The sequence below is a fragment of the Oncorhynchus nerka genome, linkage group LG7, assembly GCF_034236695.1.
Source record: "Oncorhynchus nerka isolate Pitt River linkage group LG7, Oner_Uvic_2.0, whole genome shotgun sequence".
In the NCBI taxonomy this organism is placed as follows: domain Eukaryota; kingdom Metazoa; phylum Chordata; class Actinopteri; order Salmoniformes; family Salmonidae; genus Oncorhynchus; species Oncorhynchus nerka.
This window is the reverse complement of record NC_088402.1, coordinates 58,061,845-58,121,857: the sequence shown is the minus strand read 5'-3', so window position 1 is coordinate 58,121,857 and position 60,013 is coordinate 58,061,845. Positions and strand designations below refer to the sequence as shown.

General features: G+C 43.7%; 2 protein-coding genes across 2 annotated transcripts; both read left to right on the top strand.

Moving 5' to 3' along the window:
- Positions 1–19,631: 19,631 nt before the first annotated feature.
- On the top strand, positions 19,632–29,460 carry mapk13 (mitogen-activated protein kinase 13). The gene is made up of 12 exons (XM_029664274.2): positions 19,632–20,587; positions 21,072–21,201; positions 21,473–21,531; positions 22,170–22,275; positions 22,451–22,480; positions 23,951–23,998; positions 24,084–24,198; positions 26,009–26,080; positions 26,452–26,531; positions 26,721–26,799; positions 27,475–27,648; positions 27,873–29,460. The coding sequence occupies exons 1-12, from the start codon at positions 20,475–20,477 to the stop codon at positions 27,956–27,958; spliced, it is 1,092 nt and encodes a 363-aa protein (XP_029520134.1). The 5' UTR covers positions 19,632–20,474; the 3' UTR covers positions 27,959–29,460.
- Positions 29,461–32,688: 3,228 nt separating this feature from the next.
- brpf3b (bromodomain and PHD finger containing, 3b) lies at positions 32,689–47,257 on the top strand. Its single transcript, XM_029664272.2, is given in 14 exon segments — positions 32,689–33,010; positions 34,027–35,404; positions 35,407–35,615; positions 35,899–36,055; positions 36,508–36,639; positions 36,887–37,015; positions 38,327–38,639; positions 39,348–39,614; positions 40,202–40,750; positions 41,005–41,086; positions 41,235–41,329; positions 44,449–44,546; positions 44,948–45,102; positions 45,807–47,257. Coding segments are annotated over 13 exon segments (3,714 nt in total). The 5' UTR covers positions 32,689–33,010; positions 34,027–34,060; the 3' UTR covers positions 45,991–47,257.
- Positions 47,258–60,013: the final 12,756 nt, after the last annotated feature.

Below are 60,013 nucleotides of genomic sequence, written 5' to 3'. Positions count from 1 at the left end.
GGCCCCTTGGCATATGCTGTAGAGAATGGATGTCTTGCTCTCATTGTGACCTTTCTTGAAAAGGTGGGCTACCTTCTCAATCAACCTCTATCTCTGTATCTCTCTCTCTCTTTCCATTTTGCTCTCAGCTTTTTAACAAAACCGTAGCAGGTGACCGCTTTGTAAAGCTTCATATAGCAAAAGGATATTGGGATAGGGACTAATTAGTCTGGTGTGTGAACCAGAACCTCATACAACATGAGTGAAGCTGAGTAGTGAGAGTGAAAATGACAAGCGCAATCGAAAAGGATTATACTGTCATCAGAATATATAGAACGTAAGTCTAGCTGTATGTAAGTTATCTTCTACTTCTCAGAATCTCTCACTGATTCTTTTACAGCAGCCAGTGCAGTCCAAATGAGGTGCCCAGTGGTCATATGACCTGTAGTGCCAGAGAGACCATAATGTCATGTTTCTGATTCTAAATACACAATTGCACATAAAAATAGCCTAAGCCTAATGTAGACTAAACGTGTAATTAATTGATACACTTCAATTAATGTCTCCGGCCGGCTCTTACATTTCAAATGCGACCAGCAACCAATGTATCAGCAGGCCTCCTCTTTCAGAATCTCGGTTTCTCTGTATGCTGCTTTGCGGCATGATTCATTGATCCTTGTTGGTCAGGTCATTAGGTTGTAAAAAGATATGTTCTCTACAACTTACCTGGTTAAATAAAGGCAAAGTCAAACTGCTTAAATGCTGTACTCTAAAGGCAAACTTAACAATATCCATGAATTCTCCACCTTGGGGTTATAGTTACATTCCAGCATTCCTCAGCCAGAAACAAAAGGGGAAGCTATATATGTATAAATATATACACACACACACAGTACCTGTCAAAGGTTTGGACATACCTACTCATCTCATATGTATATACTGTACTCTATACCATCTACTGCATCTTGCCTATGCCGTTCTATACCATCCCTCATCCATATATATGTTTATGTACATGTTCTTATTCATTCCTTTACACTTGTGTGTATGAGGTAGTTGTTGTAAAATTGTTAGATTACTTGTTAGATATAACTGCACGGTCCGAACTGGAAGCACAAGCATTTCGCTACACTTTCATTAACATCTGCTAACCATGTGTACTTGACAATAAAAATGTATTTGATATGATTTGAAGGGTTTTTTAATTGGACTATTTTCTACATTGAAATCAATTATTTAAAATAACTTTTTGTAACATGCAGTACCAGTCAAAAGTGTGGACACACCTACTCATTTAAGGGTTAATCTTTATTTTTCCTATTTTCTACATTGTAGAATAGTAGTAAAGGCATCAAAATGATGAAATAACAAATATGGAATCATGTAGTAACCAAAAAAGTGCTAAACAAATAAAAATATATTTTAGATTCTTCAAAGTAGCCACCCTTTGCCTTGACAGCTTTGCACACTCTTGGCATTCTCTCAACCAGCTTCACCTGAAATGCTTTTCCAAAAGTCTTGGAGGGGTTCCCACATGCTGAGCACTTGTTGGCTGCTTTTCCTTGTGTTGGATCATTGTCCTGTTTGAATAACAAACGATAGTCACCATAAAATAAGCTTGTATGCTGATGATGTCCTGATAATCATCTCTAGTCTCGAGACTTCAATTACATCTCTTATTAATATTATTGAATTATTCAGCGAATTCTCAGGCTACAAGATTAACCTAACTAAGTCAGAGGCTATGCCACTTGGTAGCCTACACTCTGTACCTAATACTTCTCCCTCCTTCCCTTTTAAATGGTCTCCCTCAGGTTTCATGTATCTGGGTATATTTGTAACTCCTAAATTCCAGCAAATGTACAAAGCCAATTTTGTTCCCTTGTTTGATACAATAAGACAGGATCTGGAGCGCTGGAACTCTCTCCCGATTTCTTGGTTGGGTAGAATATCCCTCTTGAAAATATAATAATAGTTATATTTCTGACTGGATCACAAATGATGACTCCTCTATTTGGTTAGACATTGAGACTTCTCTTTCAAAATACCCCTTACAGGATCTTTTATTTTTCAGAAGTTTCAAGTCTGTAGAAGATCACTGCAATAATCCCGTTACACTTAACACACTCAAAGTATGGAGGTCAGTTCAACGCTTCCTGGGAAGGTCCAAACTAACCTCTGCTCTTACCCCAATTCTTAACAACCCAGATTTCAGTCCAGGATTGCTGGATGCTGGCTTTAACTTTTGGCTTAATAAGGGCATACGCAGGCTAAATGACTTATTTGCTGATAAGATTTTGTTGTCATTTGAGCAGATGGTCGAGAAATATCGACTCCCAAAGCAGGAGTTTTCCCGCTTCCTACAAGTAAGACATTATATTCTGAAGAGCACCACCTTAATTGGTAACCCTGATGTGTCTGTCATTGAAAGAATGCTTTTTTTCCCACAAAGGAAAATGTCTGTAAGTCTGTTTTATGATACTTTAAGGTCCTTTTCTGCTGTCAACACACAGAGGGTGAAACAGGTGTGGGAGAAAGAATTGTCTGTTACTATTGACGAAGAGATGTGGGAGGACATTTGGAGATATGCAAAAACAATATCTATATGTAACCGTACTAGAGCGATCCAATTAATAATAATACACAGATTGCATATATCCCCAAATCGCAGACATGTTTTTAGCCCCACTTCCTCTTCCCCTCAGTGTCTTAAATGCAAAACTGATACAGGCACCCTAACACATTGTTTATGGTCATGTACCAAAATACAAAGATACTGGTCTGGTGTTCTGCAAGAAATTGAAAAGATCCTAGGGGTTGATCTAGAATTGGACCCAGTTTCTTTACTGTTAGGTCTCCCTAGTAGGCATGTTACTTCTGTGGGTAAAAGGAGGCTTTACAACATCCTTACCTTCGCAGCGAGGAAAAACATCCTTTTACAGTGGATTAGTGATAAGGTTCCTTCTATTAAAGATTGGCATAAGATACTATTTGAATGGGTGCCTCTGGAATATCTGACATGTACATTGCATTCTAAAACAGACCAGTTCTACAAAGTATGGGAACCTTATCTAAATAAATGACCTAGAACCTGAGGTATCAGCTATTATGCTGCAAGGATTCTCGTAGAATTGCTGTGATCTATGTATTTCATAACTACACTGTACGTTCCATGTGTGGAACCTAACCTCATGGTTTAAACTGAGCTTTTTTGTTTAATTTCTGTTTGTAAGTTTGTTTAAAATGTATGTATTGAGAGACGCAATGATGGTGATGGGGTGAGAGAAGCACCGAGCGGGAAGAGGAAAATGGTGTACGTATGTATAGGTGTGTATGTGTGTGTGTGCGTACGCGTATATGTGTGTATATGCATGAGTGTATGTAGGTATATGTATGTGTGTGTGTGTGTGTGTGTGTGTATGTGTGTGTGTGTGTATATACAGTGCCTTGAGAAAGTATTCGGCCCCCTTGAACTTTGCGACCTTTTGCCACATTTCAGGCTTCAAACATAAAGATATAAAACTGTATTTTTTTGTGAAGAATCAACAACAAGTGGGACACAATCATGAAGTGGAACGACATTTATTGGATATTTCAAACTTTTTTAACAAAACAAAAACTGAAAAATTGGGCGTGCAAAATTATTCAGCCCCTTTACTTTCAGTGCAGCAAACTCTCTCCAGAAGTTCAGTGAGGATCTCTGAATGATCCAATGTTGACCTAAATGACTAATGATGATAAATACAATCCACCTGTGTGTAATCAAGTCTCCGTATAAATGCACCTGCACTGTGATAGTCTCAGAGGTCCGTTAAAAGCGCAGAGAGCATCATGAAGAACATGGCTGTAAATGAGAACTTGTTCTCAACTTGCTTACCTGGTTAAATAAAGGTGAAATAAAAAATAAATAAAAAAAAGAACAAGGAACACACCAGGCAGGTCCGAGATACTGTTGTGAAGAAGTTTAAAGCCGGATTTGGATACAAAAAGATTTCCCAAGCTTTAAACATCCCAAGGAGCACTGTGCAAGCGATAATATTGAAATGGAAGGAGTATCAGACCACTGCAAATCTACCAAGACCTGGCCGTCCCTCTAAACTTTCAGCTCATACAAGGAGAAGACTAATCAGAGATGCAGCCAAGAGGCCCATGATCACTCTGGATGAACTGCAGAGATCTACAGCTGAGGTGGGAGACTCTGTCCATAGGACAACAATCAGTCGTATATTGCACAAATCTGGCCTTTATGGAAGAGTGGCAAGATGAAAGCCATTTCTTAAAGATATCCATAAAAAGTGGTGTTTAACGTTTGCCACAAGTCACCTGGGAGACACACCAAACATGTGGAAGAAGGTGCTCTGGTCAGATGAAACCAAAATTGAACTTTTTGGCAACAATGCAAAACGTTATGTTTGGCGTAAAACCAACACCGCTCATCACCCTGAACACACCATCCCCACTGTCAAACATGGTGGTGGCAGCATCATGGTTTGGGCCTGCTTTTCTTCAGCAGGGACAGGGAAGATGGTTAAAATTGATGGGAAGATGGATGGAGCCAAATACAGGACCATTCTGGAAGAAACCCTGATGGAGTCTGCAAAAGACCTGAGACTGGGACGGAGATTTGTCTTCCAACAAGACAATGATCCAAAACATAAAGCAAAATCTACAATGGAACGGTTCAAAAATAAACATATTCAGGTGTTAGAATGGCCAAGTCAAAGTCCAGACCTGAATCCAATCGAGAATCTGTGGAAAGAACTGAAAACTGCTGTTCACAAATGCTCTCCATCCAACCTCACTGAGCTCGAGCTGTTTTGCAAGGAGGAATGGGAAAACATTTCAGTCTCTCGATGTGCAAAACTGATAAAGACATACCCCAAGCGACTTACAGCTGTAATCGCAGCAAAAGGTGGCGCTACAAAGTATTAACTTAAGGGGGCCGAATACTTTCGCAAGGCACTGTATATATATATATATATATATATATATATATATGTGTATGTGTGTATATATATATATATATGTGTGTATATATATATGTATATATATATACGCGTAGATATGTGAAAGTGGGTGCTGTTTTTCTTGTTTTTTTTTCTGTGTGCTTTGTCTCTGTTGTTGTATCTCTTAATATGGGTGAAAATTGTGAAATTCCAATAAAAATACTGTTACAAAAAAAAAACGATAGTCTCACGATGCACCAGATGGGATGGCGTATCGCTGCAGAATGCTGTGGTAGCCATTCTGGTTAAGTGTGCCTTGAATTCTAAATAAATTACTGACAGTGTCACCAGCAAAACACCATCACACCTCCTCCATGCTTCATGGTGGGAACCACACATGCGGAGATCATCCGTTAACCTACTCTGCGTCTCACAAAGACAAGGCGGGTGGAACCAAAATTCTAAAATTTGCACTCATCAGACCAAAGGACAGATTTCCACCGGTCTTGCTCATGTTTCTTGGCCCAAGCAAGTCTCTTCTTCTTATTGGTGTACTTTAGTAGTGGTTTCTTTGCAGCAATTTGACCATGAAGACCTGATTCACACCGTCTCCTCTGAGTTGATGTTGAGATGTGTCTGTTACTTGAACCCTGTGAAGCATTTATTTGGGCTGCAATCTGAGGCTGGTAACTCTAATGAACTTGTCCTCTGCAGCAGGTAAATCTGGGTCTTCCTTTCCTGTGGCGGTCCTCGTGAGAGTCAGTTTTTGCGACTGCACTTGAAGAAACTTTCAAAGTTCTTGAAATGTTCCGTATTGACTGACCTTCATGTCTGAAAGTAATGATGGACTGTCATTTCTCTTTGCTTATTTGAGCTGTTCTTGACATAATATGGACTTGGTCTTTTACCAAATAGGGCTATCTTCTGTATACCACCCATACCTTGTCACAATACAACTGATTGGCTCAAATGCATTAATAAGAAGGAAACAAATACCCCCAAAATAATTTTGAACAAGGCACACCTGTTAATTGAAATGCATTCCAGGTGGCTACTGTGAAGATTCTTTAATATAAAATATATTTAGATTTGTTTAACACTTTTTTGGTTACTACATGATTCCATATGTATTATTTCATAGTTTTTATGTCTTCACTATTATTCTACAATGTAGAAAATAGTCCAAATAAAGAAAAACCCTTGAATGAGTAGGTGTATCCAAACTTTTGACTGGTACTGTATATATTTCCTCTGTTTACATTACTGAATTATTGCTGAAACATCTCAGTTAAAGGCTAACTGAATTATTTAAACTGCTACAGGCTTACATGTATCTAGTTATAAAAGCAAGATAACTTAACTGGCTGTAAATGGGTATACCGTAAGTGTATATACAATTCTACATCAGAAAAATTATGTCTAAATTTAACCTTCTAAATGGGTCATCAGATAATGATCTCTCTCCCTCACTGTCTGTCCCCCCTCTCTCTCTCTCTCTCTCTCTCTCTCACACACACACACACACACACACACACACACACACACACACACACACACACACACACACACACACACACAGATATTTATTCAGAGTAAGAGACCACCCATAATGTTATTTAATGCTTTGTCTCCATCTTGTGTTCAATATCTGAACTATTTCAAGAGTAGACTGAATCCTCTTGGCAACCGCTCAGAACTGCTGCCTGTACACAGTGTTATTCATAACATGTCATTAAGTACCGCAGACTATATTGATGTATCTGTGTCATGGCGCAGGGGAGGATGGCTGACGTTTCACGTGCTCCTAACCAACTGTCTTATTTCGTTAATAGATTTTTTTTAGTTGTTTGTAACTTATTTTTAAACTTATTTTATACATAATGTTGGTGCTACCATCTATTATGACCGAAAATAACTTCTGGACATCAGAACAGCGATTTCTCACCACAAACTGGTAGAAGCTTTTTGCTTTAACGAGTCCGACGTGAAGGATATACTGCTTTCCTGGGAACAGGCCCAAATCCCAGTCATTTGCGTGAAGAGAAGATGAAAATACGAAGGCGAGTGAGTAAACCCCCACTGCATCCGTTCTATTGGCAAACATGCAATCATATGAAAATAAAATTGATGACCTACGAGCAAGATTAAACTACCAACAGGAAATTAAAAACTATAATATCTTATGTTTCACCAAGTTGTGGCTGAACAACGACATGAACAGCATACATACAGCTTTTGGGTTTTACACTATCGGCAGGATAGAACAGCAGCCTCTGGTAAGACAAGGGGTGTCTGTCTATGTATATTTGTAAATAACAGCTGGTGCACACTATCTAAGGAAGTCTTGAGGTTTTGCTCGACTGAGGTAGAGTATCTCATGATAAGCTGTAGACCACACTATCTACCTAGAGAGTTTTCATCTGTATTTTTTTGGAGCTGTCTACAGACCACCACAGACCGATGCTGGCACGAAGACCGCACTCAATGAGTTGTATACCGCCATAAGCAAACAGGCAAATGCTCATCCAGAGGCAGCACTCCTAGTGGCCGGTGATTTTAATGCAGGGAAACTTAAATCCGTTTTATCAAATTTCCAAATGTTGGAAATGTTACATTTACCAAATGTTAATTGTACAACCAGAGGGGAAAAAAAACTCTAGACCAACTTTACTTCACACACATAGACGCGTTCTCCCTCACCCTCCATTTGGCAAATCTGACCATAACTCTATCCTCCTGATTCCTGCTTACAAGCAAACATTACATCTGGAAGCACCAGTGACTCAGTCAATAGAAAAGTGGTCAGATGAAGCAGACAGGACTGTTTTTCTAGCACAGACTGGAATATGTTACGAGATTCTTCCAATAGCATTGAGGAGTACACCATATCAGTCACTGGCTTCATCAATAAGTGCATTGATGACGCCGTCCCCACAGTGACCGTATGAACATACTCCAACCAGGAGCAATGGATTACAGGCAACATCCGGACTGAGTTTAAGGTTAGAGCTACCGCTTATAAGAAATACAGCTATGCCCCCTGACAAACCATCAAACAGGCAAAGCGTCAATACAAGACTAAGACTAAGATCGAGTCATACTACAATGGATCCGAAGCTCATCGGATGTGGCAGGGCTTGCAAACTACTAGGGACTACAAAGAAAAATCAAGACGTGAGCTGCTCAGTGACGCCAGCCTACCAGATGGGCTAAATACCTTTTATGCTCACCTCGAGGCAAGCTACACTGAAGCATGCATGAGAGCACCAGCTGTTCTGGACGACTGTGTGATCACGCTATCCATAGCCGATGTGAGCAAGATCTTAAAACAGGTCATTGGGCCAGACGGATTACCAGGATGTGTACTCCAAGCATGCGAGGACCAACTGGCAAGTCTCTTCACCAACATTTTCAACCTCTCCCTGTCTGAGTCTGTAATACCAACATGTTTCAAACAGACCACCATAGTCCCTGTGCCCAAGAACACCAAGGTAACCTGCCTAAATGACTACCGACCAGTAGCACTCACGTCTGTAGCCATGAAGTGCTTTGAAAGGCTGGTCATGGCTCATATCAACACCATTATCCCAGAAACCCTAGACCCACTCAAATGTGCATACCGCCCCAACAGATCCACAGATGATGCAATCTCTATTGCACTCCACACTGCCCTTTCCCACCTGGACAAAAGGAACACCTATGTGAGAATGCTATTCATTGACTACAGCTCAGCGTTCAACACCATAGTGCCCTCAAAGCTCAACACTAAGCCAAGGACCCTGGGAGACCTCCCTCTGCAACTGGATTCTGTTCTTCCTGTTGGGCCGCCTCCAGGTGGTAAGGGTTGGTAACAACACATCTGGAACGCTGATGCTCAGTCCTCTCCTGTACTCCCTATTCACTCATGACTGCATGACTTCAACACCATCATTAAGTTTGCCGATGACACAACATTGGTATGCCTGATCACCGACAACAACGAGGCAGCCTGTAGGGAGGAGGTCAGAGACCTGGCCGTATGGTGCCAGGACAACAACCTCTCCCTCAACGTGATCAAGACAAAGGAGATGATCATGGACTACAGGAAAAGGAGGACCGAGCATGCCCCTATTCTCATCGACGGGGCTGTAGTGGAGCAGATTGAGAGCTTCAAGTTCCTTGGTGTCCACATCACCAACAAACTAACATGGTCCAAGCACACCAAGACAGTCGTGAAGAGGGCACGACAAAACCTATTACTCCTCAGAAGACTGAAAAGATTTGGCATGGGTCCTCAGCTCCTCAAAATGTTCTACAGCTGCACCATCGAGAGCATCCTGACTGGTTGCATCACTGCCTGGTATGGTAACTGCTCAGTTTCCGACCACAAGGTATTACAGAGGGTAGTGCTTAGGGCCCGGTACATCACTGGGGCCAAGCTTCCTGCCATCCAGGACCTCTATACTAGGTTGTGTCAGAGGAAGGCCCTAAAATTGTCAGACTCCAGACACTCTAGTCAAAGACTGTTCTCTCTGCTACCACATAGCAGGCAGTACCAGAGCGCCAAGTCTAGGCCCAAGAGGCTTCAAAACAGCTTCTACCCCAAGCCATAAGACTCCTGAAAATGTAATCAAATGGCTACCCAGACTATTTGCATTGCCCCCACCCCTCATTTACACTGCTACTACTCTCTGTTATTATCTATGCATAGTCACATTAATAACTCTACTTGCATGTACACCACTGGTGAAAAGTTTTAGAACACCTACTCATTCAATGTTTTTCTTAATTTTTTAAACTATTTTCTACATTGTAAAATAATAGTGAAGATATCAAAAATATGAAATAACACATATGGAATCATTTGGGAACCAAAAAAGTGTTAAAACAAATCAAAATATATTTTTATTTGAGATTCTTCAAATAGCCACCATTTGCTTTGATGACATCTTTGCACACTCTTAGCATTCTCTCAACCAGCATCATGAGGTAGTCACCTGGAATGCATTTCAACAGGTGTGCCTTCTTAAAAGTTCATTTGTGGAATTTCTTTCCTTCTTAATGCGTTTCAGCCAATCAGTTGTGTTGTGACAAGGTAGGGGTAGAATACAGAAGATAGCCCTATTTGGTAAAATACCAAGTCCATATTATGGCAAGAACAGCTCAAATAAGTAAAGAGAAACAACAGTCCATCATTACTTTATGACGTGAAGATCACACAGATCACAGGAAAGGAAGACCCAGAGTTACCTCTGCTGCAGAAGATAAGTTCATTAGAGTTACCAGCCTCAGAAATTGCAGCCCAAATAAATGCTTCACAGAGTTCAAGTAACAGACACATCTCAACATCAACTGTTCAGAGAAGACTGTGGGAATCAGGCCTTCATGGTCAAACTTCTGCAAAGAAACCACTACTAAAGGACACCAATAATAAGAAGAGACTTGCCTGGGCCAAGAAACACGAGCAATGGACATTAGACCAGTGGAAATTTGTCCTTTGGTCTGGAGTCCAAATTTGAGATTTTTGGTTCCAACCAACGTGTCTTGTGAGACGCGGTATGGGTGAACGGATGATCTCTACGTGTGTATTTCCCACCATAAAGCATGGAGGAGGAGGTGTGAGGGTCAGGGTGTGCTTTGCTGGTGTCACTGTCTGTGATCTAATTCAAGTCACACTTAACCAGCATGGCTACCACAGCAATACACCATCCCATCTGGTTTGGACTTGGGACAATAATTTGTTTTTCAACAGGACAATAACCCCACACACCTCCAGGCTGCGTAAAGGCTATTTGACCAAGAAGGAGAGTGATGGAGTGCTGCATCAGATGATCTCAACCCAACTGAGATGGTTCGGGATGAACTTGTCACGACTTCCGTCGAAGTCTGCTCCTCTCCTACTTCGGGCGAGGTTCGGTGGTCGACGTCAGCGGCTTTCTAGCCACCGCCGATCCACTTTTCATTTTCCATTTGTTCTGTCTTTGTCTTACACACCTGGCTTCACTCAACCAATGCTGCCTCGACTCCTCAGGGACTATTGTGTCACCCCAGGTGAGTCGGCACCAGGCTTACCCAGAGCCCACTGTTGCTCACATGTATGTGTTTATTCATTTCCTGAGTTTTCCCCGCATTCCCAGCATAAGGCGCTAGTAGATTCAGGCGCATAGTTTAGGGATCCCCCTTGTTCCTGTGGATATGCCCTTCCCTGTGCACGCCCTAGATAGTCGACCATTAGGGTCAGGGGTGATTAGGGAGGCCCCCGCTCCACTAGACATGGTTACGCAGGAGGGTCATAAGGAGAGAATCAGTCTCTGCCTTATTGATTCTCCTGTGTTTCCCGTGGTGCTGGGCTTACCCTGGTTGACCTGTCATGACCCCACTATTTCGTGGCAACAGAGGGCTCTCAAGGGGTGGTCGCGAGAGTGCTCAGGGAGGTGTGGGGTTTCTATGGTGGAAAGTCCAGACCAGGTCTCCACGTGTGCATCCCCTCAGAATATGCCGATTTGGCTCTTGCCTTCTGTAAGAAGAGGGCGACTAAATTACCACCTCATAGACGGGGGGATTGTGTGATAAATCTCCTGGTAGACACAGCACTTCCCAGGAGTCACGTGTATCCTCTGTCACAGGGGGAGACTGTGGCTATGGAAACATATGTCTCTGAATCCTTGGGGCAGGGATACATTCGGCCCTCCACTTCACCTGCCTCCTCGAGTTTCATTTTTGTGAAGAAGGATGGGGGTCTGCGTCCGTGTATTGACTATCGAGGTATCAATCAGATCACTGTGAGGTACAGCTACCCGCTGCCTCTCAATGCCAGTGCGATCGAGTCAATGCACGGGGAGCACTTCTTCACAAAATTGGATCTCAGGAGCGCTTACAACCTGGTGCGTATCCGGGAGGGGAACAAGTGGAAGACGGCATTTAGTACCACCTCAGGGCACTATGAGTATGCCGAACGGGTTGATGAATGCTCCATCAGTCTTCCAGGCCTTTGTTGACGAGATTTTACGGGACCTGCATGGGCAGGGTGTAGTGGTGTATATCTACGACATTCTGATATACTCCACTACACGCGCCGAGCATGTGTCCCTGGTGCGCAGGGTGCTTGGTTGACTGTTGGAGCATGAACTGTACCTCAAGGCTGAGAAATGTCAGTCAGTCTCTTTCCTCGGGTACCGCATTTCCACGTCAGGTGTGGTGATGGAGAGTGACCGCATTTCAGCCGTGCGTAATTGACCGACTCCCACCACGGTAAAGGAAGTGCAGCAGTTTCTAGGGTTTGCCAACTACTACCGGAGGTTTATCCAGGGTTTTGGTCAGGTAGCAGCTCCCATTACCTCACTGCTGAAGGGGGGACCGGTGCGGCTGCAGTGGTCGGCTGAGGCACTCAGGGCTTTTGGTCACCTGAAGGCTCTGTTTACCTCGGCTCCTGTGCTGGCTCATCCGGATCCGAAACTATGATGTGGGGCACCGGAAGCTGCTGGCTGTTGTCAAGGCTCTGAAGGCGTGGAGATATTGGCTTGAGGGTGCTAAACACCCTTTTCTCATCTGGACTGACCACCGCAATCTGGAGGTCATCCGGGCAGCGAGGAGACTCGCCAGGCAAGGTGGGCTATGTTCTTTAACAGTTTTGTTTTCACTCTATCCTACAGACCAGGTTCCCAGAACGCTAAGGCAGAAGCACTGTCCCGGAAGTATGACACAGAGGAGCGGTCAATGGATCACACTCCCATACTTCCGGCCTCTTGCCTGGTGGCGCCGGTGGTGTGGGAGCTGGACGCGGACATCGAGCGGGCGTTATGCACAGAGCCCACTCCCCCCCAGTGTCCGGCTGGGCGCCTGTACGTTCCGTCTGCTGTCTGCGACCGTTTGATCTATTGGGCCCATACGTCACCCTCCTCTGGTTGTCCTGGCATCGGTCGGACGGTGCGTTGCCTTAGTGGGAAGTACTGGTGGCCCACCTTGGCCAAGGACGTGAGGGTTTATGTTTCCTCCTGCTCAAAACTCACTCTGCCACTCCTCCACTAACCTCTCTCCTTTCCAGTACGTACTGGGGTATCAGCCGGTTCTGGCACCTTGGCATCAGAGCCAGATTGAAGCTGCTGCGGTGGACAAATGGTTTAAGCGCTCGGAGGAGACCTGGGACGCCGCCCATGTGCACCTACAACGGGCCGTGAGGCAGCAAAAAGCGAGCGCTGACCGCCACCGCAGCGAGGCCCCGGTGTTTGCACCGGGGGACCGGGTCTGGCTCTCGACCCGAAACCTGCCCCTCCGCCTGCCCTGCTGGAAGCTGGGTCCGCGGTTTGTGGAGCCATTTAAAGTCCTGAGGTGACTGAACGAGATATGCTACAGGTTACAGCTTCCCCCAGATTATCGTATTAATCCCGGCGTATGCTGTTCAAACCATCCTGGACTCGAGGTGTCCCTCGTGGAGTGGGAGGGGTACGGTCCGGTGGAGAGATGCTGGGTGCCGGTGGAGGACATCCTGGACTCTTCGTTGCTGCGGGATTTCCACCGTCTTCATCCGGATCGGCCTGCGCCTCATCCTCCGGGTCGTCCCCGAGGTCGGTGTCTGCGCGCTGCTAGAGCCGTGCGTCAAGGGGGGGTACTGTCACGACTTCCACCGAAGTCGGTCCCTCTCCTCGTTCGGGCTGCGTTCGGCGTCACCGGCTTTCTAGCCACCGCCGATCCACTTTTCATTTTCCATTTGTCCTGTCTTTGCCTAATACACCTGGCTTCACTCAACCAATTACTTTTTTATTATTTAACCCTCTGTTTCCCATGTTGTGTTTGTGAGTGATTGTTTATTGTATTTCGGTCTGTCTTTGTGGGCTTGTGATGTTACTTTGTCTTTTTGAGTAAAGTACGTTGATTACTCATATCTGCTGTCCTGCGCCTGACTCTCTACACCAGCTACACACAGGACCCTTACAGAATTAGACTGCAGATTCAAGGAAAAGCAGCTAACAAGTGCTCAGCATCTGTGGGAACTCCTTCAAGACATTTGGAAAAGCATTCCTCATGAAGCTGGTTGAGAGAATACCAAGAGTGCAAAGCCGTCATCAAGGCAAACTACTTTGAAAAATCTAAAGTCTAAAACATATTTAGATTTGTTTAACATTTTCTTTGTTACTACTTGATTCCATATGTGTTATTTCATCGTTGAGATGTCTTCACTATTATACATAGCTTTTAGCCGTACCCTTATCCTACTCCTCCTCTGTTCCTCTGGTAATGTAGAGGTGAATTCAGGCCCTGCAGTGCCTAGCTCCACTCCTATATCCCAGGCGCTCTCTTTTGATGACTTCTGTAACCGTAATAGCCTTGGTTTCATGCATGTTAACATTAGAAGCCTCCTCCCTAAGTTTGTTTTATTCACTGCTTTAGCACACTCTGCCAACCCTGATGTCCTAGCCGTGTCTGAATCCTGGCTTAGGAAGACCACCAAAAACTCTGAATTCTCCATCCCTAACTACAACATTTTCAGACAAGATAGATTGCAACACCGCCCCCTTTGGCCGTTCTATTGCAGAGATAGCCTGCAGAGTTCTGTCCTACTATCCAGGTCTGTACCCAAACAATTTGAACTTCTACTTTTAAAAATCCAACTCTCTAAAAACAAGTCTCTCACCGTTGCCGCCTGCTATAGACCACCCTCTGCCCCCAGCTATGCTCTGGACACCATATGTGAACTGATTGCCCCCCATCTATCTTCAGAGCTCGTGCTTCTAGGTGACCTAAACTGGAACATGCTTAACACCCCAGCCATCCTACAATCTAAGCTTGATGCCCTGAATCTCACACAAATGATCAATGAACCTACCAAGTACCACCCCAAAGCCATAAACACGGGCACGGTCATAGATATCATCCTAACCAACTTGCACTCTAAATACAACTCTGCTGTTTTCAACCAAGATCTCAGCGATCACTGCCTCATTGCCTGCATCCGTAATGGGTCAGATGTCAAGCGACCTCCACTCATCACTGTCAAACGCTTCCTGAAACATTTCAGCGAGCAGGCTTTTCTAATCGACCTGGCCCGGGTATCCTGGAAGGATATTGACCTCATCCCGTCAGTAGAGGATGCCTGTTTTTTTTATTTAAATCCCTTCCTCAACATCTTAAATAAGCATGTCCCATTCAAGAAATTTAGAACCAGGAACAGATATAGCCCTTGGTTCTCTCCAGACCTGACTTCCCTTCCCAACACAAAAACATCCTATGGCGTTCTGCATTAGCATCGAACAGCCCCCGTGATATGTAACTTTTCAGGGAAGTTAGAAACCAATATACACAGGCAGTTAATAAAGCCAAGGCTAGCTTTTTCAAGCAGAAATGTGCTTCCTGCAACACAAACTCAAAAAAGTTCTGGGACACTGTTAAGTCCATGGAGAATAAGAACACCTCCTCCCAGCTGCCCACTGCACTGAGGATAGGAAACTCTGTCACCACCGATAAATCCACTATAATCAAGAATTTCAATAAGCATTTTTCTACGGCTGGCCATGCTTTCCACCTGGCTACCCCTACTCCGGTCAACTGCACTGTACCCCCCACAACAACTCGCCCAAGCCTTCCCCATTTCTCCTTCTCCCAAATCCAGTCAGCTGATGTTCTGAAAGAGCTGCAAAATCTGCACCCCTACAAATCAGCAGGGCTAGACAAGCCAAACCCTTTCATTCTAAAATTATCTGCCGAAATTGTTGCAAGCCCTATTACTAGCCTGTTCAACCTCTCTTTCCTCTCATCTGAGATTCCCAAAGATTGGAAAGCAGCTGTGGTCATCCCCCTCTTCAAAGGGGGAGACACTCTAGACCCAAACTGCTACAGACCTATATCTATCCTACCCTGCCTTTCTAAGGTATTTGAAAGCCAAGTCAACAAACAGATTACCGACCATTTCGAATCCCATCGCACCTTCTCCGCTATGCAATCTGGTTTCAGAGCTGGTCATGGGTGCACCCCAGCCATGCTCAAGGTCCTAAACGATATGTTAACCGCCATCGATAAGAAACAATACTGTGCAGCCGTATTCATTGACCTGGCCAAGGCTTTCGACTCTGTCAATCACCACATCCTCATCGGCAGACTCGATAGCCTTGGTTTCTCAAATGATTGCCTCGCCTGGTTCACCAACTACTTCTCTGATAGAGTTCAGTGTGTCAAATCGGAGGGCCTGTTGTCTGGGCCTCTGGCAGTCTCTATGGGGTGCCACAGGGTTCAATTCTTGGGCCAACTCTCTTCTCTGTATACATCATTTATGTTGCTCTTGCTGCTGGTGAGTCTCTGATCCACCTCTACGCAGGCGACACCATTGTGTGTACTTCTGGCCCTTCTTTGGACACTGTTAACAACCCTCCAGACGAGCTTCAATGCCATACAACTCTCCTTCCGTGGCCTCCAACTGCTCTTAAATACAAGTAAAACTAAATGCAGGCTCTTCAACAGATCGCTGCACCTGCCCGCCCGCCCAGCATCACTTCTCTGGACGGTTCTGACTTAGAATATGTGGACAACTACAAATACCTAGGTGCCTGGTTAGACTGTAAACTCTCCTTCCAGACTCACATTAAGCATCTCCAATCCAAAATTAAATCTAGAATTGGCTTCCTTTTTCGCAACAAAGCATCCTTCTCTCATGCTGCCAAACATACCCTCGTAAAACTGACCATCTTACCGATCCTCGACTTCGGCGATGTCATTTACAAAATAGCCTCCAATACCCTACTCAATAAATTGGATGCAGTCTATCACAATGCCATCCGTTTTGTCACCAAAGCCCCATATACTACCCACCACTGCGACCTGTACGCTCTCGTTGGCTGGCCCTCACTTCATACTCGTCGCCAAACCCACTGGCTCCAGGTCAACTACAAGACCCTGCTAGGTAAAGTCCCCCCTTATCTCACCATAGCAGCACCCACCTGTAGCACACACTCCAGCAGGTATATCTCTCTGGTCACCCCCAAAACCGATTCTTCCTTTGGCCGCCTCTCCTTCCAGGTCTCTGCTGCCAATGACTGCCAATGAATATTGTATTTACTTCGCCACCATGGCCTTTTTTTTTGCCTTTACCTCCCCTCATTTGCTCACATTGTATATAGACTTATTTTTCTACTGTATTATTGACTGTATGTTTGTTTTACTCCATGTGTAACTCTGTGTTGTTGTATGTGTTGAACTGCTTTGCTTTATCTTGGCCAGATCGCAATTGTAAATGAGAACTTGTTCTCAACTTGCCTACCTGGTTAAATAAAGGTGAAATAAAAAAATTAAAATAATTCTACAATGTAGAAAATAGTCAAAATAAAGAAAAACCCTGGAATGAGTAGGTGTGTAGTTCTACAGTAGCAGAGAGTACAAAATGGTTGTTATAATTTAAAATATCCACAATAACAGCCACACTGGTATTTCTTACAGTATGAAAGGCCATGGCCCTAAGACTGATTGGACTGTACCAGAGTAAGTGTCCCCCTTAGACTTCTAAATTTGCCCATTTGTAAGTTAAGATGTGTCTGTATCCTTTTCTGAAAAGTCACTAGATTGTCAGAGGGGGCAATTGTGCGCCGCCCTATGGGACTCCCAATCACGGACGGTTGTGATACAGCCTGGAATCTGTAGTGACGCCTCTAGCACTGAGATGCAGTGCCTTAGACCGCTGCGCCACTCGGGAGTACCACACACCATAACGTCTCTTTTTTTGTAGAGTGTTCAAGCAGAGGAGTTGTAATGCCTTCATTGACTCGATTTTGTGTATAAAGTTCACTTCAGGCAAAACAGAATTATGTTTTACCTCCAGGTTTTCTTCAATTTTCTGCAATGTTGCAAACTAGTATACGTAACAACTCTGCAAAATGTGTCCTACCCGGTCAGAAAACAGTGACGAACATAAGACACAGCACCCCTTCTACAGCCATGTGGGGGAGGGTTCTTGAAAAGTAACAACCAATAAAAAATATAGCTGCTGGAAGCCAGTGAATCATTGTAGAGATTTTGGCTAATAGCCTAGAAAATTCTCCAGACCGCCAAAGGTGTGACAACAATTTGATTTCTAGGTATGGCTACCCGAGATTAAGAGGCAATGTAACGTCAAGGCCTCCTCAGGTTGGGAGGCGTGGTTTCGTGGATGCGTGGCTTCAGTTGGTTCTTTTTGGCCACTCATGATTGGAAGTGTTGAGACACTTCCGGATGTTGGCCCTTTATCTACTTCCCCATAGTTCGATGAACTTGTGGATGCCATTTTCATGTCTCTGGGTGCAATTGCTAACTAGAAATAGTGCAATGACTGGAAGTCTATGGTAACTGCAAGCAGATACCTTAAACTTCCAGTCATTGTACTAGATAAAGGGCTTCAATGCCAAAATCCAGGATTATCCCATTAAGTGCTCTAGTGTTGTTAATAAACGTTTGAGCATGTCCACTGCCAGTTCTGCAGTTTTAATAAGACTGACATATGAGCATGTGACAATAAAGAGCAAATATTCGCTGTTGTTTGAGTCGCCATTTTCACTACAGTATTATTAGCCTTTAATAAAAATGACTCAATTAAATCAAGCAAATAGGCCTAATTGATTCATCATTAATTAGACTTCATTTTCATAGGATGTTATTCATTTTTACTAGGCTACTATTGAAATAGCAATGTAATAATATGGAGGTTAATCATTCATAACAAGTAGGCCTACAGTAACACCCACCTACTGCCTATAGAGAGAAATAGTCATGGCATCTTTTTGTAGGCGATAACTCCGCCGTGGTTCATTGGACAAAATCTATGCGGAAAACGAATGGCATTTTTGTAGGGTTTTTGGATGAACGCCGAAAAAAGGTCTGTGGCAAACACAGGCTTAGGAGATCTTATTAATTTTGTTCTATTCAGTGGTGGAAAAAGTAAAGAAAACTTAGTAGAACATGACTGAAGTAAAAGTCACCCAGTAAAAGTCTAAAAGTATTTGGTTTAAAATATACTTAAGTATCAAAAGTAAATGTGATTGCTAAAATATACTTAAGTATCAAAAGTATAATTCCTTATATTAAGCAAACCGTATAGCACCATTTTCTTGTTTTTTATTTATTTAAGGACAGCCAGGGGCACACTCCAACATTTAGACATAATTTACAAACTAAGCATGTTTGTTTAGTGAGTCCAGCAGATCAGAGGCAGTAGGGATGACTAGCGATGTTCTTTTGATAAGTGCGTGAATTAGACCATTTTGCTGTTCTGCTAGGCATTCAAAATAGTACTTTGGGTGTCAGGGAAAATGTATGAAGTAAAACATAAATTTTCTTTAGCAATGTAGTAAAGTAAAAGTTGTCCAAAATATATAAATAGTAAAGTACAAATACCCCAAAAACAACTTAAGTACTTGAAAGTATTTTTACTTAAGTACTTTACACCAGTGGTTCTATAAGATCATCTTCATCAGCTAAAGTAACTTTGTGAATTTTGAATAATTTATGTAATAAAAAAAGCACATAAAGGCTTCATAGTTCATAATGGTTATGTTAACTGACTGCTAATTAGGCTATTTTATAGAACAAATTTTATCAAATCTGTGTTAACCTCATACCTTATTTTCGGCGTTTATTCCAAAACCCTATTCTTTCCCCATTCATTTTTTCCATAGGGATGACTGAACGAGAGAGGAAGCGGAAGAGGCCCCAATTTGGCGGAAAACCTGTCTCCCTCCAGCAGGTGGCGGTTTTCGTTGTTTCGCCCACCAAGCAAGGAGCTTTTGTAAGGAGTTCAATGAGTGTCGAATTTGGTAAAACACTACATTTAATGGCTTATTTGCTACGTGAGGTTTATTTGATTGAGTAGAAGTTTCGTATAATGCTTAAGTTGTTACGAGTGTACTGATACAAGTAGGACACGTGACATCTCGGCAACTTTGAGAAAATATCGGAGTTGTCGATATGGTTATGCATATTCATGACATGAGGCTAGTAGCATACCATTAAATACAGGTGGTTGATGTCAACAACCATCTTCGGATATTCAAATATTGATTAAAATAATGAGATATCCACCACTCCATAGAAAGAATAGTCGGGAGCTAGACAGCCCGCCATGCCGCTTTGTAGACAACAACTCCCATTGTTAGGGCGGAGAGTAGCTTGCCAGTATATCCATCATCTTTGGCTGAACGAACCAGAGGTAACGCATATCCGGGTTTCATGACTACAAACTGGCGAGCTCAATGTGTATGGGTGTGAGCGGAAACCGGAGTCATAGCAGCTGACATGTTTTAGCAAGATCTCCTAGCAGGCAAACAGCACGATGATGATTACTATTACTTGGTCGTCATATGTGTTTTTGAGGATGGGATAGGCTGCTGCTAGGCTATAGTAAATAGGAGGATACGGTCACTCAATCCACAACTCTTGTAACACAAAGTATCATGGCAAACAGCACTGTTAAGTCAGCAACTGACAGAGTAGACAATTAGATCGACTGGTATATCGTGACCTTTTTAACAAGTGGTTGTAGAAAGAGCGCGTAGGAGGTGGGGAAAGGAGTCGTGCGCAAATTTCCTTTGCGGATCATATTTTTCATATTGCAACAACATGGAGTCGCAGACACAGTACACCCGAGAGGAGATCAACAGCACGATATGGGAAGTGCCGGAGAAGTACACGCGATTGAAGCAAATTGGGACAGGGGCGTACGGTTCCGTATGGTAAGTTGTTGACGATGGGCGCTATCCAAAGCTGGGGTGTGTTAAGTACTTGACAGGGCAATCATACAGAGGGAAAGAGAGCGAGTTTATTCTGCTCTGGAAATGTTGTATCACTTGCATCAATTCCTACAATGTTACAAAATATCTGTCAACCTCGCTCACTACACTTATATGAATCACCAATTGGCACCAATACCAATAAATCAAATGCACTGTGTAGGCGGATATAGTGTAGTAGCAAAAGCCTGGCTTTTCCTGCCAATACTTGTTGCAGTACTTCAGTGAACATGTTGAGGCACAATGTTGGGCATAGTCTTTGTCTGAACAAATGAAAGCATGTGCTGTTAATGTGAATTTATCACTTTGATTCAGCAGCCTAGGCCTTATAATTGACCAGTATTTTTTTAAACTATCATTCTCCTAAGGGATGATGCCACATTTCCTGAGTATATTTTATGCAATAACAATATTTTCTCTGCCTCAGCTCGGTAATAAATGTGAAGACCACTGAGAAAGTGGCCATTAAGAAGCTTCACCGGCCCTTCCAGTCTGAGATTTTTGCAAAGAGGGCTTATCGGGAGCTTCGACTGCTCAAGCACATGAAACATGAAAATGTGAGTATGGACTGTACACATCCTGGCACTATCGTTGTCTTCTATCCCTCCAGTCTCCTTGACTCACATATCCCCACCCACGATGTGTTGCTCTTCACAGATTTTACATAACCTAATCAGCAAACTGATCCAAGACACTGGCACACAAAGCTGACATACAATATCAGTCTAATAGCGATAGCTGGCATAAGATGGCAGTAGCCATTTCCCTCTATCCCTCTCGTGGGATTTACAACTTGTTTTTCTTCTCTTGTGTGCAAACTTCCTTCAGGTGATAGGGCTTCTGGATGTGTTTACACCTGCTGCTGGGCTTGATGAATTCACAGATTTGTGAGTATTTACCACAGTGATATCAGACACAGAGTAATGCCTATTGCAGTCAGAGGCAGAGAATGGCTTTGGTGATTTGGCGGGGCTCATATACAGTACCAGTCAAACGTTTGGACACACCTACTTATTCAAATCAAATGTATTTATAAAGCCCTTCTTACATCAGCTGATATCTCAATGTGCTATACAGAAACCCAGCCATTCAAGTTTTTTTTTTTTCATTAATTTTTTTACATTGTGGAATAGTGAAGACATCAAAACTATGAAATAGATTATTCAAAGTAGCCACCCTTTGCCTTGATGACAGCTTTGCACACTCTTGGCATTCTCTCAACCAGCTTCATGAGGCACCTGGAATGCATTTCTGTTAACAGGTGTGTCTTGTTAAAAGTTAATTCAACTCCCTATGACCTAGGCTCAACGTAGAGAAGGGAGCAGCATTCTGAATGTTGCAGATGCATATTGTGCTGAGCTGACGTGATTCCCTCTCTTATAAGACAAAAGCATGTCTGTTCTAGTACTATTTCTGTCGGGTGATTCTGTAAAATTGTACACCACTGAATGCAACTCGGGTGTCATTTTTAAGTCCATATAGGTGTTGAGGAGTTCGATAGATGGAGTGATTTGTCTGTCCACAGCTACTTGGTGATGCCTTACATGTTCACCGACCTCTCCAAAGTCAAAGGACTTCTCACTGAAGACAGAGTGCAGTTCCTTGTCTATCAGATGCTGTGTGGACTAAGGGTGAGCTTGTTTGTGCACAAAAAAAGTAGTCTTAAAAGAAATGTGGATTCTGGTGCTGCAAATCTTTTGCAACATGATTCTGTTTCTATTCAATTAAATGTTACACTTAGTTAATTACCGCTGCAGTGCTTAATCATAGCGCTTAATAATTATGTCTTCTCTGTTTTCATGGCAGTACATTCACAAAGCTGGCATCATCCACAGGGTAAGTTGGCTGCGCCGTTGGTAACACCTCGCCACAGCATCTTATAACAGCTCTATTTTGTTTGTGGCTCATGAGAATGTTATTTTAAAGGCTGTGGCAGTAGATCTTCGGTCCCGAAGATCCGGCGAATGTGTTTATTATCTACTTCATGCACAGTTTCTGCTCTACTCGTAGAGAACAAGATAATCTGGCAAATGGTGCTCGTTTCATGAAGTTAGAGCAAAGCTGAATCAATGTCTGCAAGATCGCATAATAATAGTATTCTACATAACAGAACCAGCTGTAATAGCATAGTATATCTCCCATGTGACCATTATTTTTGTACTTTATACCCCTTTATCCAATTGGTAGTTACAATCTTGTCCCATCGCTGCAACACCCGTACGGACTCGGTAGAGGGCGAAGGTCGAGAGCCAAGCGTCCTCCGAAACGCGCCCTCCTAAACGCGACCCCCGTCAAGCCGCACTGCTTCTTGACACACTGCTCACTTAACCCGGAATCCAGCCGCGCCGATGTGTCGGAGTAAACACTGTTCAGCTGGCGACTGAAGTCGGCATGCGTGCTCCGGGCCGCCACAAGGAGTCGCTCGAGCGAAATGGCTGTGACACAGCCCAAAGATTGAACCCGGATATGTAGTGACACCTCTAGCACTGCGATGCAGTGCCTTAGACCGCTGTGCCACTCGGGAGGCCACGTTTAATGTTTTTAAATGTATGGAAATTGTAAAGTCTTTTGTCTGTTATGTGTTTTTCGTTTTGTCTGACCCCAGTAAGACTAGCTGTCGGCTAATGGGGATCTTAAAAAATCTAATCAAATCACTGTAAGACAAAAACACCACCGCATTTTTCTCTCGTATAGCCAAAACTCACAGTGTGCGCCACTAGGCAAAATACACAGGTAGGTTATAGTACAGTTTAACACCATCTGCTCTACGATTCGGCCACTGTACATCATTCAAAACAACACTGAAGGCTACTTTGAAACAACACTGTATAACTCAAGAAGATCTACATGCATATCCCCATGAAACTGATTGAGATCAAATGGAATGTTATCCGTACATGTGCAGAAGATACGGGAGGTTTAGTACAGGGGGGAAAAAAGGTCTGGGAAAAGTCGGATCTGCAGCCACTGTATTTTAAAGAATCATAGACATTGTGTCATTATGGCTAACCCTGTCCTAACATGTAGGATGAGAAGGCCTTCTTTCTGATATGCCTCTTGTCTCCACGCATGTCTAGAATTGTAAAGACACACCCATGTATGTACTAATGTGCGTATTTATTTGGAATTAATGGTGAATGGAAGCGTTTGTTTGGGCATAATAAGAGAATAAGAGAAATAGGGCAGGCCCACAGTGGATATGGATATGCAATCAACATCTATGTAGTGTCTGCCCTTAATGTCGTAATCTCAGGCACGCAAGGGCCACCCTCAATGTTTTTCGTTTGTCAAATTTTTATTTTGCAGGATCTGAAGCCTGGTAACTTGGCTGTCAATCAAGACTGTGAATTAAAGGTTTGTGACATGAATACAAGTTCATTAGAGAAATAATTCTATTGGGGAAGATTCCTAAGATAATGTGTAAAATTATGCTTTGCAGATCCTGGACTTTGGTCTTGCTCGCCATGCCGAGGCGGAGATGACGGGCTATGTTGTGACCCGCTGGTACCGGGCACCAGAGGTCATTCTAAACTGGATGCACTACACCCAGACTGGCAAGACAATCATATCTATTAAAAACTTTCACTCTCAGCCTCATCCATCCTGAAGGCCTATGCTCAGCTTCGTAATAACCTGAAACGCTACAGAGCTGACAGACTTATGTACAGCGTGAAATATTACAGAGCCGCCAGAATGTTTTACATGCAGCCTGATACACTATATGCAAAGGTATGTGGACACCCCTTCAAATTAGTGGATTCAGCTATTTCAGCCACACCCGTTGCTGACAGGTGTGTAAAATCTAGCACACAGCCATGCAATCTCCATAGAAAAACATTGGCAGTAGAATGGCCTTACTGAAGACCTCAGTGACTTTCAACGTGGCACCGTCATAGGATGCCTCCTTTCCAACAAGTCAGTTCGTCAAATTTCTGCCCTGCTAGAGCTGCCCCAGTCAACTGTAAGTGCTGTTATTGTGAAATGGAAACGTCTAGGAGCAACAACAGCTCAGCCGCAAAGTGGTAGGCTACACAAGCTCACAGAACAGGACTGCCTGGTGCTGAAGCGTGTAAAAATTGTCTGTCCTTGGTTGCAACACTCACTACCGAGATCCAAACTGCCTCTGGAAGCAACGGCAGCGCAATAACTGTTTGTCTGGAGCTTCGTGAAATTGGTTTCCATGGCCGACGATCCGCACACAAGCCTAAGATCACCATGCGCAATGCCAAGCGTTGGCTGGAGTGCTTAAAAGCTTGCCTCCATTGTACTCTAGAGCAGTGGAAACGCGTTCTCTGGAGAGATTAATTACGCTTCACCATCTGGCAGTTTGACAGACAAATCTGGGTTTGGCGGATGCCAGGAGAACGCTGCCTGCCACTATACATAGAGCCAACTGTAAGGTTTGGTGGAGTAGGAATAATGGTTTTGGCTGTTTTTCACAGTTCGGGCTTGGTCCCTTAGTTCCAGTGAAGGGAAATCTTAATGCTACAGCATACAATGACATTCTGGACAATTCTGTGCTTCCGACTTTGTGGCAACAGTTTGGGGAAGGCCCTTTCCTGTTTCAGCATGACAATGCCCCCGTGCAAGTGAGGTTCATATAGAAATGGTTTGTCGAGATCAGTGTGGAAGGACTTGACTGGTCTGCACTGACCTCAACCCCATCGAACACCTTTGGGATGAATTGGAACACCGACCTCACTAATGCTCTTGTGGCTGAATAGAAGCAAGTCCCCGCAGCAATGTTCCAACATCTAGTGGAAAGCCTTCCCAGAAGAGTGGAGGCTATTTTAGCAGCAAAGGGGGGACCAACTCCATATTAATGCCCATGATTTCTGAATGAGATGTTCGACAAGTAGGTGCCCACATGCTTTTGGTTATGTTACGGCGCTGACATAGTGCTACGTACAGCCTCAAACATTACAGAGCTGACCATCTACTTTCATTTCATTTGTGCAATGTGTTTTGATTTGGGTAACACTTGCTGCAGTAGATTTTCTTGCCTTAGTGTGTTTATACACAACAGTGTACTTTGTTACTTAGTAGAGTGTAATTACAGTAGTCTTAACACAGTAACTGAGGTAAAAAGCCTCAATGTGTAATATAAGGTTCTGTATGCGCCCTTTTACAATATTTGCCACATTGTGCATGATAGTTGTTGACAATCAGTGCTGTGTTATCATTGTTATTGGTTAATCCAAGCTGCCTGGCCCTGGAGTCAAGTTGTCTCATAATACTACCACACTCAATCCTTTACACAGGGTTGCTTTGAGATTGCAGTCCCTTGAGCAAACAGCAAGGTGTGGCTTTGTTGTGAATTTGTTTTCGATGCCACTATTTAATATGTCTGTTCCTCCATTTTAGTGGACATCTGGTCTGTGGGCTGTATCATGGGAGAGATGATCAATGGGAAGACGCTTTTCAAAGGGAAAGACTGTATCCTGTTACTATTCTACTTGTTTTTTTTTCTTTCAAATCCGTATCTTGTCTGTACCACATAGTCCGTGACCTGACCCAAGCCAGCTATTTATCAAGGACGGCGAATGAAAGGATGACAAACCCATTTATGATTAGTGTCGTCCCATACTGTGTGCGCTGTAGCGTAGCCGACACTTCTATCGCCCAGTAGAGTTAGCTACAGGCATGAAAACAAATAATAAGAAGAGTTTGCTTTGGCATGTGCAGTACAGTTATGGGAAAGGGGTAATCTATGACATGGCTTTTGTTGAAATTGTTTGGAGACACTACCGATATGAACATGAATGTGTTGGGCTTGAGTGACCTTGACTTTAACCCTTGACTCCCAGACATGGATCAGCTGACTCAGATCATGAAAGTAACTGGAGTACCCGGTCCTGACTTCATTCAGAAACTGGACAGTCAGGAGGTAGAGTTGGCACCTGGATATCACTGATCGTATACTTGATACTTTGAACTGTATATTTTGACAATTGTGCATAATTCCCTTCTTTTGAATTGGAAAGTGCCTGTCTTTTGAATTGGAGTATGAACAATAAACTCCTCAGTCAGGGTCCTTGAACTAATTATTTTCTTATCTCTTCCTGTCTTCTGATAGGCAAAAAGCTATGTGCGGTCCCTCCCTCACTTTCCCAGAAAAGACTTCTCTAAGTTGTTCCCCAGAGCAAGTGCACAGGGTGAGTTAAAATGCTATTGATTTGATTATGCTAAGCGCATAACGTTAGTTATTGTTACACATTAGAAATGCTGTGATTCAGACTTAAATGTACAATTTGTACAGTACCAGTTGAAAGTTTGGACACACCTACTCATTTAAGGGTTTTTCTTTATTGTTACCATTTTCTACATTGTAGAATAATAGTGAAGACATCAAAACTATGAAATAACACATACGGAATCATGTAGTAACCAAAAATGTGTTAAATAAATATATATTTGATTATTCAAAGTAGCCAACCTGTAGAAAATAGAAGAAAAAAATTAAGAAAAACCCTTGATTGAATAGGTGTGTCCAAACTTTTTACTGGTACTCTAAATGTGTAATACATTTAGTGGCCTTATACATTAGTTTGATTGCTATATATAGGTCCACGCAGAGATATTGTGGGAAAATTGCGGCTTGAGAATGGTTTTCCGATGGGAGTCATCTGTTGAAAGATGATGGCAAACTGATATGATTGCACAATATGTCCAGATTTGTAAGGATTCAACTTGTATGGAAAAGTTGACATTTGTTTAACTGACAATTGATGAATGCGTGTGCATTTTTATTTACATCTCTGTGTGGCCAATAAGTTCGCCAACTTGTGGCATATTTCTGGTTTTCATTCTCTATTTAACTGCTCTCCCAGCGATTGACCTTCTTGAGAAGATGCTGGTTTTGGATGGTGAGACTCGGCTTACTGCTGAGAGTGCTCTGACACACCCGTATTTTGATGGCTTGAGAGATCCAGAGGACTGCCCTGAGCCACAGCCATATGATGACAGTCACGACAATGCCACGCTGCCTCTGGAGGATTGGAGGCGTAAGTGCAAAGTATTTTAATGTTTAATTTTAAGTAAAAAAACTTTTTTTTTTATCACTTTCCGTTTTTTGTGTCTGTGATCTGTCAGAGTCACAATGTAACAATGTGTTTAATTATAAAGCTACTTTAGGTGTTTACCCACATAATTCTGTTGCAATGTATTGTATTTCATTGTCTACCCTTCAACCCTTTCATTGCCTTTCCATTGCCTGCCCTTCTCCTAGGGTTATCCTTCAAAGAGGTGAAGAGCTTCGTGCCATTCCCACGACGGGACTCCAAGAGGCGAAACACACTGACAATTTCTCCGTGATTCCATGCTTGTGATATCAGAAAACACTGCTACCACACACCAGCAAACGGCAGTAGGCCTTACACCATGTTGCCCCTGAAACAATCCTGTCATAATTATTTTCTAAATGAAGCCTGTGGTTGAATTTCGTATTGGGGAGTATTGAGCTACGTTGTGCAGTCTGTCTCTTTTGGCCTAATTTGTAATGGTCGATCAGTGTTTCAGCAGTCAGATTGTTTCAAATTTAACCCCACCTATCGGTGAATTAGTACATTGTTCCCTCTACGTATCACAATTGTTTGTGTTTTATCATACCCAATGTTTAATGGTCTTACTGTATGGTTTTCTTTTTCTAATAGTTGATATATTAAAGATGAGTTAAATGTAATGTACAGTTGAAGTTGGAAGTTTACAGACACCTTTGCCAAATACATTTAAACTTAGTAAAAATTCCCTGTCTTAGGTCAGTTAGGATCACCACTTTATTTTAAGAATGTGAAATGTCAGAATAATAGTAGAGAGTGATTTATTTCAGCTTTTACTTCTTTCATCACATCCCCAGTGGGTCAGAAGTTTACATACACTCAATTAGTATTTGCTAGCATTGCCTTTTAAATTGTTTAACTTGGGTCCCACAATAAGTTGTGTGAATTTTGGCCCATTCCTCCTAACAGAGCTGGTGTAACTGAGTCAGGTTTGTAAGCCTCCTCGCTCGCACACGCTTTTCCAGTTCTGCCCACATATTTTCTATAGGTTGAGGTCAGGGCTTTGTGATGGCCACTCCAATACCTTGACTTTATTGTCCTTCAGCCATTTTGCCACAACTTTGGAAGTATGCTTGGGGTCATTGTCCATTTTTGAAGACCCATTTGCGACCAAGCTTTAACTTGAGATGATGTCTTGAGATGTTGCTTCAATATATCCACATCATTTTCCTCCTCATGATGCCATCTATTTTGTGAAGCGCCCCAATCCCTCCTGCAGCCAAGCTACCCCACAACACGATGCTGCCACCCCCGTACTTCACGGTTGGGATGTTGTTCTTCAGCTTGCAAGCCTCCCCCTTTTTCCTCCAAACATAACGATGGTTATTATGACCAAATAGTTACATCAAGGTAGGCCTTGAAATACATCCACAGGTACACCTCCAATTGACTCAAATTATGTCAATTAGCCTATCAGAAGCTTCTAAAGCCATGACATCATTTTCTGGAATTTTCCAAGCTGTTTAAAGGCACAGCCAACTTATTGTTTGTAAACGTCTGACCCACTGGATTTGTGATACAGTGAGTTATAAGTGAAATAATCTGTAAACAATTGTTGGAAAAATTACTTGTGTCATGCACAAAGTAGATATCCTAAACGACTTGCCAAAACTATAGTTTCTTCACAAGAAATTTGTGGAGTGGTTGAAAAACGAGTTTTAATGACTCCATTCTAAGTGTATGTAAACTTTCGACTTCAACTGTATGTGATAGGGACTTTGTTTTCTCAATAAATGGCCAATTATTCATACATCCTTACTTCGGTCTCTGAATGCTACACTTTTCTCTAACCTAACTCATCTAAAAAAAACATGCAAAATCCTATACCTTGCCTTAAGTATTATTCTTAAATCAAATATTATTAGTCACATGCGCCAAATAGAACAGGTGTAGGTAGACCTTACAGTGAAATGCTTACTTACAAGCCTCTAACCAACAATTCAGTTAAAAAAATACAAATAAGAAATAAAAGTAAGAAGTAATTAAAGAGCTAAAATAAGAATAGTGAGACTATATACCGGGGGGGGGGGTACAGAGTCAATGTGCGGGGACACTGGTTAGTTGAGGTAATATGTACATGTAGGTAGAGTTATTAAAGTGACTATGCATAGATGAAAACAAAAGAGAGTAGCAGCGGTATAAAAGAGGGGGGGATGCAAATAGTCTGGGTAGCCATTTGATTAGATGTTCAGGAGTCTTATGGCTTGGGGGTAGAAGCTGTTTAGAAGCCTCTTGGACCTAGACTGAGCCCTACAGTACCACGTGCCGTTGCTGTAGCATAGAGAACAGTCTATGACTAGGGTGGGTGGAGTCTTTGACAATTTTTAGGGTCTTCCTCTGACACCGCCTGGTATAGAGGTCCTGGATGGCAGGAAGCTTGGCACCATCGATGTCCTGGGCCATTCGCACTACCCTCTGTAGTGCCTACTGGTCGGAGGCCAAGCAGTTGCCATACTAGGCAGTGATGCAACCATGCTCTTGATGGTGCAGCTGTAGAAACTTTTGAGGATCTGAGGACCCATGCCAAATCTTCCTGAGGGGGAATAGGTTTTGTCGTGCCCTCTTCATGACTGTCTTGGTTTTGCTTGGACCATGATAGTTTGTTGGTGATGTGGACACCAAGGAACTTGCAGCACTCAATCTGCTCCACTGCGGCCTCATCGATGAGAATGGGGGCGTACTCTGTCCTCTTTTTCCTGTAGTCCACAATCATTCTCTTTATCTTGATAACGTTGAGGGAGAGGTTGTTGTCCTGGCACCACACGGCCAGGTCTCTGACGACCTATAGGCTGTCTCGTCGTTGTCGGTGATCAGGCCTACCACTGTTGTGACAAACTTAATGATGGCGTTGGAGTCGTGCCTGGCCGTGCAGTCATGAGTGAATAGGGAGTACAGGAGGGGACTGAGCACGCACCCCTGAGGGGCCCATGTGTTGAGGATCAGAGTGGCAGATGTGTTGTTACCTATCCTTACCACCTGGGGGTGGCCCGTCAGGAAGTCCAGGATCCAGTTGCAGAGGGGGGTGTTTAGTCCCAGAGTCCTTAGCTTATTGATAAGCTTTGAGGGCACTATGGTGTTGAATGCTGAGCTTTAGTCAATGAATAGCATTCTCACATAGGTGTTCCTTTTGTCCAGGTGGGAAAGGGCAGTAATGGAGTGCAATAGAGATTGCATCATCTGTGGATCTGTTGGGGCAGGATGCAAATTGGAGTGAGGCTAGGGTTTCTGGAAAAATGGTGTTGATGTGAGCCATGACCAGCCTTTCAGAGCACTTCATGGCTACAGACGTTAGTGCTACGGGTCGGTAGTGATTTAGGCAGGTTACCTTAGTGTTCTTGGGCACAGGCACTATGGTAGTCTGCTTAAAACATGTTGGTATTACAGACACGGACAGGGAGAGGTTGAAAATGTCAGTGAAGACACTTTGCCAGGTGGTCACAGCATGCTCGCAGTACACGTCCTGGTAATCCGTCTGGACCTGCGGCCTTGTGAATGTTGACCTGTTTAAAGGTCTTACTCACATCGGCTGCAGAGAGCATAATGACACAGTTTTCCAGAACAGCTAGTGCTCTCATGCATGTTTCAGTGTTATTTGCCTCAAAGTGAGCATAGAAGTAGTTTAGCTCGTCTGGTAGAGTCGTGTCACTGGGCAGCTCTCGGCTGTGCTTCTCTTTGTAGTCTGTAATGGTTTGCAAGCCCTGCCACAGCCAATGAGTGCCAGAGCCGGTGTACTACGATTCGATCTAAGTCCTGTATTGATGCTTTGCCTGTTTGATGGTTCGTCGGAGGGCATAGCATGATTTCTTTTAAGCTTCCGAGTTAGAGTCCCGCTCCTTGAAAGCAGCAGCTCTAGCCTTTAGCTCAGTGCGGATGTTGCCTGTAATCCATGGCATCTGGTTGGGGTGTGTATGATCACTGTGGGGACGACATCATCAATGCACTTATTGATGAAGCCAATGACTGATGTGGTGTATCCTCAATCGTAGGAATCCCGGAACATATTTCAGTCTGTGCTTAGCAAAACAGCCCTGTAGCTTAGCATCTGCTTCATCTGACCACTTTTTTATTGATCTAGTCACTGGTGCTTCCTGTTTTAATTTTTGCTTGTAAGCAGGAATCAGGATGATAGAATTATGGTCAGATTTGCCAAATGGAGGGCGAGGGAGAGCTTTGTATGCGTCTCTGTGTGTGGAGTAAAGGTGGTCCAGAGTTTTTTTTCACTCGGGTTGCACATTTAACATGCTGATAGAAATTTGGGAAAAACGGATTTAAGTTTCCCTGCATTAAAGTTCCCGGCTACTAGGAGCGCTGCCTCTGGGTGAGCGTTTTCTTGTTTGCTTATGGCGGAATACAGCTCATTCAATGCATTCACAGCCTCAGTCTGTGGTGGTATTTAAAACTGCTACGAGAAATACAGATGAAAACTCTAGGTAGATAGTATTCTCTAACTAAGAATCAGTTGAAATAGAATTAGGCTAATTCAAAGAGGACTATTCAAACAGGCTAAAATAATTGATTGGTTGATAATTGAGTTATTGTTTCTTTTTACATTTAGGCCAGCTAAACTGTGTTTTCCATTCCATGTTAATCGGATTGCGTGTTTGTTTGAAAAGCAAGCTAACATTTAATTTACTCAACTTTAAACTAATTTGTTTGCACATCATGCTCCTTTTTAGGCTCATTATTTTGCATAGGTTTTAGGCCTAGCTGCTACCGTATGTTATTTTGCGTCAAACTGTTTCCGAGACTCTTTTGTGTAGTGCCCTGTTGCAACCTGATCTGCAATGATATATTACTACCAGCTCTTTCGTACCATGTTGCACTTGCGGAGCAAAGTTGAGGCATTGCAACGTGTTGATACTCGTATGTGTACATATCAATACACATTGTTAGCTCAATCAAAAGCCATAAGTGTCGCTTCAAAGTGTTAAATTCTTAAATTAAATGTGTAGCAGGCGCGCGAAACCGTAACCTCCGGATGGCCTGCTTTGGTCAAGGGGCGTGTTTTAGCCTCACTTTCCTCAGTACGGCACATCCGAGGTTGCGGCTAGCTAGGAAATGCTATTCTCCTTGTCAAAACTGGGTCGACAACTTACTCGCTTCTATACTATGATAATAAAGTAGCTAGCTATGTTTAATGTCAGTATTTGGAAACGATTGGGGAGGACTGAGGCAACAGACGTTTGATCAACGAAATATACTGTACTGGCTTTTGGTGTAGGTGTTGCAGGGTGAGCTAACGTTAGCTAGCTAAACTAGCCAACGATAAACCTGCGTTTCATTCCCGGTTGCCGAACTGCCAGTGAAGGTAAGATAACATCGTTGTTACCGTTTTCAACGACGAGGATTAGCTGGTTCATATCATACACTATATGTTAGGGGCTGCATTTGACTTCCCAGTAACGTTAATTAGCCTGTAGTAGCAGCTACACATTAGTTGGTTTGTAAAAGAAGCGCGAGCTAAGGTAACTTAGTTAGCTATCCTGTTAGCCAAAGACAGCTCGTTTGGAGCAACTAGTTAGCTACCAGCGTTATCTACAGTTGTTCAATTAGCTAGTTAACGTTAGCTCGTGTACTTAGCTAACTTAGTTAGCAAGTGTTGCACTTTTTGGGTCAGATCTCATATCGCTTCATTTTATTTGTCTAACAGTCGTAAGTAGCTAGCTAACGTTAGATAGCATGTTGAATTTACGTTCGTCAGCTCTATAATGTTTAATGATTTGGGTTTGCGTGGTGTATTCAATGTGTTTAAAACAAATGGCGGACATTTTTATCTGGAAAAGGGCACTTGTCATAAGTTCGCTGAGGCACACTAGGCACTTGATTGGCTTTGAGGTTGCTTGATCCAAATAACGGGGGAAATGATTGGCTGTGTAGCTATTGTAGGGTTGACTAAACGCTGCTGTTAGTAGTTTTTGTCTAATGACAACGCAAAGGATAATGTATAGAATCATCTATTCGTGATTTATTGGCTGTGGAGAGTACTGTAGTAGACTACAGCTAGTTTATTATGTGTTGACTGTGGTGTTGTTCTATTTGACAGTAGGGCACCTTTCATCCCATTTGAGTATAGCCATAGCTCCTATACTATCAGTTAAGCCGTAACTCCTCCTCAATGACCTGCCAAAATAAAAAAGGGTGCATGGTTACTTTGTTCAGATTCAGTCTGTGTGTCACTGTCAATGATGGTTGAAATGTTTTGAACATGTGGTTAGATGGCTATCATTGGCCAACTAAACATAATTTGTGCACACATTGATTGGCATAACATTTAGAAGGCAATGGTATTTCTAACAGTATGTTCTCGCCTTCATCTGGTTGCAGCAGTGGGTGTCGGGCGCTGCGTGGTAGGAGGCCCATGAGGAAGCCACGGCGGAGGGGCCACCTGGCCGGGGGAGGGGATGCGGGTGGGAGAAAGTCTTACCAAGCTGGTAGGGGACGAGGTGGGGCCCGGCAGCGCTCCCCTTCACCCTACAGCCTCAAGGTGTCTCCAACCAGAGAGACACTGACTTATTCCCAGGCCCAGAAAGTGGTGGAAGTAGACTTGGATGGCAGGCTCCACCGGATCTCCATCGTGGACCCTCTGACGGTCATCACAGAGGACGAGATGACGGCCCAGGACATCACTGAGTGCAACAGCAACAAAGAGAACAGCGAACAGCCCGTTGCACCCGCCAGTGCCAACCCCGGACGCAAGCCGCCCGCCATGCCCAGAGGCCGCAAGAAAGACTCCAAACATTCCTCCTCCACATCATCGTCCTCTTCCTCCACACCTCAGAACCACTGCCCCAACTCTCACTCACAACCCCACAACAACAAGACTAACTCCTCACACCACCACCATCATCCGACGCCCCTTCCCGAGCCCACCTTCCGCATGCTGGAGGCCTTCATCCCCTGTGCGGCGCCTTCTCTGCCCACGGCCTACTACCGCTACATAGAGCGCTCGGCAGAGGAGCAGGAGGCAGAGGCAGAGTATGACATGGACGAGGAGGACGCGGCCTGGCTGGAGATGGTGAACGCCAGGCGGGCGTCAGACGGCCACGCCACAGTCTCCCCTGACACGTTCGAGCTGCTGGTGGACCGCCTGGAGGAGGAGTCTTACCGGGAGGCTCGCAGTCGGGCGCCCTCTCAGAGCGCCATCGACGACGATGCCTTCTGCTGCGTGTGCCTGGACGACGAGTGTCTCAACAGCAACGTCATCCTCTTCTGTGACGCCTGCAACCTGGCTGTGCACCAGGAGTGCTACGGCGTGCCCTACATCCCAGAGGGCCAGTGGCTGTGCCGCTGCTGCCTGCAGTCGCCCCAGCGGCCTGTGGATTGTGTGCTATGCCCCAACCGGGGTGGCGCTTTCAAGCAGACCAGTGACGGGCGCTGGGCCCACGTGGTGTGTGCCATCTGGATCCCCGAGGTGTGCTTCGCCAACACTGTTTTCCTGGAACCCGTGGAAGGGGTGGACAACATCCCACCCGCCCGCTGGAAGCTCACTTGCTACCTTTGCAAGCAGAAGGGTCGTGGCGCTGCCATCCAGTGCCACAAGGCCAACTGCTACACAGCCTTCCATGTCACGTGCGCCCAGCGTGCCGGGCTCTTCATGAAGATCGACCCCGTGCGGGAAACCAACGTCAACGGCACCACCTTCTCGGTGAAGAAGACAGCCTTCTGTGAGGTGCACTCGCCACCGGGCCAGGAGGGGGAGCGGGGGGGTCGGACGAGGAGGATCCCACAGGGAGGGCGGTGGGGGGCCGGGCCAGCCGGGGGCGCAGTGCATACACAGAGGCCCCACAGGTGCAGAAGCGGAGCAAGAAGGAGGGCAAGCACGGGAAGAGGAAGGGGAAGAAGGGTCTGGAGGTGGCTGCCAACCGCGCCGCCACTACACCAATGGTTGCAGTTCCACAGATCCCTACTCAAAGGTCTGTTCACCAGCCTCCTCTTGTTGTTAGTGGTGCTTTAGCCGGCAGGATTCTACCTATACTGCCATGCTGCATTTGGCTCATAGGTATATGTTAGTGTGTAAGATGCTTAAACGTCCATGGGGCCTCATCCTAACTCCAGATGCACGTTGACGTGCAAAGTTTCTTGTTGCCCATACGGAATCTTAAGTTAGGATTAGGCCCATTGTGTGAATGACAAGGATACCTTTCAAATGCTGTAGTAATGAACAGTATGTGTTAAACTCCTCCCGATGCCACACAGGTTGAACACCATCTGCAAAGGGATTCTGGTCCAGAGGAAGAACCAGTTCATGCAAAGGCTGCACAACTATTGGCTCCTGAAACGCCAGTCACGGAACGGGGTCGCACTCATTCGTCGTCTGCACTCCCATGTCCAATCACAGAGGCACATTGAACAGGTCAGAGGTCATTGGGCACTCTAAGGTCAAAGGGGCTGTTAACGTCAGGGGGTTATTCTGTTGAATGCAACATAATTGAACACTGCAGGTATCAGTAGAAATATACATTCTGAAGAAATATCATTGGTAGTGCTAGCTGGCTCAATTTAAAATTGTGCATGTTTTTGGAATTGTTTATAATATATTTCTATCTGGTGATGATGATCAGTAAATTCAAATCCCTGGGTGCATCTCAACAATATTATGTAGAGTCCTCTTCTCCCCGACTCTTCACTAAATAAATAGTACAAAATGAACAGGTGAAAGCAAAATGGTGAATCTTTACCAGGAATTTCCCATCATGGCAGATGAAGGGAATGAGAAGACAAGTGGAAGCCACACCTCATACAATTGAAGCACCCCCTACATTGTGTGTGGGGGAGTTGTTTGAATTAATATCTGTGTGTTTGCAGCCGGAGCCTGATGAGAAGGTGTGTGCTGTGAGGGAGGAGCTGAAGTACTGGCAGAAGTTGCGACAGGACCTGGAAAGAGCCCGGCTATTGGTGGAGCTCATCCGCAAGCGGGAGAAACTGAAGAGAGAGCAGGTATGGAGACTAGACTGTCTGTTTATGCACTTGCTCTGTATCACGGTCTGTCCATGCTTTGACAATTCAGGTTGTTACTGAAAAAATAAAACTTATTCTGTATTTTCCCCACTTAAATAAAAGGTTAAGATACTTCTTTAAAAATATCATACAGTACCTTAATTTATTCTGAGAAATTTAGATTTATTTGAGAGTTGCTGGCCTCCCTTCCGAACTCCATCCCATCTCTCTCTCACCCTCCCCAAAGGTCAAGGTTCACCAGGCGGCCCTGGAGCTACAGCTGACCCCAATGCAGGTGCTGCTGCGCTCCACACTGGACCAGCTGCAGGAGAAAGATGCAGGCCAGATCTTTGCACAGCCCGTCAACCTCAAGGAGGTCAGTCACCATGCTAATACTGTAGAACCTCAGGGATACGGTCCTCGGAGTAACTGACCAGTCAACCGAATGGGAAATATCAAACCTGTTACTAAATGCAAAAAACTAAACTTGTTTATGCTACAGACAAATGTAAATGTTGCTTACATGTGTTAAAAACATATTTACAGTGCCTGGCTAAATGGTTTGAAAATCCATGGTAATTTACTTTTCCAAATTTTAATGAAGGTTGGAAGCTGCTTTTACTTGAATTTCAAAGTCACTGGCATTTTTTTCCTTCTCCGAATAACCTCCAGTACTGACGTGTCTGTGTCTCTGAGGATCAGGGGAAATGATGCGCAGCCTGCACAGTACTGAGATTTGTTTTACCCATTCTTTCAAATGGTTTATGTAGTGGTTTAGGGACGTGTCCTGCTGCATCTGTCATGAGACAGTGTGTACCATGTGTTCTGTTCATCTTTGTTGGTTACTGCCGACAAGTCAATGTTAGACCCGTTGCCCGTTCATAGTCTGTTTCCCTCTGTTGCTTAACTTAGGGTGCTTTCTTTCTTTTTTTTTACTCGGTCCCAAATCACCCCTCATCCCAACTCCTTTTGAGATCTACAACCAATTAATGTAATAAATATGATCATGGGGGCTTGGCTTTAGACCGGGGATCTCCAACAGGTTGATCACAGGCTATCAGTAGCTCGCAGCCCACATATGAGTAGCTCGCAAAGCGATTTTGAAAGTACATGCAATTTTCACGCTTTCCATCGCAAACTGTCAAGAATGAATCTCACAAGTATCAGCCACCGCAAGCTCCCGGCTACTGTCTAACCAACGGAACGTTGACAACCCATCTCCTGATTAACCTAACACAATATCTGCCAATTAATGTCAAGCAATCTTGCCAGTCTATATGTGTAGTGCATTCCGTGATGTGATAACCGTCTTGTGGGTTGACAGATAGTTTCCAAAGAACCTTTTCAATTAAATGCTAACCGCAAAGTACGCTTACCTGGCAGAAGTATATCATGAGTAAGTATAACATTTGTATCTATTATTTGATAACGTTGCCATCAAATGAACAGCAGCAGTACAGAACTATCACTCACTCATTAGATGAGCAATTAAAGGGAACGCTCCAAATAAAATAGTTGTGTTTGATGTGATTATTTAAGCATTGACATGGACTCAGAACATCCCATTTTGTTTCTCTATGAACAATTGTAATTGAGGGTGGAACAACTCTAAAACCAGGAAAGCATAATGATTTTATGTGTCCGTCTCCCTGACTGTCTTTCTGCTCCTCCTCCTCTCTCACCCCAGGTCCCAGACTACCTGGAGTTTATCAGCCAGCCCATGGACTTCTCCACCATGCGCTCCAAGCTGGAAGCCCACAGTTACAACTCGCTGGCCCACCTGGAGGTAGACTTCAACCTGACGGTGGCCAACTGCCTGCTTTACAACGGCAAGGATACACTGTTCCACCGTGCTGCCCTACGTCTCCGTGACCTGGGGGGTGCAATCCTCCGTCACGCCCAGCGACAGGCCCACAACACTGGCCTAGACCCGGCCACGGGCATGCATCTTGCAGAGTCGCCCCAGAAACACGACTACTACCGCTGCACCTGGGAGGACGGTGAGTGACGCGATGGCACGGATGTTGGCTTGTTTCTGATTATGAACCTGGGGCCAAGCTCTGTAGGTCGAATGTTGTGGAGCGTCATTATTAGAGCTGCCGTGATTCCTTATGCTACGCATCAGAGAGGTACGTTTGTTCTTGTTCCATGTTGAACGTCGCCCAGGTCCCAAGTAAACCTCTAGCAACAAACGTCTCTATGCTAGGCAAGTCTCTACTGCTGCTTCCCCCCCCCCCCCCCCCCCCTAAAAAGACAAACAAGGGTCAAGCAAACATATCTAACCCAGTTCTTTGTCCTTTAAAAATGCACCAGAGATGCTCTCTATTTTGGGGGTGATTTTCACAACAAAGCCTGAAAATGGAAGTGGATATACATAGTTAGTTGCTGGAATTCGAATGAGACGGGGGAAATAAAAGTGGAATGAAAGGAGACTCGAAGCAGCGTACTCAGAAACCGTGGCAGTTTTAAATTTAGATCATCTTCAAACCTGTGTTTGTGTAGCCTACCTGTTCTGTGCTCTGTTTGTAGCTCAGATACTTTGTTCTCATTTCTTTTGGAGTGAGCTCCAGCCTGTGGTGAATGGTGATATTTAGGGTAACACTTTCCCTGAGCTATTTTGAGTTGCTTTATTGTGTTGAGGACTTTGCCGCATTGTGGGCTATGATATAGAGTGGTAAACCCATCTGTGGCGTTCCGTCCCTGTGTAGTGGACACCCTGCTGGACCCCGAGAACCGTCTGCACATGTCTCCTGAGGAGCAGCTGAAGGAGCTGCTGGACAAGCTGGACGTGGTGGCCACCATGCGCTCCAGCGGCGCCCGCACCCGCCGCATCCGCCTCCTGCGCCGCGAGATCAACAGCATCCGGTACCGACAGGGCCAGCACCACCGCAACTCGCTCCTCAACGGAGATGTCAAAGATGAAGAGGAGGAGGAGAAAGATGCAGAGGCTGACAACGGCCTGTCTTCAGATAAAGGTGAGTTATCAAAACGTTGGCAATGTGTCGTTGTATGATGGTGACGTTTAATTACCTATAGAAACCGCCTATTTAATGATCTGCTCTGCTGAAACGAGACCGGTTGCAATCATGAGCTAACAGCAAATTATCCTCAGGTAATTGAGCCAGGGTCCCCCCACGCACCAACCCAAAGCACTTCACTGTCTGCAGTCTAGTAAGTAGGGTCCCACATAGTGGCCTCACAACCCTCTCCAGGCGCACTCTGCGTTTCTTCTCGTCCTCTGCACCGCCACCTCATGGACTCGCCTCCATTGGCCTCATACAGTCATGTCATCCCACCTCTGACACCAATGTAGTACATTTCAGGGGGGGGGAACCGAGAATACTAGGAAATCGAACCTTGGTCAAGCATGCTAGTGTTTTTTTGCCATTTAATTAAGAAGTTGTGCTAATTCACCTATTCATTTGTTTTGCTGAGTTGTGTGAACTTTTGACTTTGTATTGGAAGCCCTAACTAATCACAACATGATGAAAGCCAAGACTCAATCATCGAAGTATTATGTAAATTAACTGTCAGTTTGATCAGTCCCTTTCTCCGCTTTCAGAGGACTTCAAATGTACCCCTCCCCCAACGCTGGAGCCAACGTGCCTGGCACCTCCCCCTCTGCAGGGAGATGCACCCCTGGAGCCCCCCACGCTGCGCCCCATGACGGGGGAGTTAAGGACCCTGGGCCATCCCAAAAAGCGCCTGAAATTGGACAGCGAGAGCTCAGATAGTGGTTCTCCAACCCTTGACACTACAAGAAACAAGAATTGCACTAAAGCAGAAGAGGCGCCCAGTTTATACTGTGGCGGGTTGGTGGTCAACGGCCTTTCCGACACCTTGTCCCCACGCCCTGCCACCGCGGGAGTAGGGCGCCGGACTTCTGTGCTTTTCAAAAAAGCAAAGAACGGAGCAAAGCTGCTTAGAGAGAAAGACAGTCTTGGCGGTAGTGTCCCCCTGACCCCCAATTCTGCTTTAAGTACCCCTTTATCTACCCCGTCTAAGATCCCCCAGCAGACCTCATTCACCACACCTGAACGGGGGACCCCTAGTCAAGGTGCCATCTCAGAGGGGGAGCTAGACAAGACCCCTAACCATACACCGGAGACTAGTAAGTGGCTGAATATGAGCTTCTTTTGATTTAAGTCTAATTTATACATTTTGTAATTCAAGAACGCAATTAGCTATGCAAAATGGCTGTTGTACTTATTTGGGTAGCAGGAAAACAAACGTGTGCAGCCATGAAACTTGCAACTACTCAGGATTGCCATTTTGCGTAGTTAATTGTGTTGCGTACTTGCATAAGTTGTAAATGAGACTTTACACTCAGCAAGTGTCTGACAATTGGTTTCTGTCTTCTTTCAGGACTCACCAATGGGTTCAAAAGGGACAACGATGGTGGTTCTGACTCAGACTGTAGCCCCCCACCAATCCTTCACAAAGAAATGTAAGACATACGGTAACTCCCGAGTGTTATGAATTTGTGTAGTATCGTGTTATTTGGGCTGATCTCAGGTTATCCGATTTTCACTGGCCGCATTAACATATCTGCAGTACAACAGCACAGCCTACTGAAATACTGTGTACCCCTACAGCAGTGCACCACCCAAACGAAGCCTCGGAAAACCAGCACTTTCCAAAGTACCTTTCTTTGAGACTGTTACCGGGGATGCAGATTACACCGCTACAGGTATGAGAATCACAGTATCATCGTTGGACAATTTCAAATAATAGTCCACTTTTTAAATGTATACATTTAAAACATGTGTCCTTATGAAACTAACATTCAGTCATAAACGCTATGTTCACATTGGGCTTCCGAGTGGCGCAGCGGTCTAAGGCACTGCATCTCGTTTCAAGCGGCGTCACTGCAGTCCCTGATTCGAATCCAGGGACTGCAGGTATGAGCCATTTAAAACATGTGTCTTTAGGAAACTAACTTTCAGTCATAAGAGCATCACATCCGGCCCTGTTTGAGAGTCCCATAGGGCGGCGCACAATTGGCCCAGCGTCGTCCGGGTTTGGCCAGGGTAGGCCGTCATTATAAATAAGAATTTGTTCTTAACTGACTTGCCAAGTTCAAAAATAAATATATATATTGAGACATGCAGTACCAGTCATAAGTTTGGACACACCTACTCATTCAAAGGGTGTTCTTTGTTTTTACTATTTTCTACATTGTAGAATAATAGTGAAGACATCAGCACTATGAAATAACAAATATGGAATCATGTAGCCACAAAAGTGTTAAATATATCAATATTTTTTAGATTCTTCAAAGTAGCCAACCTTTACCTTGACAGCTTTGCACACCCATGGCATTCTCTCAACCAGCTTCATGAGGAATGCTTTGCATATGCTGAGCACTTGTTGGCTGATTTTCCTTCACTCTGTGGTCCAACTCATCCCAAACCATCTCAATTGGGTTGAGGTCGGGTGATTGTTGAGGCCAGGTTATCTGATGCAGCACTCCTTCACTCTTTCTTGGTCAAATAGCCCTCACAAAGGCTGGAGGTGTGTTTTGGGTCATTGTCCTGTTGAAAAACAAATGATACTCCCACTAAGCGCAAACCAGATGGGATGGGATATCACTGCAGAATGCTGTGGTAGCCATGCTGGTTAAGTGTGCCTTGAATTCTAAATAAATCAGTGTCACCAGCAAAGCACCACCACCTCCATGTCAAACATGTGGAGATCACTCGTTCACCTACTCTGTCTCACAAAGACACGGTGGTTGGAACCAAAAATCACAAATTTGGACTCATCAGACCAAAGGACAGATTTCCACCTGTCTAATGTCCATTGCTTGTGTTTCTTGGCCCAAGGAAGTCTCTTCTTATTAGTGTCCTTTAGTAGTGCTTTCTTTGCAGTAATTCAACCATAAAGGCCTGATTCACACAGTCTCCTCTGAACAGTAGTTGTTGAGATGTGCCTGTTACTTGAACTCTGTGAAACATTTATTTGGGCTGCAATATGAGGTGCAGTTAACTCTAATGAACTTATCCTCTGCAGCGGAGGTAACTCTGGGGCTTCCTTTCCTGTGGCGGTCCTCATGAAAGCCAGTTTCATCATAGAGCTTGATGGTTTTTGCAACTACACTTGTAGAAACTTTCAATGTTCTTAATTTTCCCGATTGACTGACTTTCATGTCTTAAAGTAATGATGGACTTTCGTTTTTCTGCTTATTTGAGCTGTTCTTAACATAATATGGACTTGGTCTTTTACCAAATAGGGCTATCTTCTGTATTCTACCCCTACCTTGTCACAACACAACTGACTGGCTCAAACGCATTAACCTGTTACTCCTACCCCCTACTTTTTTGAACATTCTGTTAAAAATCGCGCAACATTTCAGCGCCCTGCTACTCATGCCAGGAATATAGTACATTCATATGATTAGAATGTGTGGATAGAAAACACTCAGACGTTTCTAAAACTGGTTAAATCACGACTGTGGCTATAACATAACGTGCGTTACATCGGAAAGCGCAGGAAAACATGATCACAGAAAATGGAAATAAATATCCTTGCGCCACTTCCAGCAATTGTTAACAGTGAACCGAATTACATAAGACCGAGGTTTCAACTCCCACAGCATCCACATGTTGTCTAGAGTCTTGTCATTTGATTCAGCTTTGATTCTTGGTTGAACCGAATCAAGGGAACCACTTACCTCCAGTCTCCGCCCAGATAATTTGGAAGAGCTCTCTCCTGAAATTTTTTCCAAGACGACAGCTAATGATTTTTACATCGCCTCCTGATGAATTTTATCGCTTATTAACGTGTACTAATACCTAAAATTGCATTACAAAAGTATTTCGAAGTGTTTTGTGAAAGTTTATCGTCGACTTTTTGAATTTTAAAAAATTACGTTACGTTATGAAACGCTGTTTTTTTCCGTTGATCACACAGTCTACATATAACGATATCTAGGCTATATATGGACCGATTTAATCGAAAAAAAGACCCAATAGTGATTATGGGACATCTAGGAGTGCCAACAAAGAAGATGGTCAAAGGTAATGAATGTTTTCTATTTTATTGTGCGGTTTGTGTAGCGCCGAATATGCTAATTATTTTGTTTACGTCCCCTGCGGGTCTTTTGTGGTGTTACATGCTATCAGATAATAGCTTCTCATGCTTTCGCCGAAAAGCATTTTAAAAATCTGACTTGTTGCCTGGATTCACAACGAGTGTAGCTTTAATTCAATACCCTGCATGTGTATTTTAATGAACGTTTGAGTTTTAACTAATACTATTAGCAGTTAGCGTAGCGCATTTGCATTTCCAGAGCTCTAGTTGGGACGCAAGCGTCCCGAGTAGAAGCAAGAGGTTTAAGAAAAGAAAATCCACAAATGTAACTTTGAACAAGGCACACCTGTTAATTGAAATGCGTTCTAGGTGACTACCTCATGAAGCTGGTTGAGAGAATGCCAGGAGTGTGCAAAGCTGTCATCAATGGCTGCTTTGAAAAATCTCTCACATAAAATATATTTTGATTTGTATAACACTTTTTTGGTTACAATATAGAGAACAGTAAAAAAATAAAGAGAAATCCTGGAATGGGTAAGTGTCAACATTTGACTGGTATTGTGTTCACACAGCTTTGAGAGACCTTTAAAAATGGTCAGCGTCTTGATTTGAACAATATGAAAATGGTCTGTCCTGTTGCAGCCGACTTTTTCTTGGGTGTTGATAACCGCTTTCCTTTTTGGATGACAGAACTTTACCGTGTCCAAGATAAACACCCCATTTACTGCATATTTGTATTTAGAATCGACATTTGTCTTTTCCTGTCTGTCTCCGCAGGCAGTGGTATCCTGATGCCTTTTGAAAATGTAGTGGCGCTGGAGCCTCTGGACTTGGTCTGGGCCAAGTGTCGGGGATACCCCTCCTACCCTGCATTGGTGAGAGAATGCATTGGGCAAACATCTGCTTGCCTACACTGATACAGGTCCCAAATGAAGAGATTAGCGGTTACCTGGGCTTAGTATCATAGGGTTAACACTTGGAAATTGATTTATGGTCTGAAATGGCAGGAGATCTAAAGTTATGCCACTCTAAAATCCACTAACACAAAGCATATGGCATTTTAGTACATATTTGCTGTTCAATAGGTTAGTTCAGAATCACAGAAACGTCCCATACTGCTCAGCGTCTGCCTTTTTACTGTTTGTATTTTTTTTTACAAGTTTAAGCCACCCTAAAATCCAGTGTAACAATTTGGCACATATTTGCTGTATCTAAGGTTAAGGGGGTTTGAATTGTCAAAATTAAACCAATCCAATGAATCTTTTCCATTGGCCAGATCATTGACCCTGAGATGCCCCAGGAGGGTTTGTTTCACAACGGGGTCCCCATCCCTGTGCCCCCACTGGACGTCCTGCAGCTGGGGGAGCAGAGGACAGAGGAGGCTGGGGAGAAGCTCTTTCTGGTGCTCTTCTTTGACAACAAGAGGACATGGTGAGAGGAGGAGGGTGGTGTTTGGCTAGCATTTAAGTGACCACAAGCTGCTCTCTAACCTCACATTCTAGGGCTGCTTAATATCTTTGGGGACCTAGCTTCCTTGTAGGGCAGTGGTCTCATTTTGTCCGGGGGCCGCACTGGGAAATGTGTTATTTCCTCGCCGTCAACATTGGAACAAAATGTACCTATATCCATCGTTTTGGGAATTTTCTATGCTCCCTGACTGGTTCAGTGATTATTTGTGAGCTGGACACTGTAGAAACTGTATGAATGTATGTCCATTATCATTTATACCCCGTTTTGATTTGTTTTTAAAGTATACCATTTTTTTTGGATGTTTGACACCTCTGTTGTAGGGTGTACTGAAGAACATGCCCAAAAGATTTTGCTTTTGCATTGTCGAATGGCAATTAAACCTATGTATTTGAGCTCAATAACGGTTAGACAGAAACATTCCTCTGTTTATAGTGCACCTGACTTTAAAAATACATAAGTAGGAAGTATGGTCTGTGAAGGGGAAAAAGAGTGTGTGTTTCATATAAGAGGAAGAAGTTCACTGTATTAAAATGTGGGACTTCATTAGGGAAGTTAACACTTTAATCTCCAGTGTCTGCTCGAATCCATTGGATGTGCATGCGTACGTCCCTCAGCTATAGATGTAGTCACTTCAACGGCCCTCCCCTCTCTTCTCCCCCCTGCAGGCAGTGGCTCCCGCAGGACAAAGTGACTCCTCTGGGTGTGGACGACACAGGGGACAAGCTGCGTATGATGGAGGGTAGGAAGACCACCATCCGCAAGTCTGTGCAGGTGGCCTACGACCGCGCCATGGTCCACCTGAGCCGCGTGCGCCGGGACCAAGCCTTTGTCCCGTCAAACTACCTGTAGCTGTGGGGACCCAAATCAGCCCCTAGCCTTAAAACAGTCGTCATTGGTCAGAAAGATCTGGATGGCTTTAAGCTTATCTGGACACTTCTCATAGGTCTGAACGGGTGTATTGCAAGCAGTATCCCTACTGGTTACACCTTTCTTTGTCCTTTCAGATCTATGCGGTGTCTGGGGGGGTCAGTGCACCTCATTTTCCCTCTATACCAATCCGGCAGTATCTGATTTCATGCTGTATAAGGCGATATTGGGAGAGGTATCTATCCCACTTGGGGGGAGGAGAGCATAAGGCAGCAATCCTCAATCCTGTTTCTGGAGTGCTGTAGTTCTGCAGTTTCTTTTAAATCCAGATTAGTGCCACCATGACACCCGAGTCATCTAATCAACTGATCTTCAAGCCCTTGGTGAGTTGAATCAGGTGTTGTTTCACTGCTGAGCGTGGACCTTCAATACTGTATCCAGGAGCGGGATTGGAGGTATTTATTTGTGAGCCATCTTGATGCCACCGAGAACAGATGGAGCTGCAGTAGCTGGATCAAAGTTCAACGAACACCTCCCTTTTTGTATAATGCTACTGCCAAGGAATCAAATGGTTGGAAAAGAGATTTATCATATTTATATGAACTTGAAACCGTATGAATGGATCACTGCCATTTCTTACAAACACTTTTTACATTTTAATGTTTTACAAACCACTTGTTATATATTGTAAAGACACATGTATGTGTGTATATATGTGTGCATATCATACTAAGCCTAATTTTATGTTGCTACTTTTAAATGCGAATTCAATCACCAATGGGGATGAAGAAAGGCCGTACATACTTATTGACTTGCTACAGAGTGTATTCAGCTTCTCTTTGTGGATCTGCATAAAGGCACACAATGCAATGGCCAGTTCTTTATCAATTCTTTTTGATACAAAGAAATGTAATTTATTTATGGAAATTGGAAAGTATTGAAATGAAGTTTATATATTGGTTATAGATGGAAAATGAAATCTGTTTAAGATTATAAGATTTGCAACCAAGGTGAGCTACTGATGCAGAGGTGTTCAGATATTGCATTCAGGGGCTGACCAATCCTTAGCCCACCGTGAAGAACAGAATGTTATATTTATTATAGAATATTCATAGTATTCCAGACCGATTTATAAAATGCAGACAAACATTGTAAGCTTGTACAAATTGCAGATTTGATCTACTCACCAAATAACCTGTCTGAATCAGTATTTTCTCATGTGGGTAAATAAATTGTTCTATCCAAACAACTTTTGCAATTCTTTTTTTGATTGGTTGGAATCTAGGCGTGACAATATTACCAAATTACAATAAGGTCGACACTTGGGAAAGACATAATTTTGCATGTTATCTGGTTTAAAAATATATATAATAATCCACTGAATGATAAATAACATGCTTACTCAAATTCTTAAGTATTTAGGTGGACAGTAAAACCTGTGGACAGCAGACCAGGTTTATTTTATCATGTACAATAACGAGGAAAAGGTAAATGAGGCGCTCCAGAACCTCAAAGCATCTGTTTGGCCACAGTCAATGTACAGGGTTTGTACGATACAGTTGATTTAAACTGAAAATATTGACATCTGAAAGGGAAAGTGTAATTTCAGTTAGTAATGAACATGGAGCAAAGAAGCCCTGCGCTTCCGGATAACCTCATTTCTATATAGCTAATATCTTCAGATTTGTTCACTCAATATAGCTCAACAACCCCATAATGCACAGCTCTACTGTAGTAATTTCAAGGACACTTTTGAAAAGTGTATATACAGTATACTAATCATTTAAGCCCATTATAATCTACACAAAAGGTTGTGGCAGGTGAACTGTCAGCAAATTATAAAATGCTTATTGAATTGTGTCCCCTCTTCCAAAATTCATCTTTGAGTTTGGCTTGTTTAATGTTTGCATTTAGGCTCCTCCATTACCCCTGCTGCATATTGCTCTTCATCTTTGCCACAGAGACCTAATATTGATCTTAATAATTCTGCAGGCAGCCTAGTGGTTAGTGTTGGCCCAGTAAACAAAAGGTTACTGGATCGAATCCCAGAGCTGACAAGGTAAAAATCTGTTGTTCTGCTCCTGAGCAAGGCAGTTAACCCACTGTTCCCCGGGTGCCGAAGACGTGGATGTCGATTATGGCAGCCCCCCGCACCTCTGATTCAGAGGGGTTGGGTTAAAAGTGGAAGACACATTTCAGTTGTACAACTGACTAGGTATCCCACTTTCCCCTTTTCTGCTTGTGCCAATGTCTTCCATTCATCAAATTCCTTCTGTTTTGCTTCTTGGTGTCTTTAATGAGGCTTCTGCCTCTTCCTGCTTGGCCATTGCGGCGTCCAGGACTTTAAGATGTTTTGCTTCCCTTTCTCTTCTTGATTAGATTTGTATTGGTCTCTTTTCTTTTTCAGCTTGTCAAGTGTAGTTTCTGACTTACACTGCTAGTCAGTGCTCAGTTGTCAAAGTTGTAAAGCATGTCCTGACTGATAAAGAGCTCTAAATCGGTCTTCAGCATCTCCTCTTGGTCTTCTTGTCAGTCTCTTCTTTTACTTGTGTGTCTACCTTTTTTATCATATTCTCTTGCATTGAGTTTATTTTTATTTTCTTTCATGACTTCTTTGCTTGTACCTTTTACTATCTGCTCCCTTATGCTTCATTCCCCAATCCATCCCACTTCCCAGTATCTCTAGCTCTTGCATGAACAAGTCCTCGTTGCACTCTTATTTTGCTTGTCTACAGTCGTGGCCAAAAGTTGAGAAAGATGCAAAGATTCATTTTCACAAAGTCTGCTGCCTCAATTTAAATGATGGCAATTTGCATATACTCCAGAATGGTATGAAGAGTGATCAGATGAATTGCAATTAATTGCGAAGTCCCTCTTTGCCATGCAAATGAACTGAATACCCCCAAAAATTCCACTGCATTTCAGCCCTGCCACAAAAGGACCAGCTGACATGTTAGTGATTCTCTCGTTAACACAGGTTTGAGTGTTGACGAGGACCAGGCTGGATATCACTTTGTCATGCTGATTGAGTTCGAATAACAGACTGGAAGCTTCAAAAGGAGGGTGGTGCTTGGAATCATTGTTCTTCCTCTGTCAACCATGGTTACCTGCAAGGAAACACGTGCCGTCATCATTGCTTTGCACAAAAAGGGTTTCACAGGCAAGGACATTGCTGCTAGTAAGATTGCACCTAAATCGACCATTTATCGGATCATCAAGAACTTCAAGAAGAGCGGTTCAATTGCTGTGAAGAAGGCTTTAGGGCGCCCAAGAAAGACCAGCAAGCACCAGGACCATCTCCTAAAGTTGATGCGTGATCGGGGCACCACCAGTACAAAGCTTGATCAGGAATGGCAGCAGGCAGATGTGAGTGCATCTGCACGCACAGTGAGCCGAAGACTTTTGGAGGATGGCCTGGTCTCAAGAAGGGCAGCAAAGAAGCCACTTCTCTCCAGGAAAAACAGGGACAGACTGATATTCTGCAAAAGGTACAGGGATTGGACTGCTCAGGACTGGGGTAATGTCCTTTTCTCTGATGAATCCCCTTTCCGATTGTTTGGGGCATCCGGAAAAAAGCTTGTCCGGAGAAGAAGAGGTGTGCGCTACCATCAGTCCTGTGTTATGCCAACAGTAAAGCATCCTGAGAACATTCATGTGTGGGGTTGCTTCTCAGCCAAGGGAGTGGGCTCACTCACAATTTTGCCTAAGAACACAGCCATGAATAAAGAATGGTACCAACACATCCTCCGAGAGCAACTTCTCCCAACCATCCAGGAACAGTTTGGTGACGAAGGCAAAAGTGATAACTAAGTGGCTCGGGGAACAAAACATCAATATTTTGGGTCCATGGCCAGGAAACTCCCCAGACCTTAATCGCATTGAAAATTTGTGGTCAAACCTCAAGAGTCGCTTGGACCAACAAAACCCCACAAATTCTGACAAAATCCAAGCATTGATTTATGCAAGAATGGGCTGCCATGAGTCAGGATGTGGCCCAGAAGTTAATTGACAGCATGCCAGGGCGGATTGCAGAGGTCTTGAAAAAAGAAGGGTCAACTCTGCAAATGTTGACTTGATGCATCAACTTCATGTAATTGTCAATAAAAGCCTTTGACACTTATGAAATGCTTATAATTATACTTCAGTATTTCATAGTAACATCTGACAAAAATATCTAAAGACACTGAAGCAGCGAACTTTGAGGAAATTAATATTTGTTTCATTCTCAAAACTTTTGGCCACGACTGTACTTTAACAACGTCTACTTTGACATTCTGTTCCTTTGGACTTTCTTGTGTGATTTTATTTTGTCTGTCGTCTTTTTTTTAACTCTCTCACAAATTCCTTGTTCAGATCTTCAGTGTCCCTTTTTCTTTTAGACATTTGAAATGTTTCATGCATCTCCCTCACCCTTTCCTGAAGGCTCTCTTCTCTCATTCTCTGCTTATACTCTCCATTTTCCTCTTCTCTCTCCCTCCCCCAAAGGCTCTCCTCTTGCATCCTCTGCTCATTTTCAATTGTTTCTCTATTTTTCTCCTGTCTCTTCCTCTCCCGAAGGCTCTTTCATTTTGTAATTTTCAATGGTGTTGCCTTTGTTCTCCATTTTCCTCTCCTCTCCGTCTTAGTTTTTATTTTCCTTCTGAACTTCCTATTTTCTCAAGATTATTTCCTCTTCATTTCTCTCACCCATCACTTCCTTCTCTTTTTTTTCATAACTTCACGGTCACTTGACAAGTCTGTCTCCTCCATTTGATTGCTCTCACTTTTCTATCCCATCTCTTCCTTGTGCCTTTCCAGATCTTCCATGACACTTTTCATGTCTTTTCCGGCCATGTGTTTTTTGGTCTTCCCTTTTCGTTTAGACATTTAGATCTCCCACTCCTGCAAGCTCTCCGTAGTCATCCTCTATGCATTCTTCATTTTTCTACTTTTTACCTTATTTTCCTTCTGAACATCCTTTTCTTTTTCCAAAATTATCTCCCGAATCTCAGAACATGTCTCTTTCTCCCATTATCACTGATTATTATCCCTTCTGTTTGAGTTTTTTTGCTTTTCTGCACCGTTTCTCACAATCAGTTCTCCCCCCCCCCCCATTCCTTTTGTAATCTATTGATTATTTTATCCAGTTCACTCATTACTAGAACCTGGAGGTTATCAATTCGCTTGTCAACCCAAATCCTCTCCTGGAAAAACATGACCTCCATTGCCTCCCTATCCAAATGCCTTCTCATTATGAATGTATTCCATGACTGAAAGATAAATATTAATCGACGTCAACGATTTTTAAAGTCACTTGTCACTCATACTAGCATACTAGGCCTTTATTATCGATGATAGAGGGAAGATCTAGTGATGTGCGGGTTAACTCATGACCCCGCAGGTCAAGTGGGTTAAGGTCAGAAAATATCATATTTAAGATCGGGTAGGTAGCCAGTAAAATCTTAGGTTAAAGGAAAGCAAATATATAGCCTATTCAATAAATCAAATGCTAATCTGTCACATGTGTCGAATACAACAGGTGTGACCTTAACTAACTAACAACAAGCCCTTTAACTAGCAATGCAGAGTTGTTTTAAAGTAATGAAAATATTTACTGAAAGAAGTACAAATAATACACACGTTTTTTTTTTTTTAAGTAACACAATAAAATAATGAGGCTAAAAACAGGGGTACCGAGTCAATATGGGTAAGTAAAGTCGAGATAATTGAGGTACAGAAACATGAAGTGTGGTAGGTAGGGGTAACGTGACTATTCATAGATAATAAACAGTGAGTAGCAGCAGCGTAAAAAAGGGGGTCAATGCAAATAGTCCAGGTAGTCTTACGGCTTGGGGGTAGAAGCTGTTAAGGAGCCTTTCGGACCTAAACTTTGTGTTCCGGTACCGCTTGCCGTGCGGTAGCAGAGAGAATAGTATGACTTGGGTGGCTGGAGTCTTTGATCATTTTTAGAGCCTTCCTCTGACCCCACCTGGTATAGAGCTAATGGGTGGCAGGAAGCTTGGCCACAATGATGTACTGGGCCGTACGCACTACCCTCTGTAGCGCCTTTCGATCGGATGCCCAGCAGTTGCCATACCAAGCGGTGATGCAACCAGTCAGGATGCTCTCGATGGCGCAGATGTAGGACATTTTGAGGATCTAAGGACCCATGCCAAATCTTTTCAGTCTCTTGAGGGGGTAGGCACAGCCTTTTGATCTTGGTGTGTTTGGACCATGATAGTTTGTTAGTGATGTGGACACCAAGGCACTTGAAGGACCCATCCGCCAAAGCCGTGTCGATTGAATCAGTCTCCTGTTTGAGTCCACGATCAGCTCCTTTGTCTTGAAAGGAGAGGTTATTTTCCTGGCCCCACACTGCCAGGTCTCTGACTTCATCGCATAGGCTGTCTCATCGTTGTTGGTGATCAGGCCTACCACCTGTGTGTCGGCAAACCTAATGATGGTGTTGGAGTTTGGCCACACAGTTGTGGGTGAACAGGGAGTACAGGAGGGGATCATGGAGCAAAGAACCTGGTGTGGCATATGTGTTGTTTCCTACCCTTACCACCTGGGGGCGGCCTATCAGGTAGTCCAGGATCCAATTGCAGAGGGAGGTGTAAGCTTAGCTTAGTGATGCGCTTTGAGGGCATTATGGTGTTGAACACTGAGCTGTAGTCAACAAACAGCATTCTTGCGTAGATGTTCCTTTTGTCCAGATGGGAAAGGGCTGTCAATTACCCATTGGATATTTTGACAGTATGAAGATCGCAACATTAAGTTGATTGTCTTTAGAATTCTACCTTACTGGCATATCAAAGAGGGAAAAAAGTCAAACATGAACAGCTATGAGAACTTACCAGTTTGTGAGTGTCCTCTGCCAGGTCTAATGGTCTGAATCAGCATCTGGTATCCAAACCACCCGTGGAATGTTTGATGTCATAGATCAACAAAGCTCCACAATGCACCCGTATTTGTAATGTCATAGACAAAGATCCCCAATTAAATGTCATCCTTTTATGACATAATGCCACCTCCATCTGTCCCTCTGTCGTTATTTTCCACCCCTTTCCTCTGTTTATTTCAAAAACATTTTTTTACTGTTCTTTAATTTTCTGTATATACAGTGCCTTCATTATTCACACCCCTTGACTTCTTCCATATTATTTTGTGTTACAGCCTGAATTTAAAATGGATTAAATTGAGATTTTGTGCCAATGATCTACACACAATACCCGACCATGTCAAAGTAGAATTACATTTTTAGAAATGTTTAAAAATAATTTAAAAAATGTACCTGAAATGTATTGAGTCAATTCAAACCTTTTGTTATAAGCAAGCCTAAACATGTTCAGGAGTAAAAATGTGCTTAACAAGTTGCAGTAATAGTGGTTAACGTGGGTTTTGAATGATGACTCTATCTCTGTACCCCACACATACAATGACCTTACACAGCCTGAAGGTGTGTTTTGGGTCATTGTCCTGTTGAAAAACAAAGGATAGTCCCACTAAGCGCAAACCAGATGGTATGGCGTACCACAGCATTCTGCAGTGCTGGTTAAGTGTGCTTTGAATTCTAAATAAATTACAGACAGTGTCACCAGCAAAGCACCCCAACACCATCACACCACCTCCTTCATGCTTCACAGTGGGAACCACAAATGCGGAGATCATCCGTTCACCTACACTGCGTCTCACAAAGACTCTGCGGTTGGAACCAAAAATCTCAAATTTTGATTCATCAGACCAAAGGACAAATTTCCCCTGGTCTAATGTCCATTGCTCGTGTTTTTTGACCGAAGCAAGTCTCTTCTTATTATTGGTGTCCTTTAGTAGTGGTTTCTTTGCAGCAATTTGACCATCTGTACTGTTGATGTTGTAGGTTATTTGAACTCTGTGAAGCCTTTATTTGGGCTGCAAGTTGAGGTACAGTTAACTCTAATGAACTTATCCTCTGCAGCAGAGGTAACTCTAATGAACTTATCCTCTGCAGCAGAGGTAACTCTAATGAACTTATCCTCTGCAGCAGAGGTAACTCTGGGTCTTCCTTTCCTGTGACGGTCCTCATGAGAGCCAGTTTCATCATAGCGTTTGATGGTTTTTGCGACTACACTTGTAGAAACTTTCAAAGTTCTTAATTTTCCCGATTGACTGACCTTCATATCTTAAACTAATGATGGACTGTCATTTCTCTTTGCTTATTTGAGCTGTTCTTGCCATAATATGGACTTGGTTTTTACCAAATAGGGCTTTCTTCTGTATACCACCCCTACCTTCCACATTCCACAAATTAACAAGACACACCTGTCAATTGAAATAGATTCCAGGTGACTACCTCATGAAGCTGGTTGTGGGAATGCCAAGAGTGTGCAAAGCTGTCATCAAGGCAAAGGGTGGCTACTTTGAAGTATCTCAAATATGAAAGATATTTTGATTTGTTTAACACTTTTTTGGCTACGACATGATTCTTGATTCTTTCTGGTAAGAAGAAGGCCTTATGATTAACGAGACGTGGTGTGATCATAACAACACAGGAACTCAAGTCCTTCTGTTCACCTGACTTAGAATTCCTCACAATCAAATTCACAGCCGCATATATCCCCCCCCCCCCCCCCCTCCCAAGCAGACACACCGATGGCCCTGAACGAACTTAATTTGACTCTATGTAAACTGGAAAGCACATATCCTGAGGATGCATTTATTGTAGCTGGGGATTTTAACAAGGCTAATCTGAAAACAAGGCTCCCTAAATTCTATCAGCACATCGATTGTGCAACCAGGGCTGGCAAAACCCTAGATCATTGTTATTCTAACTTCCGCGACGTATATAAGGCCTTCCCCCGCCCTCCTTTCGGGAAAAGCTGACCACGACTCCATTTTGTTGCTCCCAGCCTATAGACAGAAACTAAAGCAGGAAGCTCCCGCGCTCAGGTCTGTTCACCGCTGGTCCGACCAATCGGATTCCATGCTTCAAGATTGCTTCGATCACGTGGACTGGGATCTGGTCTTCATTGCTGCGAACAACAACATTGATGTATACGCTGATTCGGTGAGCGGGTTTATTAGCAAGTGCATTGGCTATGTCGTACCCACAGCGTCTATTAAAACATTCCCAAACCAGAAACCGTGGATTGATGGCAGCATTCGTGCAAAACAGAAAGCGCGAACCACTGCTTTTAAACAGGGCAAGGTGACTGGAAACATGACTGAATACAAACAGTGTAGCTATTCCCTCCGCAAGGCAATCAAAGAAGCTAAGCATTAGTATAGAGACATAGAGTCGCAATTCAACGGCTCAGACACGAGAGGTAGGCAGGGTCTACAGTCAATCACGGACTATAAAAGGAAAACCAGCCCCGTCGCGGACCAGGATGTCTTCCTCCCAGACAAACTAAACAACTTCTTTGCTTGCTTTGAGGACACTACAGTGCCACTGCCATGGCCCGCTACCAAAACCTGCGGGCTCTCCTTCACTGCAGCCGACGTGAGCAAAACATTTAAAGGTGTCAACCCTCGCAGGGCGGCAGGCCCAGACGGGATCCCCAGCCGCATCCTCAGAGCATGCGCAGACCAGCTGGCTGGTGTGTTTACGGACATATTCAATCAATCCTTATCCCAGTCTGCTGTCCCTACATGCTTCAAGAGGGCCACCATTGTTCCTGTTCCCAAGAAAGCTAAGGTAACTGAGCTAAATGACTACCACCCCGTAGCCCTCACTTCCGTCATCATGAAGTGCTTTGAGAGACTAATCAAGGACCATATCACCTCCACCCTACCTGACACCCTAGACCCATTCCAATTTGCTTACCGCCCCAACAGGTCCACAGACGACGCTATCGCAATGACACTGCACACTGCCCTAACTCATCTGGACAAGAAGAATACCTATGTGTGAATGCTGTTCATCGACTACAGCTCAGCATTTAACACCATAGTACCCTCCAAACCCGTCATCAAGCTCGAGACCCTGGGTCTCGACCCCGCCCTGTGCAACTGGGTCCTGGACTTCCTGACGGGGCGCCCCCAGGTGGTGAGGGTAGGTAACAACATCTCCACCTCGCTGATCCTCAACACTGGGGCCCCACAAGGGTGCGTTCGCAGACCTCTCCTGTACTCCCTGTTCACCCACGACTGCGTGGCCATGCACGCCTCAAACTCAACCCTCATGTTTGCAGACGACACTACAGACGACACTACAGTAGTAGTAGTAGCCTACTAGGCTTGATTACCAACAACGACGAGACTGCCTACAGGGAGGAGGTGAGGGCCCTCGGAGTGTGGTGTCAGGAAAATAACCTCACACTCAATGTCAACAAAACAAAGGAGATGATTGTGGACTTCAGGAAACAGCAGAGGGAGCACCCCCCTATCCACATCGACGAGACGGTAGTGGAGAGGGTAGAAAGTTTTAAGTTCCTTGGCGTACACATCACGGACAAACTGAAATGGTCCACCCACACAGACAGCGTGGTGAAGAAGGCACAGCAGCGTCTCTTCAACCTCAGGAGGCTGAAGAAATTTGGCTTGTCACCAACAACACTCACAAACTTTCACAAATGCACAATCGAGAGCATCCTGTCGGGCTCTATCACCGCCTGGTACGGCAACTGCTCCGCCCAGAACCGCAAGGCTCTCCAGAGGGTAGTGAGGTATGCACAACGCATCACCAGGGGCAAACTACCTGCCCTCCAGGACACCTACACCACCCGATGTCACAGGAAGGCCATAAAGATCATCAAGGACAACAACCACCGGAGCCACTGCCTGTTCACCCCACTATCATCCAGAAGGCGAGGTCAATACGGGTGCATCAAAGCAGGGACCGAGAGACTGAAAAACAGCTTCTGTCTCAAGGCCATCAGACTGTTAAACAGCCAGCAATAACATTGGGTGGCTGCTGCCGACATACTGACTCAACTCCAGCCACTTTAATAATGGAATTGATGTAATAAATGTATCACTAGCCACTTTAAACAATGCCACTTCATATAATGTTTACATACCCTACATTACTCATCTCATATGTACTGTGCCTTGCGAAAGTATTCGGCCCCCTTGAACTTTGCGACCTTTTGCCACATTTCAGGCTTCAAACATAAAGATATAAAACTATATTTTTTTGTGAACAATCAACAACAAGTGGGACACAATCATGAAGTGGAACGACATTTATTGGATATTTCAAACTTTTTTAACAAATCAAAAACTGAAAAATTGGGCGTGCAAAATTATTCAGCCCCTTTACTTTCAGTGCAGCAAACTCTCTACATAAGTTCAGTGAGGATCTCTGAATGATCCAATGTTGACCTAAATGACTAATGATGATAAATACAATCCACCTGTGTGTAATCAAGTCTCCGTATAAATGCACCTGCACTGTGATAGTCTCAGAGGTCCGTTAAAAGCGCAGAGAGCATCATGAAGAACAAGGAACACACCAGGCAGGTCCGAGATACTGCTGTGAAGAAGTTTAAAGCCGGATTTGGATACAAAAAGAGTTCCCAAGCTTTAAACATCCCAAGGAGCACTGTGCACGCGATAATATTGAAATGGAAGGAGTATCAGACCACTGCAAATCTACCAAGACCTGGCCGTCCCTCTAAACTTTCAGCTCATACAAGGAGAAGACTGATCAGAGATGCAGCCAAGAGGCCCATGATCACTCTGGATGAACTGCAGAGATCTACAGCTGAGGTGGGAGACTCTGTCCATAGGACAACAATCAGTCGTATATTGCACAAATCTGGCCTTTATGGAAGAGTGGCAAGAAGAAAGCCATTTCTTAAAGATATCCATAAAAGTGTTGTTTAAAGTTTGCCACAAGCCACCTGGGAGACACACCAAACATGTGGAAGAAGGTGCTCTGGTCAGATGAAACCAAAATTTAACTTTTTGGCAACAATGCAAAACGTTATGTTTGGCGTAAAAGCAACACAGCTCATCACCCTGAACACACCATCCCCACTGTCAAACATGGTGGTGGCAGCATCATGGTTTGGGCCTGCTTTTCTTCAGCAGGGACAGGGAAGATGGTTAAAATTGATGGGAAGATGGATGGAGCTAAATACAGGACCATTCTGGAAGAAAACCTGATGGAGTCTGCAAAAGACCTGAGACTGGGACGGAGATTTGTCTTCCAACAAGACAATGATCCAAAACATAAAGCAAAATCTACAATGGAATGGTTCAAAAATAAACATATCCAGGTGTTAGAATGGCCAAGTCAAAGTCCAGACCTGAATCTAATCGAGAATCTGTGGAAAGAACTGAAAACTGCTGTTCACAAATGCTCTCCATCCAACCTCACTGAGCTCGAGCTGTTTTGCAAGGAGGAATGGGAAAAAAATTCAGTCTCTCGATGTGCAAAACTGATAGAGACATACCCCAAGCGACTTACAGCTGTAATCGCAGCAAAAGGTGGTGCTACAAAGTATTAACTTAAGGGGGCTGAATAATTTTGCACACCCAATTTTTCAGTTTTTGATTTGTTAAAAAAGTTTGAAATATCCAATAAATGTCGTTCCACCTCATGATTGTGTCCCACTTGTTGTTGATTCTTCACAAAAATAGAGTTTTATATCTTTATGTTTGAAGCCTGAAATGTGGCAAAAGGTCGCAAAGTTCAAGGGGGCCGAAAACTTTCGCAAGGCACTGTATATACTGTACTCTATACCATCTACTGCATCTTGCCATCTTGATATAATTTATCACTAGCCCCTTTAAACAATGCCACTTTTATATGTTTACATACCCTACATTACACATCTCATATGTATATACTGTACTCTATACCATCCACCGCATCTTGCCTATGCCGTTCTATACCATCACTCATTCATATATTTGTTTATGTACATATTCTTATTCATTCCTTTACACTTGTGTGTATAAGGTAGTTGTTGTGAAATTGTTAGGTTAGATTACTCGTTGGATATTACTGCATTGTCGGAACTAGAAGCACAAGCATTTTGCTACACTCGCATTAACATCTGCTAGCCATGTGTATGTGACAAATAAAATGTTATTTGAAAATATCAAAACAAACTCTGAACCAATGACATTAATTTGGGGACAGGTCGAAAAGCATTAAACATGTATGGCAATTTAGCTAGTTAGCTTTCACTTGCTAGTTAATTTGTCCTATTTAGCTAGCTTGCTGTTGCTATCTAATTTGTCCTGGGATATCAACATTGAGTTATTTTATCTGAAATGCACAAGGTCCTCTACTCCGACAATTAATCCACACATAAAACGGCCAACCGAATCGTTTCTAGTCATCTCTACTCCTTCCAGGCTTTTTCATCTTTGAACTTATATGGTGATCGGCATCTAAACTTTCATAGTATTACCAAGACTTCCGGCAAAACAGTTTGTCTTTCAATCACCCACGGTGGGTATAACCAATGAGGAGATGGCACGTGGGTACCTGCTTCTATAAACCAATGAGGAGATGGGAGAGGCAGGACTTTCAGCACGATCTGTGTTAGAAATAGAAAGGAGTTCTGTCTCGTTGGCGCGCGAGAGCAGTGTGTGTGCAATAATTGAATAACATGGATTTCTACATTTATTTTGCGACGCTCGCGCACTCACGAGTCCGTTCTGGTCAGCATGTCAGGTTACCACTTCATATTTTCAAGCAGGTGGTGGCTGCATCATGTTATGGACTGATCTTCATGTCATCAGCAAGATAGTATTTTGGGGGGAATAAAAATTTACGGAATAAGGCTAAACACTGGCAAAATCCTAGAGCAAATCTTGGTTCAGTCTGCTTTCCAAAATATATTGGGAGGAAAATGTACATTTCAGCAGGACAATAAGCTAAAAGTCAAGGCCAAATATACACTGGAGTTGCATCTCAAGATGACATTGTATGTTCCTGAGTGGCCTGGTTAGTTTAGACTTAAATCGGCTTTAAAATCTATGGCAAGACATGAAAATGGTTGTCTAGCAATGTTCTATAACCAACTTGACAGAGTTTGAAAAATACAAAAAAGTGCCAATATTGTACAATCCAGGTGTCCAAAGCTCT

Bases quoted from the DNA above. Each gene is read 5' to 3' on its own strand.
- mapk13 (XM_029664274.2), top strand. From the start codon at position 20,475: ATGGAGTCGCAGACACAGTACACCCGAGAGGAGATCAACAGCACGATA. The intron at 22,276-22,450 runs GTGAGCTTGTTT...TTTTCATGGCAG, and splicing joins AGATGCTGTGTGGACTAAGG to TACATTCACAAAGCTGGCAT. The intron at 22,481-23,950 runs GTAAGTTGGCTG...TTTATTTTGCAG, and splicing joins AAGCTGGCATCATCCACAGG to GATCTGAAGCCTGGTAACTT.